The sequence below is a fragment of the Mus caroli genome, unplaced genomic scaffold (genome assembly GCF_978045245.1).
Source record: "Mus caroli unplaced genomic scaffold, Mus_caroli_1 scaffold_15, whole genome shotgun sequence".
In the NCBI taxonomy this organism is placed as follows: Eukaryota; Metazoa; Chordata; class Mammalia; order Rodentia; family Muridae; genus Mus; species Mus caroli.
Genome location: NW_028227270.1, coordinates 99,469,600 through 99,541,688, shown reverse-complemented (window position 1 = coordinate 99,541,688; position 72,089 = coordinate 99,469,600). Strand labels below are relative to the sequence as shown.

Below are 72,089 nucleotides of genomic sequence, written 5' to 3'. Positions count from 1 at the left end.
AGAAAGCAACACTCCTCTATGGGCTTCTGCATCAGCTCCTGCCTTCAGGTTCCTGCCCTGACTTTCCTAGGTGATGAAATACAGTTGTAAGATTAAGTTAATGCTTTCTTCCCCAAGTTACTTTTGGTCTTGGTGTTTCATCACAGCAATCAAATCAAAACTCCTAAGGAGACATTGTGAAAATATTTTATAAAGAAATGACCAAAGAGGTAATACATACCCTTGTAGATATATACATACAACATGGTATATCCAAAAATATAGGTAGAAATAATAAAATAAAAATGTGAGGAAACATGTTATTTGTTAGGTATTTTCTTCATTTACATTTCCAATGCTATCCCAAAAGTCTCCTATACCCCCCCCACCACCACCACCACCACTCCCTTACCCACCCACTCCCACTTCTTGGCCCTGGCATTCCCCTGTACTGAGGCATATAAAGTTTGCAAGACCAATGGGCCTCTCTTTCCAATGATGGCCGACTAGGCTATCATTTGATACATATGCAGCTAGAAACACGAGCTCTGGAGGGGTACTGTAAGTTCATATTGTTGTTCCACCTATAGGGTTGCAGACCCCTTTAGCTCCTTGGGTACTTTCTCTAGCTCCTCCATTGGGGGCTCTGTGGTCCATCCAATAGCTGACTGAGTATCCACTTCTGTGTTTGCTAGGCCCTGGCATAGTCTCACAAGAGACAGCTATATCAGGGTCCTTTCAGCAAAATCTTGCTAGTGTATGCAATGGTGTCAGCGTTTGGAGGCTGTTTATGGGATGGATCTCTGGATATGGCAGGCTCTAGATGGTCCATTATCCCGAGCTTTTGTCCCCACCGGCAAGAACACACTCAGGACAGCCGGAATCTTCTGCGGCAAAGCTTTATTGCTTACTTCTCAGGAAGAGCCCGACCCCAGAAAATGGAGTCGCTTATATAGCCCTCAGCCATGACGTTTCAGCACCTGATGTGGCGTGACAGCTCCTGATTCATTGCTCGCCCATCACCCCACTATTACACCCCGAGAATGGGCAGTGACTAGGAGTGAGTTCACTCTCGCACTTGCGCACAAGGCTTGTTTACTAGTTAGGCACAGCGGAGGCCAGCGCCATCTTATAATGGCGATTGCTCGCGGCACCCATGGCTCTCCACAGTGATTGCTCGCACCACGGCTCTCCACAGTCCATCCTTTTGTCTCAGCTCCAAACATTGTCTCTGTAACTCCTTCCATTGGTGTTTTGTTCCCAATTCTAAGAAGGGGCAAAGTGTCCACACTTTGGTCTTCGTTCTTCTTGAGTTTCATGTGTTTTGCAGATTGTATCTTGTATCTTCGGTATTCTAAGTTTCTGGACTAATATCCACTTATCAGTGAGTACATATCATGTGAGTTCTTTTGTGATTGGGTTACCTCACTCAGGATGATGCCCTTCAGGTCCATCCATTTGCCTAGGAATTTCATAAATTCAATCTTTTAAATAGCTGAGTAGTACTTCATTGTGTAAATGTACCACATTTTCTGTATCCATTCCTATGTTGAGGGACATCTGGGTTCTTTCCAGCTTCTGGCTATTATAAATAAGGCTGCTATGAACATAGTGGAGCATGTGTCCTTATTAACAGTTGGAACATTTTCTGGATATATGCCCAGGAGAGGTATTATGGGGTCCTCCAGTAGTACTATGCCCAATTTTCTGAGGAACCGCAACACTGATTTCCAGAGATGTTGTAGAAGCTTGCAATCCCACAAAAAACGGAGGAGTGTTCCTCTTTCTCCACATCCTCGACAGCATTTTCTGTCACCTGAGTTTTTGATGTTAGCCATTCTGACTGGTGTGAGGTGGAATCTCAGGGTTGCTTTGATTTGCATTTCCCTGATCATTAAGGATGCTGAACATTTTTTCAGGTGCTTCTCAGCCATTTGGTATTCCTCAGGTGAGAATTCTTTGTTTAGCTCTGAGCCCCATTTTTTAATGGGGTTATTTGATTTTCTGAAGTCCACCTTCTTGAGTTCTTTATGTATATTGGATATTAGTCCCCTATCTGATTTAGAATAGGTAAAGATCCTTTCCCAGTCTGTTGGTGGCCTTTTGTCTTATTGACAGTGTCTTTTGCCTTACAGAAGTTTTGCAATTTTATTAGGTCCCATTTATCGTTTCTTGATCTTACAGCACAAGCCATTGCTGTTCTATTCAGGAATTTTCCCCCTGTGCCCATATCTTCGAGGCTTTTCCCCACTTTCTCCTCTATAAGTTTTACTGTCTCTGGTTTTATGTGGAGTTCCTTGATCCACTTAGATTAGACCTTAATACAAGGATATAGGAATGGATCAATTTGCATTCTTCTACAAGATAACTGCCAGTTGTGCCAGCACCATTTGTTGAAAATGCTGTCTTTTTTCCACTGGATGGTTTTTGCTCCCTTGTCAAAGATCAAGTGACCATAGGTGTGTGGGTTCATTTCTGGGTCTTCAATTATATTCCATTGGTCTACTTCTCTGTTGCTATACCAGTACCATGCAGTTTTTATCACAATTGCTCTGTAGTACAGCTTTAGGTCGGGCATGGTGATTCCACCAGAGGTTCATTTATCATTGAGAAGAGTTTTTGGTATCCTAGGTTTTTTGTTATTCCAGATTTATTTGTAGATTGCCCTTTCTAATTCGTTGAAGAATTGAGTTGGAATTTTGATGTGGATTGCATTGAATCTGTAGATTGCTTTTGGCAAGATAGCCATTTTTACTATATTGATCCTGCCAATCCATGAGCATGGGAGATCTTTCCATATTCTGAGATTTTTTAAAATTTCTTTCTTCAGAGACTTGAAGTTCTTATCATACAGATCTTTCACTTCTTTAGTTAGAGTCACGCCAAGGTATTTTATATTATTTGTGACTATTGAGAAGGGTGTTGTTTCCCTAATTTCTTTCTCAGCCTGTTTATTCTTTGTGTAGAGAAAGGCCATTGATTTGTTTGAGTTAATTTTATATCCAGCTACTTCACCGAAGCTGTTTATCAGGCTTAGGAGTTCTCTGGTGGAATTTTTAGGGTCACTTATATATACTATCATATCATCTGCAAAAAGTGATATTTTGACTTCATCTTTTCCAATTTGTATCCCTTTGATCTCCTTTTGTTGTCGAATTGCTCTGGCTAGGACTTCAAGTACAATGTTGAATAGGTATGGAGAAAGTGGACAGCCTTGTCTAGTCCCTGATTTTAGAGGGATTGCTTCAAGCTTCTCACCATTTACTTTGATGTTGGCTACTGGTTTGCTGTAGATTGCTTTTATCATGTTTAGGTATGGGCCTTGAATTCCTGATCTTTCCAAGACTTTTATCATGAATGGGTGTTGGATCTTGTCAAATGCTTTTTCCGCATCTAAGGAGATGACCACGTGGTTTTTGTCTTTGAGTTTGTTTATATACTGGATTACGTTGATGGATTTCCGTATATTGAACCATCCCTGCATCCCTGGGATGAAACCTACTTGGTCAGGATGGATGATTGTTTTGATGTGTTCTTGGATTCGGTTAGCAAGAATTTTATTGAGGATTTTTGCACCGATATTCATAAGGGAAATTGGTCTGAAGTTCTCTATCTTTGTTGGGTCTTTCTGTGGTTTAGGTATCAGAGTAATTGTGACTTCAGAAAATGAATTGGGTAGAGTACCTTCTGCTATTTTGTGGAATAGTTTGTGAAGAACTGGAATTAGATCTTCTTGGAAGGTCTGATAGAACTCTGCACTAAATCCATCTGGTCCTGGGCTTTTTTTTTTGGTTGGGAGACTATTAATGACTGCTTCTATTTCTTTAGGGGATATAGGACTGTTTAGATCATTAACCTGATCCTGATTTAACTTTAGTACCTGGTATCTGTCTAGAAATTTGTCCATTTCATCCAGGTTCTCCAGCTTTGTTGAGTATAGCCTTTTGTAGAAGGATCTGATGGTGTTTTGGATTTCTTCAGTATCTGTTGTTATGTCTCCCTTTTCATTTCTGATTTTGTTAATTAGGATGCTGTCCTTGTGCCCTCTAGTGAGTCTGGCTAAGGGGTTATCTAACTTGTTGATTTTCTCAAAGAACCAGCTCCAGATTTGGTTGATTCTTTGAATATTCTTCTTGTTTTCACTTGGTTGATTTCGCCCCTGAGTTTGATTATTTCCTGCCTTCTACTCCTCTTGGGTGAATTTGCTTCCTTTTATTCTAGAGCTTTTAGGTGTGTTGTCAAGCTGCTAGTGTGTGCTCTCTCTAGTTTCTTCTTGGAGGCACTCAGAGCTATGAGTTTTCCTCTTAGAAATGCTTTCATTGTGTCCCATAAGTTTGGGTATGTTGTGGCTTCATTTTCATTAAACTCTAAAAAGTCTTTAATTTCTTTATTTATTCCTTCCTTGACCAAGGTATCATTGAGAAGAGTGTTGTTCAGTTTCCACATGAATGTTGGCTTTCTATTATTTATTTTGTTGTTGAAGATCAGCCTTAGTCCATGGTGATCTGATAGGATGCATGGGACAATTTCAATATTTTTGTATATGTTGAGGCTTGTTTTGTGACCAATTATGTCGTCAATTTTGGAGAAGGTACCATGAGGTGCTGAGAAGAAGGTATATCCTTTTGTTTTAGGATAAAACGTTCTGTAGATATCTGTTAAATTCATTTGTTTCATAACTTCTGTTAGTTTCACTACGTCCCTGTTTAGTTTCTGTTTCCATGATCTGTCCAGTGATGAAAGTGGTGTGTTGAAGTCTCCCACTATTATTGTGTGAGCTGCAATGTGTTCTTTGAACTTTACTAAAGTTTCTTTAATGAATGTGGCTGACCTTGCATTTGGAGCATTGATATTCAGAATTGAGAGTTCCTCTTGGAAGATTTTACCTTTCATGAGTATGAAGTGTCCCTACTTGTCTTTTTTGATAACTTTGGGTTGGAAGTCGATTTTATTCAAAATTAGAATGGCTACTCCAGCTTGTTTCTTCAGACCATTTGCTTGGAAAATTGTTTTCCAGCCTTTCATTCTGAGGTAGTGTCTGTCTTTTTCCCTGAGATGGGTTTCTTGTAAGCAGTAGAATGTTGGGTCCTATTTGTGTAGCCAGTCTGTTAGTCTATGTCTTTTTATTGGGGAATTGAGTCCATTGATATTAAGAGATATTAAGGAAAAATAATTGTTTCCTTTTATTTTTTTGTTGTTAGAGTTGGCATTCTGTTCTTGTGGCTGTCTTCTTTAAGGTTTGTTGAAGGATTACTTTCTTGCTTTTTCTAGGGCTTGGTTTCCGTCCTTCTATTGGTTTTTATCTGTTATTATCCTTTAAAGGGCTGGATTCATGGAAAGATAATGTGTGAATTTGGTTTTGTCATGAAATACTTTGGTTTCTCCATCTATGGTAATTGAAAGTTTGGCTGTGTATAGTAGCCTGGGCTGGCATTTGTGTTCTCTTAGTGTCTGTATAACATTTGTTCAGGATCTTCTGGCTTTCACAGTCTCTGGTGGACAGTCTGGTGTAATTCTGATAGGCTTGTCTCTATGTGTTACTTGACCCTTTTCCCTTACTGCTTTTAATATTCTATCTTTATTTAGTGCATTTATTGTTCTGATTATTATGTGTCAGGAGGAATTTCTTTTCTGGTCCAGTCTATTTGGAGTTCTGTAGGCTTCTTGTATATTCCTGGGCATCTTTCTTTAGGTTTGGGAAGGTTTTTTTTTTTTTTTTCTATAATATTGTTGAAGATATTTGCTGGCTCTCTAAGTTGAAAATCTTCATTCTCATCTACTCCTATTATCTGTAGGTTTGGTCTTCTCATTGTGTCCTGGATTTCCTGGATGTTTTGAGTTAGGATCTTTTTGCATTTTGCATTTTCTTTGATTGTTGGGCCCATGTTCTCTATGGAATCTTCTGCACCTGAAATTCTCTCTTCCATCTCTTGTATTTTGTTGCTGATGCTCGCGTCTATGGTTCCAGATTTCTTTCCTAGTGTTTTTATCTCCAGCGTTGCCTCACTTTGTGTTTTCTTTATTGTGTCTACTTCCATTTTTAGGTCTAGTATGGTTTTGTTAATTTTCATCACCTGTTTGGATGTGTTTTCCTGTTTTTTCTTTAGGGACTTGTAACTCTTTAGCTGTGTTCACCTGTATTTCTTTAATTGAGTTATTAACGTCCTTCTTGATGTCCTCTACCATCATCATGAGATATGTTTTTAAATCCGGGTCTAGCTTTTCGGGTGTGTTGGGGTGCCCAGGACTGGGCAAGGTGGGAGTGCTGCGTTCTGATGATGGTGAGTGGTCTTGGTTTCTGTTAGTAAGATTCTTATGTTTTCCTTTTGCCATCTGGTAATCTCTGGAGTTAGTTGTTATAGTTGTCTCTGGTTCGAGATTGTTCCTCTCATGATTCTGTTAGCCTCTATCAGCAGACCTGGGATACTAGCTCTCTCCTCTTAGTTTCACTGGTCAGAGCACTCTCTGCAGGCAAGCTCTCCTCTTACAGGGAAGGTGCACATATATCTGGAGTTTGGACCTGCCTCCTGGCAGAAGATGAAGGCCGAAAACAGGGCCTGTCCCAGAATCTGTGTCGCTTTGGCCTGTCGCAGAAGCTGTTAGCTTCTGTAGTCCACACTCTCACCTGTGCAGACTAGTCTTGGAGGGATCTGGGAACCAAGATGGCTCCCCCAGGTGTTCTGGCAAAGCCCTCCTAGGCAGGGCGGACACCTCTCCTCTTGCAGGGAAGGTGCCCGGATGTCTGGAGCCTGAAATGGGGTCTTTCTTAGAAGCTGTCCTCTAGGGACCTTGGGGGTGTCCGCTGACTCTGCGCCCAGGTGACCTGGTGCTGGCACCGACCTGAAGGGTGTTGTGACCCTGGTCAGGCCGGTTTTCCTGCTTCCCTAATGCTGTCTCAGGTCCCGCCCCATTGGATTAGAACAGAAGTTGTGTTTCACTCACAGGTGGTCCTAAGGTCTTGTGGAGAGTCCTCTAGGGGACTTTGGGGGTGTCCACTGACTTCATGCCCAAGGTGACCTGGTCAAGGAAACATATTATTAATTGTCTCTTTTCAAGATCAGCCAAGAATAACTCACAAGTAGAACCTGTGAAATGCTACTGTTTGATTTTTTTTTTCAGGAAGAAATCTTCTGTACCAGCAAGAACAGTTATATAGAATGAGCTTTTCTGTTTTTGATATTTCTAAGAGAAGCACACCTGCTCTTGTCAAAGACAAGGTTGTGTATGATGGTAGCTTTTCAAAATTAGCAAAGATCCAGGTATGATGACTTGTGTTTCTTCCTAGATACCCAGGGTTAAGGAAGATCCTGTAAGCCAGGAGTTCAAAGCTAGCCTGTAAAACATTGTGAAACCCTATGCAAAAATATAACAGAGCACAAAATCATTATAAAATGTAACTATCAAAAACTGTAGCAAAAATAAGATGAATCTGGTTTTTGTATACATGCACACACAGTTTTTGTTCTTGTTTGTGTTTGAAACTGAGTCTCCTTATGTTTCTTAGGCAGACCTGGAAGTCACTATGTAGCCCCAGACTGGCCTTGAGCTTGTGACTACCTTTTTGGTCCTGGCTTCTTTGCATTAAAGATTTTTTTTGTCATCATACACATCTGTATAACTCCTCAGATAATTCCTCCAGCTCCCTTATGTTGTTATGCAATACTTTTCTATGATCTTCAATTCATTTGAGTATTTTCTTCATGGGAAATGAAAATTTGGTGGAGCAGTCAGGCACAAATTTTAAGTAAGTCACCTGACAGAAATGAGTTCACGGTGGAGATAAAGAGCAAGTATGGAAACTGAGAATGGAAAGATTGGAGGGAATTACTCAATTGGGTGATGAAAAAAGAATTGATTGAAAGAGAATACCCATTGTCTAAGATTCCCTGTACAATTGCCCCCAAATAAAAACAAAACCCTCAAATACTTGACAGAATTGGTTAAAGAAAACATGTTAGTCAGTCGATGAGGATGGGATTCGAACCCATGCGTGCAGAGCACAATGGATTAGCAGTCCATCGCCTTAACCACTCGGCCACCTCATCCTGTGAAGAAATTGTTCTTTGTAATTTCTCCTCCTATGAAGGATTCCCAGAGACCTTTAGCATTAATATTTTAATAGCCTCCCTCTAGCTGAATCTCCAAAACTGTCTGAGTCAGATATCATAAAAGATTTCACAACCATAACAAAAAGAGAAGTGAGTTTGCTTGGCACATATTTGATGGGATGAACCGGTGCTTGGCACACAGGACCGGGCAGGCAAGGCAGCCTTGCCAACTTGGCTTGACTCAGTCCTGAATATGTCTTAGGACCAGGGACAACAAAGAACCTTCATGGACCTGTTCCTCTACAGCTGCAGTTTGCATTAAGGGAAGCACTGTCTCTGTTTTTCATAAGAACATCTTCTAATTGCTGCTTTCTGGGTTTCCATCAACTTGGCTCTTTGATTCCTTTGCTTTTATGTCTCTTCTACCCTTAATATCTGCATCCCTTATATTCTCTATTTAGCATTGATCTATGGTGGATCAGTGTGCAGTTGATATGAAAAGACGTGGTGAACTACCAAGCTGGCTTGGCTTTGGTGAAGGTAGAGAAAGATGATGTTGCATATGACGTAAGGCTTGTCTGACTGGGAACTTCTGCTGTTAACTAAAGAATCCCACATAAATTTGACAGAGACCATTCTCTTGTCAGCTGCAGGGTAGAGAATATATTTGTCTTCATCATCTTGGTCATCAGGTACTTCAACATCCAACTAAGCAAGAACATAAAACAAGGCATTAAAGAAAACAAAAAGGAAGCCCCTCCAAATTGTTGAATTACTTAAGCAATCTAAAGTTTATCCAAAATCTAAGCATGAGAGTTAAAGTGAAAATATATTTTCAATTAGTTAAGCCTTCTCAGTTAATAAGGAAAGCTTTCTAAAGTTTAAAAATATTCAAGCTGGGTGTGCTGGCTCATACTATAATCCCAATACATGGATAGCTGATGCAGGAGGATTGCCATGAGTGTGAGGCCAACCTGAACTATGTGTGAAATCTTGTCTAAAAAAAAGGCATAATCATGATAAATATTAAATGTGTTAATATCAGCAAAAGTGCTTAGAAAAATTATATAACACATAGTTAGCATTGTGTGGGTCATTTGGTATTAGAGCTGTTACTTTTATCATCTAAACAAACAGAACAAATATAGAATACTTATCAATTGCAGTTACATCCACTAAGAAAAGAAAACCTAGTAGAGCATACCTCTGCAAACACTCCACATTTATTCATGAGAAGAACAAGTGGTGAGTTAAAGCATTTGAAGCTACTTGCTTAATTTACATGAAAGGCTATTTAAAAAGTTACTATGTCTTCTCTGGGTGGTGGGAGGAAGCTTTGGGCATGTTGGGCCAGAGCTTTTCCACTTCACTGTATCCCCAGACCTAAAAAGGCAACTGTATCACCTGCCTTTCTCTAATCTCACTTTAGATTTCTGAACCACTGCCCATGAGAACTTAGATAGACCTTACAAGGTTAATAGAGAATTGCACAGCATGTATTAAAATTAAAAGCTTTAGGAACCAAGGATGTGGCTTAGTGGCAGAATACTTGTCTCACATGAATGAGGGTCTGGATTCAAATCCCATTACTGAAAAAAGAAAAGTACTAAATTTGTGTCTTTCTTTAATTTAAGACCATCCCTGGGTCCAGAGTTATGACTTTTAAAGACTGGTCATTTGAAAACTATCCCAGTAGCCGGGCGTGGTGGCGCACGCCTTTAATCCCAGCACTCGGGAGGCAGAGGCAGGTGGATTTCTGAGTTCGAGGCCAGCCTGGTCTACAGAGTGAGTTCCAGGACAGCCAGGGCTATACAGAGAAACCCTGTCTCGAAAAACCAAAAAAAAAAAAAAAACAAAAAAAAACAAAAAAAAAAAAAAACCCCAAAAAAGAAAACTATCCCAGAGCAGGATGTGGTCATATCAGTCCTCTCATCCTTCTGGAGGCAGAGGTAGGATCTGGATCACACTAGGCCAGCCTAGCCAGGGGTACATAGTGAGACTCTTTCTCAAAAACAACAGCAAACAAACAAACAAAATTTCCTGCATAAATATGTCAGGTTTTGTGGTCTGACCAGGGAAAAATAAATAATAAAGAAGACAAGCAGATGAACAGATACATACACATATACTTCCTGAAAGTGGAATTTGAAGTAGATCATTATCATTACATTATATAATTTTCCAGAAGGAACTACAGAACTGAAATCAGACTCATGTGGTGGTAGAAACAGGGGACACTCTCATAAGCCAAGCCCAGCTCTACTAGGAGAGCAGGGGCAGAAGCCACCCTGTGTTTGGCTAAACCTAGAGTGTAAATCTCTCTAACCCTAGAGATACCAGTCTTGGTGATACCAAGGTGGGTGCAGGAGCAGGGTCCTTCCATCAGGCTCTCATAATTCCGCATCTGAAGCTTAAGGCCTGAGGAATAACACCTTCTAGCTTGGACGGTGCTGAGTTCCCTTCTACCCCACTGCACCCTTTTCAATTCACGGAATTCCAGAGCCACAACTCTGAGATGAAGGGTGTTTTTGTTTTTGTTATGTCTTGTTTTCTACTTGCCCAAGGTCACAGGAACTGGAGTTTTGGTTTGTTTGTTTTTTAACAAGCTCCGTCTTTGGCTGCTCAGTCATCATTCTTACTGAATCCCGAGTATCTGGTGAACACTGAAATATCAGGTATTAGAATTTGAAACATACCCTCTGCTTTCAAGGGGGACATAATCAAGTTAGAATGGTTTAAGGTTTGTTGAAATACTTAAGGGTCCGTGAAATCCCTTGAAATAGCTCATGCCTTTTCCCTAGCGCTAGAAAGGTAGAGGCAGAAAGACAAATTGGAATAGAACCTTCGGGACCCTAGTGCTGGATGGGGTGGTTTTCTCAGGGTGTCGCCTGGGGCTTGAATTCTCAGACAGCAGGAAGTGTGTGGAAGCTGTCCCCATGTGTGTCCCCTGGTCTCATTCAGGTTCATGCCCCTACAAGTCAGTTACCAGAGGCAGTCTTTCCAACATGAATGTTTCAAGCATGGAGGTAGATATACATCTGGTCTAATCTCATCAGGAAGCAAATGAACTACAGGGAATCTAGGCATGGGTGGCTGTGTGGTGCCATTCCCGGCTTCTCTAATGCATGCTACATCCAGGCTTTTCTCCAGTTACTAGCTTATTTGAGATCCCAGATAATCTTGGATTCTTCTCCAAGGTGAGGCCACAGAAGTTCATGTTAAATTGTTCTTGTCTGTTTTCCATAACTGGATTGAGATAAGTTGATGCAGATCCTATCTATATTCTCTCATCCAGAAATGTAAATTGGCTGGATACAGAACGAATCTACCAGGATCCTGGTTGTGCTTGATGGCTTCCTTGGAGCTGGTCAGCCTGGCCATTAGGCCTTCATGGTTGCCAAACTTTGTGCTCCAAGTGGAAGGAATTGCTTTTCTAGATTAATGAACCAACACTCATTTTATTTTGGCTATGTTTATTTTTAATCTGCAGCTCACTTATTCTGTACACAAAATTATGAACATTTTAAAGTCTCCTTTAACATCACTATTGGTAGAATAAAAACCCACTCATATTCCCAAAGAAAAGGGATACTTTCCAGATTTGTTCATTTATCCTTGTTGAGAATCCATAGTATCAACTATGAGATTTTACTGTTTATAGGGCAGGCTGTTGTCCACCCTCCCCTTCCCTTTCTCACTACTGTAGTCCTAAATGATGTATCCCAGGCTGGTCTAAAATTTGTGTTCCTCCTGCCTCCAGCCTATGGGGTACTCACCCCTAAATATGTATTGAGGTCGTTGTTGGCATTGGGTTACAATGCTACTTTCAAAAGTAAAGTATGTGTTAACATAAAATCAATTTTAAATTTGATTAAACTATCAATGGAAAGATATAAACTGCCCAAGAATGAATCCAACAGCAATTGAAGACTATGCTGGATAGTTTTATGCCAATTTGACACAACTATAGTTATTTAAGAGAAGGTGTATTGGCTGGTTTGTGTGTGTTAGGTTGATGCAAGTTAGAGTCATCAGAGGGAAAGGAGCCTCAGTTGAGAAGAGGCCTCCATGAGATCCAGATGAAAGGATCTATCTATCTATCTATCTATCTATCTATCTATCTATCCACACTCACACACATATATGTATATATATAATTAGTATGTATATATAATGTATATATAGTATATGTATATAGTATATATATTAGTGTATATGTATATATACATATATATACATGTGATAGTGTATATATGTATAGATACATATGTATACTATATATGCATACTAATTACATATATACATATACACTAATTGAAAAATATACATATATTATGTATATACATATACACTGAGAAAATATATACTCTACATGTATATGTAGACATTATATATGTGAATGTAAAAGAATAATATTGGTGTGCTAGGGTAAATTAAAATTAAGAATTATTTATCAAAAGGCATGGTTTAAAGAACAGAGGAATAATAGATTTGGAAATGTTACTTGAATTCCCATTTTGAAGGGTTCATAGCCAGAATATGTAAATAATTCATATATCAAGAATACAATTTTTTCAAAAGAGTGCCAAGTGTACAATATATAAGAACTAGCTTATTCTTTGTCCACTAGATGTTATCTCATCTTGTGAAGTTACCAGCTACATGTCCATTGGTAGGAAGTAGCCTGACTAAGGATTGTCCTGCCTTTAGAAAGGTGTAGACCTTAGCAAGACACATAGGAAGGCAAGTGTTCTAAGATGGACTGATTTTCCCACTAGTGGTACATTGAGGTACAATATAAAATGAATTCCTTCTTCTTTTAAAATTTGTATATGTTTGTTTGTCTATGTGTCTCTGTGTGCATGTGAGTGCAGGTGTTGTGGTGGCTAGAAGACGCTGAGTTCACCAGAGCTGGAGTAACAGGTAGTTATGATCATCTGATGTGGGTGTCAGGAACCAAACTCAGATCCTGTAAAGAGCAGTAGGCACTCTTAGCCAGCAAGCCACCTTTCTAATTCATATAAAATGCATTTCTTATTGCACACAGTTGAAAAGACAAACACTGACCTAGAGAACCTGTTAGTTAGCATTGCACAAGGAGATGTCTCATGATCTGGCATAGTTAGATTACTTCTTTCTATGCAGTCATTGAAAACCTCCTCTCCTCAGGAGGCCCCATGCTTTTCCATATGCTGTTGTTATTATAACTTCCTTCTATTTCTCTATGTCATGTGGCTTAAGAGCTGATTTTCCCTAGCACTGATCCTTTTCTTAAATCTCTCCAACTGTCTAAGGAGAGTTCTGGATTACAGCATGGTAGATATATGTGCAGGAAAATACCCATAACTTTTTAATTGAGCATGGTGGCATATACCTTTAATCCCAGCCCATGGGAGGCAGAGGCAAGCATATCTCTGTGAGTTCAGGAACAACCTTCTCTACGCAGTGAGTTTCAGGCCAGACGGTCCTACATAGTGAGACCCTGTCTTAACAACAAAATTACTCTGCAAAACTACTGCTTTTCTACTTCTGTTTTTTTTTTTTTTTTTAACCTGTGTTACCTTACAGGTAACACAGTATTCTATTTTTTTTTTTTTTTTTTTTTTTTGGTTTTTCGAGACAGGGTTTCTCTGTGTAGCCTTAGCTGTCCTGGAACTCAGAAATCCGCCTGCCTCTGCCTCCCGAGTGCTGGGATTAAAGGCGTGCGCCACCACGCCCGGCTCTACTTCTGTTTTTAAATGCTGCTTTTCCTGTTTCCAGATCGATTGTAAGCTCCTGAAAGCAGGAGTCTTCTTCCCAACTTGTTTTTATATCCCTAATATCTGACACAAGGCCCAGTGCACTCAAATTATTACTCATATCTTTGAGCTTACCATCTATACTCTGAACTAAATATTTCAGTAACAGAAATTTCTCTTTCTAGAATCTGTTCCTTCTAAGACTTCAGGACGCTCACCACCCAGTGCTTAGATTTTACAGTTAAGCTGGTTTGGATATGGTGTAATGTCACTTCACTGTTGACACCAGAGGGTAGTCTGTGCCCAAATGATTATCTGAAAACTCCTTTCTAAGAACATAACAAGTTAGCAAGGTCAAAAAAGGACAAATGACAATAAATGATAATAATACCATAGATAACAGGGTGCTGACCCATCTGGGAAAATTCATTCTTTTTCAGTGTCAAAGGCAGGAAGATGAAATAATTTATACTTTCGAACTTGCACAGATATATTTCTGGTGAGGAAAGATACAGCTGGTGCTTTGCTGAGGCTGTTCACTTCTCTCTCTAAGTATACACTTTATTTTCTGACATTTCCTCATGATGTGAGGTTCTCCTTTAAACTTCAGCTCCAGCTGGGTTTGTAGTGGTAAAACATTTGCCTAGCATACCTGAGACTAGATCCCTAGCCGAACAAAGAAAACCAAACCAAACCAAACCAAACCAAACCAAACCGTTCACCTCCACCACCAAAACTTGAGCTTCAGAGCCGTGGCCTCCTTGCCTCCAACTCCCTCATTTAAAGTTACTTGGGGAGTGGCAAGTGCTCTCCTGCAACAACAGCTTTACGATATGCTTTCTTACCACCTGGCTCAGGACTCCAGAGTCCAGCATGACTTCCTAAAGTGCTAACAGAATTCGGGTAAGCTGTGCACACTTTTCTACATAGAGTCCTCTTCTGAAAATGAACATTATTTTACTATGTCAAAGTAATCCTTCCCTTACCTGTTCAGAACGTGGACCAAAGAAACCTGCCATTACAAACAATTACTTTTTTTTCCCTTTTTTATTGGGTATTTATTTCATTTACATTTCCAATGCTAGCCGGGCGTGGTGGCGCACGCCTTTAATCCCAGCACTCGGGAGGCAGAGGCAGGCGGATTTCTGAGTTCGAGGCCAGCCTGGTTTACAAAGTGAGTGCCAGGACAGCCAGGGCTATACAGAGAAACCCTGTCTCGAAAAACCTAAAAAAAAACAAACAAACAAACAAAAAAAAACATTTCCAATGCTATCCCAAAAGTCCCCGACATGCTCTCCCACCCACTCCCCCACCCACCCACTCCCACTTCTTGGCCCTGGCATTCCCCTATTACTGAGGCATATAAAGTTTGCACGACCAATGGGCCTCTTTGGTAGTTATTGTGTATGTACCCAATGTAAGTTAAATGCCTGTGGAGACCAGAAAAGTGTCTGATCCCTTGAGTTATAGGCAGTTTTGAGATGCCTAATGTGGTAGCTGAGAACCAAACTTGGATCTTCTGCAACAGCAGTATATGATCTTAATTACCAAGCTGTCTCTTCAATCTACAATCCACAATTTATAGTAATTGGAATTTATTTTCAATCTTTTTTTTTTTTTCTCTAACATACCTTTACACCGGGGAAATGCCAGTTCAAAACATACCTTCTTTTTTTTTTTTTTTTTAATTAGGTATTTTCCTCATTTACATTTCCAATGCTATCCAAAAAGTCCCCAATACACTCCTCCCCCCAACTCCTCTACCCACCCACTCCCACTTTTTGGCCCTGGCATTTCCCTGTACTGGGACATATAAAGTTTGCAAGTACAGTGGGCCTCTCTTTCCAGTGAAGGCCGACTAGGCCATCTTTTGATACATATGCAGCTAGAGTCAAGAGCTCTGGGGTACTGGTTAGTTCATAATGTTGTTCCACCTATAGGGTTGCAGATCCCTTTAGCTCCTTGGGTACTTTCTTTAGCTCCTCCATTTGGGGGCCCTGTGATCCATCCAATAGCTGACTATGAGCATCCACTTATGTCTTTGCTAGGCCCCGGCATAGTCTCACAAGAGACAGCTATATTTGGGTCCTTTCAGCAAAATCTTGCTAGTGTATGCAATGGTGTCAGTGTTTGGAAGCTGATTATGGGATGGATCCCTGGATATGGCAGTCTCTAGATGGTCCATCCTTTTGTCTCAGCTCCAAACTTTGTCTCTGTAACTCCTTCCATGGGTGTTTTGTTCCCAATTCTAAGAAGGGGCACAGTGTCCACACTTTGGTCTTCGTTCTTCTTGAGTTTCATGTGTTTAACAAGTTGCATCTTATATCTTGGGTATCCTAAGTTTTTGGGCTAATATCCACTTATCAGTGAGTACATATTGTGTTATTTTCAATCTTATACATATTATTTCAGGGGTGAGAAGAATTTCATTCTTGTTAAGCAGGCATGAAAAGTTAAGTACAAAACTAAACAAAATAATTTTAAGGTGCAGACTCATGTACACAAATAGGGTTTACAGATTAAGGTGAGTAAACTCGGATAGGGCCTGATAGACAGAGCTCTACTGGGACTCCTATGCATAATAAATATTCTCCACATTTGGCTCATTAACTTCCACCTTTCAAATCTGACCTCCCATAGTTGATGCTGGGTATAGCATAACTGTTGTTTAAATAAATTTGTGAAAGTTATCCTAAAACCTATGCTAATTCTAAACTAGCAAGCATTTCCCAAGTCTGATCCACTCTGCATATACCTCAAGAAACACGAATTGCAAGAATCAGAAGGCAGAAGCTCTAAGAAACTGTTTAGGACATGGTTTTCATTTTGTTTTGGCTCAGGAATCTCAGGCAAGTTAGGAGTTTATTTGGGAAGCCACAAGGAAGTACAGCTAATTATTCTGGAAAACACAGTGGTCATCAAAAGAAACATAGAATTAACAGATAGGACTTCTTAGGTTTAGTAGGGATAATCTTTCTTGAATCAACCATATTACAACTCAAACTTTAATCTTTGTCAGTAAGCATGGTAACAGCAAAACAAGAAGCTTGCACATAGTAACATTTACACTATTTTTATTTTGTATATGAATGTGCACATGCGCTATTGTGTGCATGAAGGTCAAGACAACTTGCAGGAGCCAGTTCTCTCCTTGTACCACGTGGGCTCCAGAATGAGATTCAGGTCATCAGGTTTGGTAGCAAGCTCCTTTACTTGCTACCTATCTCCCTAGCCCAAAGTAATGCTTAACCTGTTTCCTCTTAGTAAACTGACAGTTGTGGAATATGACTTGTGAGTATGATGTATGAGTGTGTGCATGGTAAGCCAGTGTGCATGTGGATGTCTGATGATAACTTTTGGGAGGTGGCTCTTGTCTTCCACCTTGTTTGAGGAGGGGTTTCTTCTTTCTGCAGCTGTGCTCATACTATAGGTGCTGGACCAGAAGCTTCTGAATGGAGCATTTTTCCTGCCTTTGCCTCAATTTTCAGGAAAAGTGATTGTAGATGACTGCTACATTGGACATCTGGGTTTCTTGTGTGAGCTTTGAAAGAGCTGAGTTATTTCCCTGGCCTCTGGAAAATGATTTATATTAAGAAAAACAAAAACAAACCATCTTGAGTTATAAAGCTGAATTCTAAAGAGAGAGGACAGGTGACTTCAGAAGATCATGTGCAATGATGAAGCTGTTTCCAGAAACTTTTCTTCAGTATTTCAAGAGAGGGGATGTGGATTTTTTTTTTTTTTTTTTTTTTTTTGTCTTATTCTTTTGAGGCAACCAAAGGCATCTGGAATACCGTTCCCAGGTACATCACTGCTGCTGACATTTCCTTTTGTCGTGTCCTTTCTGGTGTTTTGTAAGGTTAGAGCATCTTTGGAAAGCTGCCCCACACTCATCACTCTCGTAGCATTTCTCTCCAGTATGGATTCTCTGGTGATCACTCGGTTTGACTCTGACTGAATGCTTTTCTACATTCACCACACTCACATGGCTTTTCTCCAGAGTGAACCCTCCGGTGATTAATAAGCACTGAGTTCACATAGAAGGCTTTGCCATATTTCTTCCACTTATATGGCTTTTCTCCAATATGGATTCTCTGATGTTTGATGAGTGCTGAGCTCACACTGAAGGCTTCCCCATACTTATCACATGCATATGGCTTTTCACCTGTATGTATGCTCGGATATTTGATGAGGGCTGAGCTCACACAGAAAGCTTTCCTACATTCACTGCAGTCATTTGGCTCCTCTCCATTTTGGACTCTTTGGTATACAATCAGGTGTCTTTCATACTAAAGGCTTTCTTATACTTGTTAAAGATATTGGATTTCTCCCCAGTGTGGACTCTTTCGTGCACAGTGAGGGTTGAACGCTAATAGAAGGCTTTTCCACAGTGATAACACTCATAGGGTTTTTCTCCAGTGTGAATTCTCTGATGTTGAATGAGGCCTGAGTTCTGGGTAAACATTTTCCAACATTCATTGCATTTATACCGCTTGCCCTGGTTGGGCCTGCCTTTATTATAGTCTTCTAACTTGTCCTCACACTGAGAGACTTTTTCTTTCTCAGGAATTGGTAAAGATCCTTAGTATGTACAATAGAGACTTTTTGGTCTGGGTCCATTCTTATAAAATCTTTTAAAGTTAATGTTTTGCTCACCACTCTGGCCTTGACTCCTGTAATGACATATATATATTTTTTGCAAATATACTTTATGGACTGTAAGTATGGCAATAATACATGATCCAGACTTAACTAGAACTCTCAAGCATTTGTTCCACAATATGAGGGCACCAACCAAACAGGAGCCAAATCACAGATCAAATGTTTTAATTCACCCGCATCAAGAGAGTAACATCACAGAGCTACCAGAATGAACATCTGACACACATAGCTATTTATGTCTGTCTTTCTTAAAGGGAAAGAAAACAGTGAGTACACACAAATATAAAACTAAGGAGTATGGGCTGGGGGCACAGGCCATCGGTATAGCACTTGCTTGGTGTGTACAAGACCTTGGGTTTGAACCTTGGCATTAGAAAAGAATAAAGTATAGTCTGTACTTTACAAAACACTTAAGAATAACATTAAAATAAACTTAAAACAAAATAAGTGTTGAAGAGATTAGCAAATAGTGTAGATGAAGAATTTTATGAGTAAAGAGAAGAAAGCTAATTTAAGTTTGGAAAAAGAAATAACATCACTGACAGAAATGGTTACCACCTAAAAGTCCAATCATTTTAACTGTAAGGGGGTTGAGGGGACGCACAGTTCATTCTAACAAGGTGGTCCATTGTAACGTGCTCTTGTAGTGGCTGCTGCTATGAAAACAGTATCTTAGCAAAAGCGTTGTCTTGTCCCCCGTGAAAACTGTGACAGAGAAAATGCTTTATCAGTTCACTATTCTAGATTTACAATTCATACCATGCGGAGAACCTAGAGTGCTACCAGTTGCATCCCTGGAAAGCAAAGCTAATTTGGCCTCCAAATTCTTGTTATAATAATTGCCTTCCTGTCTTTTTCCAGTTACAGTCTCTACAGTGACAATGTGCATCCCTCCCAGTATGCACCCCCAATAAGCTACCGTGAAAAGGGCAGATCAGTAAAACAGTAACAGTAAATTCCCTTTGAGTAACATTTTCAAAGATGAACACAAACCTAAGGGAGGAGCCCAGAGCAGAGACAATTAGGACCTACCCCTGCGGAAATTCAGTATTCACCCGAATTAACCAGTCGCTCCACAGACTGCAGTTCTGAGGAACCGCCCGGGCCCCGCCCCGGTCCTGCCCAGGTAGGGAGCCGGCTCTGTAGAGGAGAGGGTGAGGGGTGGAGAGAATGCGACCCATGCGGAAAAAAATGAAGGCTGGAAGTGCAAGGCAAGAACAGGCTTGCCCTCCGCAAAACCCTGGTGCTAACTAGGGGCTAACGAACTCACCCAGAAACTGACTGACTGAGAGGGCCAACTGCCAGGCTAGAGGAGCTCAGCTCGCCCTCTGGCACGCGGACGCTTGGTGCTCTCTAGGATGCCGGAGGTTTTCATCTCTGTGGTTAGTGAGCTTGGGCCAGCTGGTAGTGAAGAAAGGAGGCTATGATTACTCAGAACGTCTTCAATAACATTTTTATTTCCTTAACCACTCAGAGAAGACAATAAAACACTCTTCTAAAGTATAAGAAAACTAAGTTTCTGAGGTCAGTCATATTTTGAACCCGAGTTTTTCTTCCCAGGTGGATCACCTCCTAGGCTTTTAGCTCTCAGTGATCAATCTCAGAAGTAATTTGCAGTGGCTGAGAATGTAAACCAGTCATTTTTGCCTAGCAAATCAAGGCCTTGGATTTCATCCTTAGCATAAAACAACAATAATTTGTAAATTTAAAAAGTATTCCCCTAAAACTACCAACTCTTCAGAAGTAGATTTTCACATTCACATATAAAATAAAACTAGGAAAATAAAACAAAAAAAGAAGGACCTGCCTTAAGGGCTATAAAGCATATTATAAAGCCATTGAAGAAGTATAGCAAAGTAAAAACAGAATTCGAGGCTTTTAGGCCCAGGCTTGGGAGTGTGGTCTTTGTGGCTTAGTGCTCCGAGGTGTGCTGGTCATAAAACCGATAGTGACATTCCTTCCTCCACCCACCCACTTCCTGGGTTCAAAGAGTGTTCATTCAAAGAAAGTCACCCTGACCCACCCTGACCATTACGAGAACCTGCAATGCAAATGTGCTATCGTTAGGGGCTCTTAGAAACTGTCTTGAGAAATAACCCTCACAATTACCAGGTATTCTTTGTGACATTTGTGACTTTACACTTCCTTGTGACTCTTAACTGGTATTTTTGGTATTTTCCAACAACGCCCTCCCCACCTCCGTGAGTTGTGGTTTCTTCCTTTAAATACCCCCTTACTCAGCTATTCGGGGTGCCACGATCCTCTACCCCTGCGTGGTGTATGACCATGGGCCTGAGAGCGCTCTTGAATAAAAATCCTCTTGCAGTTGCAGCAAGACTGTTTCTTGTGTGATTTGGGGTGTCGCCTCTCCTGAGTCAGAACGTGGGGGAGTCCTCACGTTGTGGGTCTTTCACCATGACACATTAATAATGCAATACAGGGCACAGAAAACAAATGGTACAGCTGTCCAGAGATGGGTGTGATGAAAACAGTAAGAAAAAGAACCATCTTCAATAAATGTATAAGAATAAATGGATAATCTTTTGGAAGGACATCAAACCAGATCTCTACTCTATGTATCAGGAAGCAGTTCCAGTAAATCAAGGCCATAAATGCTAAACATAGAACCATAAGATTGTCAGGGTAATGGGAGAGGCATCTTTTATAATGTTAGAGTAGAAAGGCTACTGTACATTGTGAACACAATCCAGAGGTCCTAGGTGAACAGAAGGAAAGGATGAAGTTCCCGAACAACCAAGGTTATGAATGTGTCACAACCAGGTTGGATTGCTTTCCGTTCCAGCTTCACTCTGAGCAGACTCTACTAAGCCGTCAGGACGTATGTTCTCACCAGAGGAAGTGATTGGCATTGGTTTTTTTTTTTTTTTTTTTAAGTCTCAGACTGGGGATGTCATTTAGTTTCACAGTAATTGCTAGAGTTTAAGGGCTTAATCCTCAGCATGGAGAGAACATCTTCAAAATCATAACTTCTCTGAAAATTATTCCAGGACTTCCAGAAGACCACAGATTGTTAAAGACTAGCACTACAACTCCCATGTTGTAAGTGTTGTAACTCACATTTCAGGATTATATTACTCAAATGAACTGGAAAGATAGTGGATTTGTATCTTTTCATTGCTGTAATAAAACACCATGGCCAAGAGTCCTGGTTGGTGAAATTCTGTTGTTGTTGTTTTTTTATTTTTCAACTTAGCACAAGCTAGGGTTGAGAAGGAACCACAACTAAGACTATGCCTCCATAAGATTGGCATGTAGGCAAGCCTGTGGGGGCATTTTCTTAATTAGTGATAGATGAGGGAGGGCCTCTGGGTGGTGCCCCTGGGGAAGTGGTCTTGGGTTATATAAGCAAGCAGGCTGAGCAAGCAATGGGAGAAAGGCAGTAAACAGCACTGCTTTGCAGTTTCTGCATCAGCTCCTGACTCCAAGTTCCTGTCTTGAGCTCCTGCCATGCCTTCCTTCAGTGATGGAGTATGTCTTAGACTTGTAAGCTCAAGCAAACCCTTTCATCCCCAGGTTGCTTTTGGTTATAGTGTTTTACTGCAGCAAAATAAATTTAACAGACCAAGGCAACTTAAAAGGGATTATTTGGGTTTCAGTCCCTGAGGGATAAGCGTCTATCATGGCAGGGATGCACGGTAGCAGGCCGAAGCAGATCTATTATCTTGACCCACAAGCAGCAAACAGGGCAACTAGCAATCGTTTAGTCTTTACACTCTTAAAGTTTGCTTCTAGCAGTGTACTTCAGTAAGGCCACACCCCTTACACTGACCTAAACGGTGCTACCAATTATTTAAATGACCAAGACTATGGGTAATATCTCACTCAAATACCACAGATAGTTATTCTCTCTCAGCTTCAAGAGCTGACATTTCTTGCCAGGTTATCTTCTAAGAGTGTGCAGGAAAAAGTAAGCATGGTTCATGAAGGGATACCTGTAGAAACAAATCAGGAAGCAGAACAGGGCATTCCAGTTAGTGAGGAGAGCAAGAAACAACCACAAGGAATGGTCAGATATACTTGTAAATCAAGTCTGTTCACATAATCCTCGGAAAGTCCTGGGAAGGTGCTTTATCACCTTCATTTACAGTTGAGGCAATAGAGGCACAGAGAGATTAACTGACTTAGTCAAAATTAGGGTGTGTGTGATGAGAGGTGTGTGTGTGTGTATGTGGGGGGAGTGAGTAGGGTTTGAAAAAATTCCTCTGACACCATTACTTGCTTCATTTTGCTTTTAAATAGTGTCTCACTATGTAGCTCTGGCTGGAACTCACAGACGTCTTCCTGTCTCTCCCTACACAGTGCTGGTATTAACACATGTGCACCACAATGCCCAGCAGTGTCACAAGTTTAAGCAGTGTTACAGTGTTCCTTCCTATCTACTGTCTGGGCTCATTCAACTCCTCAAAGTTCATCCAGTTAACCACTTCCCCAAAGGTGACCAGGCAGCACCCGGAATCCCACCCCAGCAGTTCTGTTTCCTTTTCTGTCATTGGTACTCTTCAGGCTGTTGAAGCTAGCTTGGAGTGTTGGCCTCAAGTTATCTTATTAATAGAATCACTGGGACCATTGAAACCAGTTTTTCTGTAAATGTACTATTGTCAAGACTTCTGGAAAAAAAGCATTATTTTAAACTAAATTATTTTAATAAACGGCACAATGTCAAATACAGGGAAAATTTGTCAAGGGCTATTAGTAACATTCTGGGGGAGCAGGTGGGAACTGGTACTTCCCCACCATGGCTTTGCCTCCAATGCTGCTACAGACGATGGAGAAACACTAAGAGATGTTCATCAGTTGCTGGAAAGTGGATTCAGAGTGTATGGAGGTAACTGCTACAGTAAATGGTGACCTATTACTGGCAAGCCAAAATAAACGAGTCTATTCTGCACTCACAAGGAAATAGCATGGGCACCATAAGTATAGGTAGAAGACGAAGGGAGCATCTTCTGAATTTAGAGCACCTGATATTATTTTCCAGTTATTTGCACTCCTCTCACCTGTGCATGTATGCTTGGAAAAACAAACTGATAACTGATACCAGCTGTGGCAGGACCAGACGTGCAGTTAAGACCCACTAATGATGGCAAGAAAAATTAGGATGGTGGTCCCAAGAGGGAAGCAACACCAACCCAAAGAAGCACTGAATATTGAGAAAGTCCTTTTCTTAGGTTGAAGCATCTGGGTGCAGCTTGGGGATCCTGCTTGCAACCTATTCCTCTGAGGTGGCATATAGGGAACTTCTCCCAATTTGCAGAGAAGCATCTGACAGCTCCTAGGTCTTCTGGAGAGGCCGAAATTCCTCAATTCCTACCTGTAGTGGCCAGGTGCCTCAAAAGCCCTAGGCAAGACTTGACTTTGCTTTGGATTAGCTCAGACTGTGGGGTCCCCCCACCCCTTTGCTCTGTAGTTGTCATCTAAATTTGGTTTTGCTACAGAACCTTTTTGCTTCTGGCCACCAAGACCTGTTTTACCTTCCAAGAAAGTGGACTTTGCTTCCTTTTACCAAGATAGGAAAACCATCTAATCTTGGGATTTAAAAGTCATTTACAGCTGTGAAACCTCTCTAATGGGACTTCATTATGGCCACAGGAACTCTGGTCTTAGTGCTATTTTAAAGACTAGAGACCAGACACAAAGCGATTTCAAAACAGCGTGGCTTACTGCAAAATTTCTTAGGCCACTTATTTAAGAAACTAGCTTAAGACATGATAGCCATTATGCTGGCTTGGATATGCAAGCTGGTAAAAAGAATAATTCTTTTTTTTTTTAACAAAAAGGACTTAATTATTTTGAATTTTATATAGTAAGTGAATCAGTCACCACCTTTTGATAACAAAAATAAGGAAAGAGAGATCTATAAAAATTAAAATTTGAAAGCATAAAGTATGTTGCATTAGAAATTTTTGGAAGATAGAAGCATGTTAAGAGAATGCTAGCTATAAGTGATGTGCATTGCATACTTCATTTTAGAAGCACACTTGGCTTTCTCTGGTTATTTTGAATCAGAAGCTCTGATCAAACGACAAGAAAGCTAACAACTGTTAACCAAGTCTTGCCTCTTGAATCCTTATGGAAACAAGTGTAGTTTTACTTCCTGGGCTACTTGATGTCAATCTTCTACAAGATTCTCTGTGTTCCACCTAGTGATTTGCTGTGGTTTTCTGCATCTCTTTGCATCAGCCACCAGGTGAATCCTCTCAGAGGACTGTTATGCTAGGTTCCTGTTGGCAAATATAAGAGAATATCATTAAAAATATCATGGGTGGGCTCCCTCTTGTATCATGTGTCTCACATTGGGCCTGTCACTGTTGGGCCATTCCATAAGTCTCTGTTCCATCCTTATCCCTGCTCATCTTGTAGGCACCACAAATTGTGGTTCAAATATTTTGTGCATTGGTTGTTTTCTCCATCCCTCCATTGTTTATATAACCTAGGGCAACCCATCCAGGGGTGGAACCACTCACAGAAGCCGAGGCTTCCAAAATCAATTGTGAAAGAAGAAAACACAACCACAGACTTGTCTACAGGATAGCTTTATGGAAACTTTTCTCAGTTAAGATTCTCTCGTCTCGATATGTCTAGGTTGGGTCAAACCAGCTAGCCAACTAGCAGAATGATCTTCTCAAGGAAGTGGAAGATAAGTAGAAAAACAGAATTTAACAATATTTTATTTAAAAAAAATATTGCTTTCTCTTATTTCAGTAAGAATAAGAACACTCTCACAGACCTTATAAAACTGCATTATTTTAAAGCCAGAGATTCTGATGTAGTATATCCACAGTGAGGCCTGAGAGTTTGCCTTGCTAATAGTTCTCCAGGTGCTCTTGATGCTGTTTGCTTGGGACCACACTTTGAGAAGTGATTGTTCAATAAACCTGGGTATCAAATCTCCTCCTCTTGACTAAAGACTGAAGACCTGCTCTTCCATATACACATTCATAAAATATCTCTTCTTTTAAGCATGGTTGGGTGACTCACTACTGTAATCCCAGCATTTGAGAAGTAAACATAAGAGGGTTTCCTCAAATTTGAGGCTAGCATGGAATACATACATACATACATACATAATCTATGAGTTCTAGAAGGTGTTGCATTACACAGCAAGGGCTTGTGTAAAACCTAACAAGTAAACCACCACAAACATTCAAAATGCAAAGGCCGAATTTCATCCCAGGAATGTTTCCCTTGGTTGTTGCTGCTTTCTTTTCTTTTCTTTTTTTAAATTGGGTATTTACTTCATTTACATTTCCAATGCTATCCCAAAAGTCCCCCCCACGCTCCCCCCCCACCCACTCCCACTTCTTGGCCCTGGTGTTCCCCTGTACTGAGGCATATAAAGTTTGCATGACCAATGGGCCTCTCTTTCCACTGATGGCCGACTAGGTCAAAAAAGAATAATTCTTAAAATGATATACGTAGTTTGAGTCATAAGTCCATCCTGTGGCAGAGTATGGATTGAAACACACAGTGTACTTACTGGGTGATCCAGTGTAAGTCACTTAGCTTCCCCGGCTGTTCAATGTCAGAATGGGTTGACAAGCTAAACAATACAGCACTCATTCTTTAGACTTTGATTACTTTAACACATCAGAGAAATAAATGTCTTTGGTGAGTTACCCATCAGCTGAATTGCTAACTCTCGAGTTGATTCTTTCTAAGCTTTTTGGATGATCTACTACTGAACTGCAAATGGAGACTATAGTGCTTTCAAATGTTGGTTTAGTGACTGAATTTAGGAAATCACATTTCTTAGAGTCCTGTGTCTTCTAAGTAGAACTAGAAAAATACATAAAACTTTAGGACTGAATCCTGCTTGCCAACAGAACTTTCTAATTTATGGTTTTCTTGGACAGATAGTAGTTAACTTTGTCTAGTGGCCACCAAAGAGTGTGCTCATTGCCATGTTGTTTTCAAAGCTAAATGTTTGATTGGACTGCAGTCTTCTTTCCTTTGCTTAAGAGCGATTCCCAGTATTTTATCTTTGGTGGTATGTATGGTAATGAATCAACATGTGAAAGCCAGACTTGCTTGTATTATTACCCTGCCACTCAGCAGAGGATGGTGGCAGATCTGACGTTGAAAACAACTGTAAAACATCACAACAGACACAGTGCCTTTATATAGGCTATTTTTTGAAGTACTGGCCACCAAATGTACAGGAGGATAACTATAGTCAACAAAAATCCACTCCATGGTTAAAAATAGTGAGACTAAAATGTCCTAAACATACACACAAGTGTGATGACAGAAATGCCAATCACCCTAATTTGATCATTAAGCAGTGTACATATTCAAATGCCATTACCCCATGAGTTGCTATGTGCCAATTAAAGAGAAAGCACTAACAAAAACTTTAACATTGTTACTATGAATCTCAAATATTAAGGTTTTTTAAAATCACACCACAGAATACATACAGACACCTATGATTCCATTAAAGCAGTGTTTCTCAATTCTTCCTAATGTGGCGACCATTCAACACAATTCCTCATGTTGTGATCCCCAACCATATTTTGTTGAACTATAATTATGTTATGATTATGAATCATAATGTAAATATATGATATACAACCCCTGTGAAAGGGTTTTGACTGACTCACAGGTTTAGAATCAGTGTGTTAAAGCTTGGCCTTGTGAAAGATACCCTCAAGGATCCTTAGTAGCGTCCTTAAACTCTATCCACTAGATGCTAGAAGCATCCCAGCTCTTCACCAATGGTATAATCTCAAATGTCTCTAGACATAACTAAACTTCTAAACTACTAAGCAAACATCAGATGCAAAACCCATTCCATTTCCAGCTCATTTTACAGTTGTACTTTTGTCAGAATAGGCATTTGTGTGTATTTCCAATTTTCTTTTCTCTCTAGTTTTGGAAACAAGGTCTCAAAAGTCCAGGTTGATGCGGAAACTCATTCTGTGTGGGACAGTGGATTGTGCCAGGAAACTTGGTAAGGATGAGCTGGTTCAGAGCCCTTGCCTGAACTACCGTCTCAGGTGGCTCTACCAGATTCTTGGCCTGGAACCTGTGCCACACCTCCCACATAGAAAATGTAACCTGTGGTAATGTTGTTGTAGCCCACAACAGAGTTTTCCATGCTAATGAGGTATCTAGAGGCCCTGAGGGTTTGTTTAGCCAATAAGCTTCCCTTCTTGGACACTCCTTTCTGCAAAAGGTATTTAATTTCTGGCCCACCCTGAGGAGTTGGTATGCATCCATTTTCCATGATGAACAGTCAATCAACAGTTTGGAACCAAGGACTGTATCTTTCATCAATAACAGCCATGGGTAACATGGAGAAGGCTTTCACCTATATAGCCCTGCTGCCTAAACCTCCCGCAGAAGGCAGCCCCAGGCCCCACCTCCTAGAGAACCGGCCACTAAGCTAGGTAAGGACTTTCAGCAATGAACTAAGCCAGAGCACCCCTCTGCAACCACCCTCCCCCTCCCGCCGAAAGACTGCCATTCGTGGCTCTTCCAGCAGTGTCTAGATGTCTAGGAGTCTGAGAACCCGTTGCTTGTGGGACTCTGTTCCCAACTCCCTGTGACCCAGTGCCTTCGGGATGTCCAGGTGTTTGGGAGCCCCTGACCCTTCGTTCCCAACTCCATATGGTTTCCAGTGGCGACTAGACACCCAGGAGTTTAGGAACCGCAGCTTTGGCCTCTCACATCCTAGACTGCATTTTCCCATTCCCTGAGCAGTGTATTATCAGCTCTTCGCTGGAGCCCACCACCGGTGGCACAGGGTAAATGCAGTCTAGTCCTCCGATTCATCTGCCTAGAACCCCAGTGGTGGGGTGGTACGAAGACCTACACAACTCTCCATCTTCCTACCCTCACATCCCAAGTGGGATTCTAGTCTCGTGGCACTACACATGGCTCATTTCCTGTTTCACTCTTTTTAACTCATCAATAAGTTTGGCCAGGGAAATAGTTTATAAAACTTAAAAATTTTATATAGAGTGTCCTAGATTTTTTTTTTTTTTTTTTTTTGGCTTTACTCCTTGATACAGGCAAGTCTTGGTGTACTATAGTATTTTATAGAGACAGTTATGTAGTTTTTGCGTGCACTAAATAGGTCACATTACTGAAAGCCCTTAAAAATCTCAACATTACAAAAAATCCACACAATAATTTAACAAGCATTTATTAAACACCTACTGTGTGCTCAGCACTGTACTAGGCACTAAAGAGAGTGCAGTGATACAAATGTTACAGTTATAATCCCTGCCCTCAAGGAGCTTACAGTTTAAACTTGGAAATAATACAGATGTGAAACTACTATACAGATGGCTAGAAAATAATTGCAGAGCAAGGTATTAATGAGTGCATGGATCATAGTACAAACTTGAAAGTTATGTGCTCAGGCAGAACAGAATAAGGGAAGATGCTGGTGTGAGGCAAACTCAATCAGAAGATGATGTCTCAAAAGACATGAAAGAAGCAAATTTGAACAGAAGGTACAGTCAAAGAGTAATCTAAGCAAAAAAGCATGAGAGAAAGGCACAGAGGCAAAGTCTTGTAAGATAACAGATAACACTAGGAAGCTGTAGGAGGTTTGAATGTGATATACCAAGGTAAATATGCCAGAGAGTAATGAAAGCTGAGGCTTGAATGGAGAACAAGGATATGGAACACTGGTGAGAATTATCTGCTGGGGGCTGAGTAAAAATGAGATTCCATGAAAATGGAGATTGAAGATCATTTTTGAAGTGTTATATAAGTTGGATATTCTGGAAGGAAACTGAAGGGAATCATAGTAACCTGAGCTTACATGATGCAGATCTATGTGGAAGGCTATAAGGGTATTGTAGAAATATAAAACAAAGACTATGCAACAACAAAAACAAACCTCAAGAAGAATATGAGCATGATCAATAAGGTTCTAGACCAGGAAAGTGGAAGGCAGAAAAGGATGACATGGTAACTTCAAGGTTGGGATGAGAAACACAAAAAGCAATGATTCTATTTTAGGGTACAGCAATTAGGCAATGATGTTTATTTCAAAAGAAAATACAAATTGAGGCAGAACAGTGAGTTTTGGTTTCAAATATCAGGGGGTGTAGGTACCCGAGGAAAATTCCCCAAGCAGTGGATGACATACAAAGTGGAAAATACAAAGTTACTCAAATACATGAAGTAACAAAATAGATAAATAGGAACACAAAAGTAAAAACAGGGTACAGAAATTATTTTTAGTATAGAAGACAAAAAAGACTAATAAACAAGAGCCAGATATAGAAGAGAAATGACCTAAAAAATACCATAAGACAAAGAAAGGAGAATTCTAAATGATGCATTAGTTAAGGTTCTTTAGAGAACAGACCTCATAGAAAGAATCTACACATATGTAGAAAAAGGGGATTAGAGTAGCGTCCAGGCAGTGGTCCAGAGAGAACAATGCCTGTCTACTAATGGAAAACCCTAGAATGAGACAGTTGTTTTATGCTATCGGGATGGAAGTCTCAGCTGCTCTTCATAACATCCCAGAATCCTGAAGTTGGCTCTAATCCTATTGAAGTCATGGACTTACTAGCAGGAGCAAGGAAACAACAGCAAAAGCTTTCTTCTTCCACAGCCTTATATTTGAATGCCATCAGAAGGTGTAGCCCTGACTAAAGGTGGATCTTCTTACCTCAAAAGATTCAGATTAAAAGAAAATAGTTTTTACACTTGAAATGATTTACTTAAGGAAAAAAAAAATCCTCACAGGTATACCCAGCAGTTTGGCTTGAGTTAATTCCAAATGTAGTCAGGCTGACAACCAAGAAGAGCTATCTGAATTCACCCCTTGTCACCTTGACGCACAATCATATCTTCTTATGCCGTGCTTAATTTCCAAATGAAAATAATAACCAGGTCATAATTACACCTAAAATGATATAACTAGCTCATGTACAACTGCAAATGCATTATATATTTAATCAAATTATAATTATACCTAACATGATAAAACTATATTTTGTATTATACCTCAAATGCATGATTAATTTTAGAATAAATGGCAATGTCCCTTGAGGGACATTCTTTTGGTATCTCAAATCTTAAATATGGTAACTACAGATATTCTCTTAATTGATGTTACATTACATGATAAGAAATTGAGGAAAGAAAACACAAATATCTGAACACATTCTTAACAAAATCTGGAAGAAATAGTAATCCTCATTTCTGCACCTGATCACATGGCCATAGTTGGTATTTGCAACTACCTTCCTTAAATACCCACTTTGTATTTCCTCAAGGCAAAAACAAACAATCAAACAAACAAACCAAGGCAATATTTGAGGGGTAGAGTACATTTTCTGCTGAGGGTAGAGAGGCTATTCCCTCAGGTGAAGTAAACCCAGGAGAATCTGAGGGCTCAAAGTTCTGAACCTCAACAGAGTCCTACCACACATCTCCCTCCACATCAAGGTACAGAGCACGCTGCTTACCAACTAATGTTCTCTTACTTTAACCACTGACACTCTCTGAGGATGCGACTTCAATTTTCTTTGAAATTTGGCCAAACGTAAATGAGGGCTTTGGTTTGATTGTCCACAATTTGAGCTGTGATTGCTGGAGAGAAGATTTTCTTGCACTGTACACTTAGAAACCTTTAGACTATTTATGCATATCTGGAGATGGCTAACTTTATCACTGAGTACACTGCTGCTTTTCACTGTACTTTGAGATGCTAGAAGTTAGTTAATTTTATCAAGCAGCAAATTCTTTCCCTTTGTCATTTGTTCAGAGATGCTAGCAGGAACCAACCAGCATCATCATTTTCCTTATTTTTTCTACAAATTTTCAAGTTTTATATACAGAGTCAACAAATTTCTTGCCTCTTACAACTGGTCAATCAGTATAATCAAATGCATTTATCTCTGTAAGTTTGTAAAACAGTTCACAGCATGGGTTTTCAATATTCCCTGAGTTTCTGAGAGACTTCAGTAACTGTAGGTGTCTGCAAACCTATCCCAAATATTTAAAAAAAAAATTCACCTTAATACTTCTATTGCTCTAGAACCACCTCTGATATGAAAATCTGTATTACTTGGGATTCTCTAGAAGAACAGAACTTATAGAATGAAAAAATACATATAAAGGGGATGTATTAGAATGGCTTACAAATTGTGGTCCAGGTAGTTCAATAATGGCTGTCTACCAATAGGCCTAATCACCTAGTAGTATTCAAGATGACAACCAAGAATAGTCATCACATGTTGGGAAACTCAACATGATGAAGTATAATGAGATTAAGAAGGACAACAACAATAAAAAGTCTTAATTTATACACTGGCAATTCCACGTACATTTTAGTGGAATGCTGACTATGAAAAACCAGGAAGAGCTAAAGCGGAAATGAGTTAAAAATGAATACCACACTTGAAAAAAATCAAGAAAAACAGAAGACACACAGAATGGTGAGTGGAAACGGGCAAGAAGCCTACATGGGTCTTCACTGTAGGCTTTGGATAAGCTTACTATTGCCACCTGTCCATCTGCCCAACCTAGCTCTACTCACATCTTTCCTTAAGGCAGTCTACAGAGAGATTATTTGTATCACTAAGCTGTAACTGCTTTACCCTCCTAGTTACTCCTTTAAGCATGTTTTATTGACAAAATAACCTTTTTGAACTAAGAATCAAGAACATCCAAGTCTAAAGATGTTCTCACTGCAAATAGTATTTTAAACCAATTTTCCAGTAATTGCAATGGATCCACACTATACTACTGCATATTATTTTACCTAGGATCTCTTATGCCAAGGGTACGTGGTTTCATTTGGCTGGCTGGAGTTTAGTCAGTTGATAGCAAAGCACAGTGGTTATCACAAGCTCTAGCATCAGGCTGTATAGGTTAGAATTTTGCCTTTTGCTGGATATGTTATGTTAGTTAGTTCCCTAAACTTCTGTTATATCTTCCATAATGGGGCATGTAGTGGTGAGATTAGCTCTTATGTAGGATACATATTTAACTTAGGGTTTGGCTCATGGCAACTGCTGAAAAACAAAACAAAAATGTCAGCTATCATTTTGGAGGTGTAGAAACAAGAGTGAAGCTATACTGGTCCATGCATTCTTGAATACTTATCTGGCTTCATGGAGAAATTCTTTGATACCTCAGAGGTTTTTTCCAGTGGTATGTTGATAGCAAGTAAGTTAGGGAAAAACCACTTTACTCTGCCACATCTTAAAATGAACAGCTTAGGATGGAGAAGATAGTACTGGTGAACAACTCATTTCAGAAGGAGAGAAAAACTGGACACTATAGGATAAAGGCTTAATGAATGCCACTGAACTGAATTAAATATAGATTGATTAATGCTTGCTGAATTCAAGACTAACAATGACTTCTATGTATTTCTACACTTGGCCTGTTCTATACATGTGCTAAATCGCCTTTGAGAACTCATTTAAATTTTTTATTATTGGTAATTATGTTTATGTGTATACATTTATGTGTATCTGTGTGCAGGCCAGAGATATTGGATGTCCAAGGAGCTGGAGTTACAGGAAATTTCGAGCTACCCAAAAAGGGTGTTGGGAACTAAATTCAATGGTCCTATGCAAGAGCAGCCCACACTCTTAACCTCTAAGCCATTTCTCCAACCTCACTTACCTTTTATTTTTTTTCTTTTGCGACTGGACTCACTATATTCAAGGCTGGCTTGCTATGCAGTCTATGGTGGCTCACCTGCCCCCGCTTCCTGAGTGCTATGATTAAAGGTGTACCTCACCATAATGGCTCTAATAACTGGTTTTTAAATGACCACCCTTTTTCACATTCACCCCAGTGTAACATTTATTTTTCCAATTATACTTCCTTTTCTCTGGACTTCTGCCATATTCTTAGTAATTGTGAGACTGAAGTATCTGGCACATATTATTCTGGGTACAAATGCAAAGCGGGCAATTTTATTAGAACTCAAGGCAGGTGCTTCACAAAAGTATATGAAAGGAGTGGGCGTGCACACATGCACACATGCAGACACCCAGCTGCTCTGAAAATGCACTCATCCTATGTAACTGCCACACCACACAGAGCCGACCTATGCGGAAGCTCTGTCTTATAGCAGGTAAGGCACAACTCAGGCAGGAGGCAAGGGTCTGGACATAGGCACATTTACCTGCTTCTGGTTTCTTAAACATTTGCAACCCTGTCTTAAAAAATAAAGTTATTAGGGCTGGAGAGATGGCTCAGTGGTGAGGAGTGCTAGAGAGGAGTTAGGAATGGTAATCTGTATTAAACAGGAATGAAGCAGACAGAATGGAGGATAAGAAAATAATGAATAATGGAGAGGTCTGTTCTGAGAAAGTTAACCAAAGAAACTAAAATGATCCTTTTAGGGCAGTCATGGTGTGAAATTATTATTTTTTTTTTCAAAGATTTCATCAGAACCTCCTTATTTGTCTTCTGAGTAAGATTAATGGAATAATTTTAAGTGTGAGGATTAATGTTGCAAAGCAAAAGCTATTCAACTCCAAGCCTGCTGGCTAGTCAAATGGTCAAACATGAAATATAATTAATAGCAACACATAGTTTTCTTGCTTCTCATTACATGAGAATTCTAAGATTGTCCCTAACACTTGGAGGACTGGTAGCATTCCTAAAATCATAGTACTTTAGAATATGCATTTTAACAAGAATTTATTAAGTAGTAAGTATAATTACTCAATCGAAAAGACTCTACATTTTAGACGCACAAGATCTGATGTGTTGCTTTAAAAGCAGTCTCATTCCTTTACCCACACAGTATTCTGTTATGATAGAAGCCTCAGAGGTGAAATACAGTGCCTGGTGACAATGAGTGAATAATGTATCTTTGTTGTTAGATGACTGATGGAGTGTACCAGAATGCAGAAGAATAAAGAGTCAGACGGAGGTATTTGGATACTGGAGATATGCAAATGGAAGGAAACAGATGGAAGATAATGTTGGATCTGCTGCGGCCATCTGAGAAGGCCGGTCCAGGCTGACCATGTGGTCAGTGAGTTTTTGATAGGAACCTGAAAGCAATACTGTAATGGGCCAAGAGGGATGATGTACATTCTTTGTAAGGATTTTTAATGTCTTTTTCAAGCACCTCTGTCTTTTATGTGGTGCCAAAGCTTTGATAGTGCAAATATTTTTCAAACCACAGTGTATAGTGGGGAGGCAGAAGGAGAGTCAGAAGACACCTTGAGAAACAACTGTCCATGCTCAAGAATAGCCAGGCTGAGTCTCCACTCACCTCTTTCTTTCCATCACGCCCACCATCATCACTAATGCGTCCACTTCCTTTGTTGGCACAGGATTGAGACTGGGGGTAGTGAAGGCTATGTACAGATGCTCAGGGACTCAATGGAGTCAGTAAAGGTTCTAAACGAAGAAAAATGCTATAGTGCTGTTAAAAAGATAGCATTGACTTTGTGGAGAAATATGGGTATCTATCATCTAAGAGTATTAGAGTAATAATTTAAATGTCCTACAACTTCTCTAACTAGGATATTAAAAAGCCAACACAAGTCTTAGTCTCATTGAGGGTTGCCTTGGACTCAAGCAGTGTCTTAGATTAGGATTTCAAGGGTACCTTCAGAGGGATGACAAAAAAAAGGACCACAGGAAATGGGAAGAAACAGAGAAGCTTGGAGGAGTGGTCTCTCTCAAACTTAGAGCTACTCACAGGAAAGACAAAATATAGTGTTTCAAGTTACAATAAGCAATTTACTGTTATTCTGAAGAATCTACTGAGCTGCTAAGGTTCTGTTTCATCAGATGCCCCCAAAGACAGTCAAACAAATCAACTCAGACCAGGGATTGGGCCCAACCAATCAAGTGCTATTCTTAGCTTTGTTACAGCTACAGATTCTGCCTTTTTCACTAGACTTTTCCACTATTACATGGTTTCTCTAATGCCAAATAATGCTCACACTACAACCAAAGCTTCTCCTAAACTCCTGTGGTTTCAGGCTTTTCTGCACTGTGGATTCTCTGATGTCGAATGAGACTCGATCTCTGAATAAAGGCTTTCCCACACTCATTGCACTGATAGGGCTTCTCCCCAGTATGTATTCTCAGATGCTGAATGAGACCAGTATTCCCATTGAAAGCTTTCCCACATTCTTTACACTTATAGGGTCTTTCTCCAGTATGGATTCTCTGATGTTCAATAAGGCCCGACTTCTGACTAAAGGCCCTCCCACACTCATTGCATTTGTAGGGTTTCTCCCCAGTGTGGCTTCTTTGATGGCCAATAAGATGTGAGCTCCGTCTGAAGGTTTTCCCACACTCATCACACTCATAGGGTTTCTCCCCAGTGTGAATTCTCTGATGTCCAATGAGGTGTGAACTATGACTGAAAGCTTTTCCACATTCATTACATTCATATGGTCTCTCCCCACTGTGGATTCTCTGGTGCAAAATAAGGCCTGCACTCTGACTAAAGGCCTTCCCACACTGATTACATTGATAGGGCTTCTCCCCAGTGTGGATTCTCTGGTGTAGGATCAAGCCTGTGTTCTGACTGAAGGCCTTACCACATTCCTTGCAGTGATAGCGCTTCACTTTGTTGTGGATATCCTGATGGGAAAGAAGGGCCGACCTGTAACTGAAGGCTTTACTGCACACAGTACACTGATAGGGTTTCTCTCCGGTGTGTATTCTCCAGTGGCGAACAAGGCCTGAGTTCTGAGCAAAGCTTTTCCCACATTCATCACATTTATGTCGTCTCTCTTGTGTGGGATTTCCCTGGTGCCTCTCTAGTTTGCCCAGAAGGTCTTGGGTTTCTCCATGCGCAAGACCCACAATAACATCTCCGTTGCACTTGGCAGTTGCCTCTCCATGTGGCTGGATTCCGGGAGATATTACCTGTTTTGGAAATAATTCCTTGTTCTCACTCCTGGTCTCACCGTCTGAAATAAACATGTAGCAGACAATCATTCTCAAAGTCACTTTCTATTTTCATATTAGAAGAAAGGGGGAAGTGACGTTCTCATTGAAGCTACAGGAAATAGTTTTCTCTATCTAAAATAGGAGAGATATATGTGGGTTGACCAAACAGAAGTATGAAACAAATGCCAACTAGGAAAGGGGTGACAGGAAAAGGGGGTTCCCTGATAGGTGAGTAAAGCTGGAAAGGGATCAACTGAGAAGTGTAAGGTGGGGAGTAGAAAAAGATAAAGAACTCCTACAAGATCTACTGAGTCGGTGAGAATGTACCAAACAGTCCTGAAAGGGTTGGAAGTACTACTGGCTCATGACAGAAACATTCCAATATGATGGTCCAATGGGAACTGGAAGAAAGGTGGGAACTCAGGGAGTACTACAGAGGCGTCATTTTCTTAACTGGCAAAATGAACAATACTTACTATTCAGGTACAAACTGTAAAGAACTCTGGGTTGGAAACAAAATGTTTCATTTTAGACCCCAAGAAGTCTCAATCTAATATCCATCTCTTGAATTCTGAGTTTCTTTTAAGATTAGATAAATTTTAAAGCAAATTTATGACTATGTGTGCCACATGTGTTGGGTGTCTGCAGAGGCCAGAAGGCACTGTATCCCTAGAGTTGGAGTTACTGGTGGTTATGAGGTACTTGATGTGGATGCTGGGAACAGAACTCCAGTCCTCCGGAAGAGTAGAAAGCACTCTTAACCACTGAGCCATCTCTACATACCCAAATCCTGAGTTTAAGTTCCACTAAGTCCTCCTAAATTTTATAAAGCTACTAGAAACACAACAAGCAAAGAGAGAATCCTTAAATTATAATAACGACAGCTCTCCTTACCCAGGGAGAACATGTGCCTGTATTTCTCGGGCCTGTTATCTCTATTCAGATCCTTCTGTGATGGAGCAAGAAGCCACTCCTCTCGAATAAGAGACACAGCCATGTCTTCAATCCTTTCCAAAGTCTGAAACAAAACAAGACCCTCATTTGGGGCCACAGCTCAAAACCAGTGTTGGAGGTAACTACAATTTTAGGAGAGGTGAAGAAGCAGGAGTGTGCTATGAAAAGGGTGTGAATAGCTGGGAGGAAAAGGAAAGTGCACTAGATTTATTGGGGGTGTGGGGAGATCAAAGACTGGTTTAGTACTAAGCAAAAAAGGATTCAGGGAAAGTTCTTAAACAGGTACCACTACAGACAGAGATGGGCATTTGCCACGATATTGTCAAATAGAGATACAGGCTTTTAGTGAGAAGGAGGACAACTCACCTGGAACCCTGCAGTGAGAAGTCTAGCTGTCACCTCCTGATCTCCAGAACTTCCTTTCTGGGAAGGAGTAGGTTTCTGAGAAGAAGACATGGCTGGGAGGAGAAAGGAGCTATGAATTGACTAGTTTTACTGCATGGTTGTGGGAGCCGGCATTCACTTATCCAAAATTATTTTTATTTCAGCATATATATGCCAAGGATTCTGCACATAAAGTGCTGACATTTTGGATTCTGGCCCATATCCATGAATGCTCATAGCACATCTGTACTTTAATGTACCTGAACTTATACAGTCAAATAAATGAAGTATCCTGATTTCCTAATGGGAATGGATTTCTATTTTCTTCTCTACTAAAAGTACTGTCTTTGTGTTTATGTGTGATGCTCCTTTACACTCCAGTGTCCTGGAAACTGAACATGAGGACTAACAAACTCTAGTAAGCAAGATAACAATCTCGCTGATGATCTCTGCCATGATTGCCCATGTCTGCTTCTCACAGATACTGAGCATTTAATTAGGAAAATCAGCCTTATAGTTAAGCAACATATGTCTTGGGCAACAAGATTTATGACTTCAGACAAGAATTATATAATTAACTAAAGTGTTTTTATGCTTGGTCCTTAGAAATATTAAAAGGTCTTAGCCTTTTGACTAAGATCCAGTATAGGAATATCACAAGTTCACTTATATGCTGGTGGGGTGGCAAATGCCTATAGCTCTAGCCCTTATGGTATAGGCAGGAGGACCACCACAAATTTGAGGCCAGGCTGATCTACAAAGTAAGTTCTAAGCCAAAGAAGACTACACATAGACCTGTTTCAAAATACAAAAAACAAATTCACTTAAAGAAAATAAAGTATTATAAATCCCATAAATGGAAAAACCAAACCAAACCAAACAAAGACAAATAGCCTAGAATATGCTATTCTGCCAAAAATAGTTATTTCTAAAAAAATCACAATGCCAAAAAAGACACAGACTTAAGGCTTCATCTGGCCAAGTATGAAGTAAGCACAGTGAACCCAATGTTTCTGAAACAAAGAATTTATATGCCCATAAGTAAACAGCAGCAATAAGATGGAAGGGTAGAAGACATAGCCCCATTAGAAGAGTGCTGGCCTTGGGTGAGTAACACCCTGAATTAAGATACCTGGCACTGCCCAAAACAACCCAGACACACCTACCCCTCCTCTACACACACTTAGGGCTGGCATGATGGCTCCGCGGTAAAGTGCTTGCTGTGTGTATGAGGATGTAAGTTCAAAGTCCCATCACCCACATAAAAGCCTTATGTTTGAAGCCTCAATATTGGGAGTTGAAAGAGAACAGAAACAGGCAGATCCTGGTGGTCTGGAGGTCAGAGAATCTAGCAGAAATGGACATACATATTCAGGGAAAGACCCCATCTCAAAAAATAAGGTAGAGGAGCCAGAGAGAGCATCTGGGCAAAGGTGCTTTTCATATAAGTCCAGCAGCTCAAGTTCAATTTCTAGAACCCATGGTGGATGGAAAGACCTGACTCGTGAAGAAAGTTGTTCTCTGCCCTCCTGGCAGATGTATGTCTGTGTCCACACACTACTAATAAAAGTAAGGTGAGGGAAACAGAATGTACACAACATGACTTCTAGTCGCCTCATATGTATCCATGGGTAAACTAGAAGGGAAAGAAGTAAATGTTTTCTCTTAAGATGAACAATGCAACAACATAGAAGGAACGACTGAGAAAGAACCACTTGTAACTGGTTTAGTAATATTCCCTGACTCAGTTGAGAAACTTTAATAAAATAAAATAAAAATGAAACCAATAAATATTAAAATTACTGTATTAGCAACAAGTTTGGTTAAGATATTTCCAAAGCTTCATGAGAACTTCCTCCTAAATTACTTAGTTATAAAGGGGAAAACAATAAATTTATAGTGATTAAACTAGCAAGATTAATCTTAAGTCATCAAAAATAACATTACAATAGGCCAATTTTCTGTAGTGTTCTTGCTAAATATATTAAACTTGAACCTAAATATGAGAAAAGTTCAAGTAGACCCAATTTGTAGCCATTCTACTAATTTTGATCTATGTTCTTTAAAACTGTTAAGGTCATAAAAAGAAATAATGCAAAAAATGACAAATTTAAGGATACTGAAGAATTTATGACTAGCTGTACTACGGTCATAGGGTGGGCTCTGAACCAGAAAAAACACTGGGACAACTGGCAAAAGATGACCATTTCTAACTATCTTCTTATCGTGGTTATCAAAATGCTCTTGTTGTAAAGTACTGAAGTTTTTGTAATTATAATGTTATGATACTAGCAAAATCTAGAAAAAAGATCTGCTATAAATGGGGTTAACAAATGTGTGAATTCATAAAACAAAACAAAACAAAACACACTCAAATTCTTTGTTCATAAGTTTACACCTAGAACTGATGGTCTACTGTTGTCCTCTGTGCACGATATGGCCATTGCCCTTCTGACCTCTTAGCCTCTGTGGCTTTATACAGAAGACCTGCTACAGAGTGGGAAAGGATCACAAGCCCCCTTCCCCATTCCCATGTAGGCACTTAACTGGTGCTAAGACATTTCTTTAGTGGTACAGCTGATGCTAAGCTACCCATGTTTCTATAAAAAAGAAAAAAAAATCCTTCACCCTACCTCTAATTAAACTCATTGGTTCATAAGTTAGTTTTCAATAGATTGTTTCTTTGGTGTGTCCTTTGTGCCCCAGTAGGGGGTCAACAGCTATTTATCTGCATAGGAAAAGTTCATGTACTACTTCTATAAACATTCAAACCCAGAACACTGAGACTACTCAAACACTGATGCTAGTTCCTGAACGAGACAGATACCCCAAATACAAGTCTCTTTCCTCACCATTGTAAGTGAAATCTGGCCTCTTTCCCCTGTCCTGTGGTTTCTGGGGCACTGCAGATTTGGGCATGGTGGCCAAGGATTGTACGTGAATACTTGGAGGTTCTGATGCAGATTTTGAAGGTATGACTTCATCCCAGAGTACTCTGTGCCCATGTGTATGAGTTGAGACCTAGAAACAATGGGACAGCAGAGTTACACAGAGTTCCTTTGAGAAATGAAGTGAGGGTGGTAGTGGAGTCAATGCCTTTCATGGGTGTTCATATTTGGGAAAGCAAGCAATATAATGTCATTTACTTCATTTGCAGCAAGAAATTAGCACAGAAAGAAGGTATTTGTTTCTGTTTAGTACTAAAGAAACAATTTCTGTCGATATTTCTCCACTATATCAAACACCAATATTAGGATTCAGAACTCTAACTTAGGATGAATAACCCACAAAACTAAAATAGGGTCACACAATAGCAAAATATTCTTCTGAAAAGAAACTAGGAAGCAAAAACAAAAACAAAAACAAAACAACCCTAGGAAGCTTATATTCTAGGAAGTAGTCATCTTTAATTAGCCAGGCAAGGGAAGCAAACATACGAAATAGTTTAGCAAGCTGGGCTTTACATTACTTGTTTTGTATTAAGACCTGCCCCCCATTCCTTCCTTGCTCTCTGAACAATGTACCTGTTAGTGATATAGGACCTCACCTGCTTTGAGCTGTACCTACACCCTACTCTGAACAAATAAATTTCTCCTCCCTCTAACAACCATGACACTTAGACAGCTTGTACTCAATCATATTCCAGTTACTTCTGGGTAAGGAAGGTAGGGGTCAAGCAGGCCTAGACTGGTTTTGGGTGCATAAGCCAATAAGGCAAATTGTATCCTCCAAGAAAACAAAGAATCATCTTCATCATGCCTATTGGCAAACAAATTCCCTTTTCTCTTGAACCCCAGAAGAAGCCCCAAATAATTGAGGCCCTTGAGTACTTAAGGAGTTTCACTTGAGTGGCCTAAGACTCTTGACTGTATTTCTTACTTTGTACCATTGTTCTGCCATTGAATAACATTTCCTTGCTATCTGTACAATTTGTGTGGGTCTTTGTTACAATTCCTTAAGAGGCCAAAGATGTAGAAATATCTGGCCCAAACCCTGACCGTTGGTATTACAGGTACCCCAGAAAAAAAAGTAATATAAGCTCCTTGTGTATTATGGTCCCATATAGTAAGCAAGGACAATAATACAAGTGTGGAGGGGATCTTAGGAGGATGAAAATGGATTCTACCTTTTACAAAATTAAAATTTTCATCTGTATTTACAAGAAACCAGTGAATAGAATTTATTCCTCAAAGTGAAGCCAATGACTTTCTACAAAGCTTTCAGGAATTCAGTCACAGCATGCGCAGCTACTTACTGGTCGCCCTAGGACATTAATTTGCCTTTCCAGGTCCTCCAATAGGGTTACCACCTCCTCTCCATTCTGTAACTGGTGCTCCTTAACCAGAGCCTGCAGCTCCTCAGGCAGGATGGTCAGGAACTGCTCCAGCACCAGCAGCTCCAGGATCTGCTCCTTGCTGTTCAAGTCTGGCCGCAGCCACTGATGGCAAAGTGCACGGAGCTGGATCAGAGCTTCCCGAGGTCCTAATGTCTCCTGGTAGCAGAGCTGTCTGAAGCGTAGACGAAACTGTTCTTGGCCAGGTGTGTTGTTCTCATGCACACTGGATTCCTCATCCCAACCATGATCCTCCTCTATCTTGACAATGACAAGATCCTCTTCAGGAGCCTGGTCTGGTGGAGATGGGGCTGAAGAAGGCTTTCTTGATTCTGTAGCCATTTAGGGCCAGTAAAGCTCAGAAGATCTCTTTCCTCTACCTTCTGTATCTTCTTAAAAGTCTTCCAAGAACCTCCAGGGCACTTCTCCCAAAACAGAAAATGATAACTATGTTTAAGGTAAGGCAAAAATCATAGTAACTTACCAAGATATATTAATGAGTGCCCTAAATAATCTGGCAGCCCAAACCCACCCATGGTACAAACCCTTCCTTTTGCTTTCTGTTTAGGGTTGTGGAGGACAGAGACCATGGAGAGTCAGCCTAAACAGCAGACACTGAATTCCTCACGGTACCTGTACATCTGCCGTTCTCAACTGTCTTGTGTACTTTAGCTCTCTCTTAACCTTGTTCTAGTTTATGAACACTTTAACCCTTTCCTCTTCATTACTTAAGATTCACAACCCTATTTAGGCTTCCTATTTTCCCTCTTGTCTCAGGGTTATCTCTTAGACTTCATCTCTTACTCCTAAAAATCTATTTGGAGCAGTGGATCTGCAAAGAAAAGAACATCTTATCAACGTCTACAAATCTAAACCCACACACCAATGACCTTCCAGAATGTTACAGAAATAAAATTCAGAAGTGTTTGAGTTTGACAACTTTCACTTAGCAGAAGACACCTGACATCAATATGTATGCTTATTCTCATACAGATGATTATTCATCTACACTTCCACCAAATGAGTTTTTTCCTGTTGTAATTATGAATAAAACCACCATGTACACGCATGATCTTGTGTGAGTTTTTAATTCAATGAGGTAAAACATGGAAGTAAGAAGTAAACTGCTGAGTTTTAAGTGTAGTATCTAAAAAACTGCTGAATTGTTTCCAAGGTGGCTATATTTTGCATTCCATTAGCACTTGGCATTGTATTAAAAAATAAACATTATAATAGGTTTATAGTAATGTGTTATGAATTTGAATTGTTTCTTTACTAACAATATTGAACATATATTGGTGAAGTATCTATTTAAAGATTTTGATCCACTTTGCATTTGTTTTTTGGCACAGTCTTATTCTATAACCAAAGACAGTGCCAAACTTGTGATTCTCACACCTCAGCTTCTTAAATACTGGGCCTACAGGCATGTACCAGGTTTACTTACATACTTATTTAACTTGTTTAGGCTGCTGAGATAGGGTCTTATCAGATAAAAGATCTGATACAGATAGCCAGGCTGATCTTTAACTGGTGATCCTATTGCCTCTGTCTCTCATATATTAGAACTACATGCAATTCCATGCTTTGCCCAGGATTGTTTTGTAATTGAGGTTTATATTGTTTGTATGTTTAAGACTTGAGAACTCTTTATATATTCTGGATACAGGTCCTTCATGAGATGCATTATTTATAAATATTGACTCTCTTCTATTCTTTTAACAGAAAGCTTTGAAGATGATATTTGAAATTTTTTGAAGTATAATTTATCAAAATTTTTAAAGATTGTACTTTTGATATCAAATCTAAGAAATGTCTGCTTAACTCCAAATTACAAAGGTTTTCTAAAAGTTTGTAGTTTCAGGTTTTAAGTCTATGCTCTATTTTTAATTAACCTTTGCAGAAGTGAAGGTGTGGTTGGAGGTCCCCCTCCTTACATACACATGAAAATCTTTTCTAGTTCCATTCACAGAAAGGATTATATACTGGATCACTTGCCTTTTCATCAGAGAGGAGTCTGACTGGCCACAAACACTATTTCTGGAGTCTTTATTCTGTTACTGTGACCTATATATCTACCTTCTCTCGAATTTTCAAAGTAGTTCCAATCCTGCAACTTTTCTCTTTTTGAAGCTGTTTTGGCTTTGCTGGTTGTTGCTTTTGATCCATATATTAGAATAAGCTTATTGATTCCCAATAATGCTAGAATTGAACTTGTGTTGAATCTATATCTCAGTTTAGAAATACTATCTTAACAGTATTGATATCACATTAGGAATGACACCTTAACAAGGGTTCTCCAGTCCATAAATGTTATCTTTTCATTTAAGTCTTTTTGGACTACTTTCATTGTTGCCCAAATTATTTATTTTCCTTATTCTCTATATCTACACACACTACTTTTCTCACAACAGTATATTATTGGTTGCCAAAACGTTTTGCTCTCTTAATTTCATACTCATCAAAATTTTATCTTCATAGAATTAAAGAACATTAGAGGGCTATATTTACAACACAACATAGAATGTGTCTAGATTTGTTTTAAGAGTAGAGGCTCCAGGTCCAAAGAGCTCACTTTGATGGCCCTGTTTCTTTGTGGGGAATATGTACTCTAATGGTTTCTGTTCTTGTGTATATATATATATATATATATATATATATATATATATATATATATATATATCCCTTGCTAAGGCTGCAGTGGTGACTTCTCCTTGACTTTGGTTAAGCTTCTCTTCATTCATGTTACTAACTGTCTTCAAAAAAGATGCCCGGCTTTAGGTAGTGCCTATAAATGTACCCTATTTGCAGACAGTAGATAGATATAATCAAATTAACATGAAGTTATAACTGGAATAAGATAGGTCCTCAATCCAATATGACTGGTGTACTGTTAAAAAGACACGGGACTCTGAGCGCTGTCAGGAGGTAAAGGTGCCTGCTGCTGAGCCTGACAGCCCGAGTTTACTTTCCCAGGACCCACAAGGTGGAAGAAGACAGACTCCTGCAATTGTCCTCTGACCTCCACTACGGTACTGTGGCATGAGTGGACCTTACCCATCCTCCCCAAACAAAACAAAATTTTCTAAGGTTGTTTTCAAACTGGTGATTTCCCAACCCTATGCAAATTAATTACGGGCATGCACCAACATACATGGCCATTTCATTCTCCTTTCTAATAATTTTGTGCATACACACTGCAGTGTTGGAAAGTACCTACAGAGAAACACTGATCCTTACACCCCATCCTTGAAGACCAGCTGGTCAGGATGACTGCCTTATGAATGGAAAGGCAGCAATCTTAGGCTTCTTCGGGATCGGAAATGTTAAAGGCTTGAAAACTAAGGAAGGCACAACTCAAATACTGGCTTTTCAAGAGATACAGGAGATGTACTTTCCTTTCTAATTAATTAAACTTGAGAAATGTCTGAGAACCGAATACAAACCAGGAATGATAATCTCCAGGTTTTAGAGATTAAGAAGAAGTAGACGAAACAAACATGCTTTGTAGTTTTCTGAAATGGCATTCATTCATTTTGTTTGTTTTGGAGATTTTAAAAGTTATTTTAATAAGGCTTGAGCATGAGGATTAGGAGAAAGGCACTCAGGAGAGGGCCAGACACACAAGCGTGGCTATGGGCTTCTCAAGGAAGTTGCTTTGATGAATGTTTTTAAGACTTACATTTTTATATTTAACCACAAGGAACTCAAAACCTGCACATTTACTAAAATGATGATTGCTGCATAGCAATACTTAAGTGAATCGGACAAATAGAAGTATGTGGTCAACGTCTTAGAAATCTAACAGAGATTACTCATGAATGACCCGAGTTTTGGGAATGGGAACCTACCGAATTTTCAAGATTCTATTTCAGTTAGCTTTAATAAACTAGGTAAGCAAAGTATTCTGAATAAGGTTTAATTTTGTTACCCCGGAATTACTTAAAGTATTTCTTTTGCACACAACTGTTCAGTCATTACATGAACTATTTTCATAATATACTTCTTTTATGGGTAGAAAAAAAAAAGAGTAAAAAAAAAAAAAAATCAAAGATTTCCACGTGGGGTAGAGGCTTCAAAAGAAAAAAATTATTATCTTTAAAAATGAATTTTGAGACCGATAGGCAAAACTGCTGAGTAAAAACAGTTGGTACACGGGCCGGCTTTACAAGTAAGAGCGAGTGCAAAATTAATACATGATGACTGGCGATGAGGAGAGCCATCCCGTGGGAAGTTGGGGCCGGGTGTCGGCCTGCTCAGCGGCCGCAGGCCCTGGGCCGACCCGCTCCCCGCTCTCGGGCCTCCGCTGCCCGAGCGCCCCTGCTCGGCCCAGCGCACTCACCGAGAGCTCCCCACGCTGCCCGAGGGCGGGAGGCGGCACAGCGCGGACCGGGAAGCGCGCGAGGAGACGCGACGGACACCGAAACCGAGCGGGACCCCTGCAGCCGCTAAGTTCCAAACCCTCGGAGCCGCAGAGCCGGCCAGCACGCATCTTGCCCCACAGCCACTTCCGGAAGCTCTCTAGGAAGCTCGGAGGTCTGACAGCTCTATGGTAGGCCGGCAAAAGGACCGAGCGCCCTCAGCTACACCAGGTGGAGGGCGGCTAAGCCGGACATCCTGAGCAGTGACATAGCTTTAAGTCACCTAAGCTTTTGCCTGGCCAGCCTCAGGCTTCAGGTGACAAGTTTGAGAGTTGGGTGGCTGATCACAGACCCAGAGGCCTGCGCTGGATTTCTCTTTATTCTTCTTAGTTACTTTGTGCTTTCCCATTAATGCTCCACGATTACTCCAAATTCCCAACTTTCACTGCGTATTGAAGAATTTAAACCTTTGTAGTTCCTAGGGACAGTATTATATTTATAAAGTTCCTACTGACCACTGCTTTCTCTTTGACTGTGAGGTGTTCTCATCCTCCAGATACTTATGGTTGGAAACAACAAAACTTCTACAAAATAACCAGACCCCTAACTTAAAATTTAAATAGAATAATGGTGGAAAACAATGAACATTGGTTTACTTTTTAATGTCAAAGACAACTTTTTATCTGTTTCAACTTGTTGAGACAGAGTTGGTGAATCTCATTCTCATCTCGAGGAAATGAGGCAGAGGACATGTGAATGTCTTACCTAGTGTCATATAAACGAATGGACAAGCAAAGAACTAGAACAGAAGGGAGAAGTCATATTCAACCAGGAATTGCCAAGCTTGGGTCACAAGTGAACAATAGACAGGGTTACATTTTTGTTGTTTTGCTAGTTTAGATCAAGTCTCTCTGCGCCCTAGCTGGCGTCAGAGCAAACCCCCTGCCTCTCCTTCCCAAGTGTTGGGATTATAAACATAAATCAAGTGATTATAAATTTGGTATTATAAAATTGGTATTATAAATGTAAGTCAATACAAATAGGTTAAAGCCTTCTGAAGTTGATTCTTCCTTCAAAACAACTAAATTAGAAATAAAAGAATATTTGACTCATACTCTTTGATTTGAGTTTTTAAATGATGATTGAAGTTTTGCCCACATTAAGAGCACTCGTGGTCTCTAAGATAGATTCTGTCTATAAATCCTGAGCACTAAGGAATTTTTGGCACTGTTCTCCTTTTAGTAGAACTAATTTACTCTATAAATTCTCTGATACCTAGAGAATTAGTATAGTACCTATCTATAGTATAGTACCTATCTATACTTACCTGTATAAGTTACAGCCTAACTTATACAGACTTCCACACTCAATGTACCTATAGGGTTTTACCTTATATGGATTCTCTAATGTTGAATAACACCTCTGTGCCCACGGAGATCTTTCCCATACTCTCTATATTTATAGGACTTCAGTGTGTGTTCTATAATTTCCAACAAGATGTGCTTGTTGGATGAAGGTTTTTCCACATTTATTACATCTACTGGCTGGTTCTGTGTGTCAACTTGATATAAATTAGAGTCATCAGAGGAAGGAGCCTCAGTTGAGAAGATGCCTCCATGAGATCCAGCTGTATGGCATTTTCTCAATTAGTGATCAATGGAGGAGGGCTCAGCCCATTCTGGATGATGCCATCCATGGATGGTAGTCCTGGTTCTATAAGAGCGAAGGCTGGACAAAGCAGGGGAAGCAAGAGAGTAAAAAGCCTTCTCCATAGCCTCTGCATCCGCTCCTGCTTCCAGATCTGCTTGAGTCCCTGTCCTGACTTCCTCCAATGATGGACTATGATCTAGAAGTGTAAGCCAAATAAAACCCTTTCCTCTCCAATTTGCTTTTTGGTCATGGTGTTTTATCATAGCAATACAACCCTAAGACAAATTGGTACTGGGTATGGGGTATTGCTGTGACAGACCTGATTATGTTTGGGGGGAGAAATGTGGAAGGACTGGAAATTTGGGCTAGAAGGATCATTGAGTGTTGAAACCTCAGTGTTCTGTAGGAGTTTGGAAGATAAGAATGTTGGAAGCAGTGCTGAAGACAGAGGCTTGGAATTTCCCTCTGAAATTTCAGAGGGAAGATTAAAGATTCTATCAGGGCCAGTTGCTATTTCAATGTAAGATCATGTGGTTCTAGTTAGACCAATATTTTGATTTTATAATTGACAATACTAGGAATTCCACTTTGTAAAAGCATGTAGTACAAAGTAGCACCAGTATGGTTGTGGTCATTTCAGATACTGCTGGGAATTCTGTCTTAATCACAAACCAAAATTAATTTGATGATTTAGTTTTTTTTTTCTTGACAAGGTTTCATAAAGTCCAAGTTGCCTTCAACCTATGTTTCTGAGGATGACCTTGAACTCTTCAGATACTTCTACCTTGACCTCCCAAGTGTTGGGTTTATAGGTGCGACTCACAGTTTCTAGTCAACTTAACAATTTCTTAAAAAATTGAAACTCAGGTCAGCAACTCAAGCAGAAATTAAAAATATCAAACATTCTAACATGATACAATCAGAGAGAGATATGCCAGTATCTGTGATTTGATACATGCTGAAAACAATGATAGGAACATCTAAAAATATTTTGTTTTCCATAATTAAATTGACTTTGTATAAAAGCAGAGATGATTGTACAGCAGAAACTCTGAGATCCATAATATTCGATAGTCTTATTTTGGAACTGAGTTATTTTTTAAAATTAGGTATTTATTTCATTTACATTTCCAATGCTATTCCCAAAGTTCCACCCACTCCCCCCACCTATCCACTCCTACTTCTTGGCCCTGGCGGTCCCCTGTACTGAGGCATATAAAGTTTGCACGACCAATGGGCCTCTCTTTCCACTGATGGCCGACTAGGCTATCTTCTGATACATATGCAGCTAGAGACACAAGCTCCAGTGGGGGGGGGGAGGGGATAATGGTTAGTTCATATTGTTGTTCCACCTATAGGGTTGCAGATCCTCCCAGCTCCTTGGGTACTTTCTCTAGCTCCTCCATTGGGGGCCCTGTGATCCATCCAATAGCTGACTATGAGCATCCACTTCTGTGTTTGCTAGGCCCCGGCATAGTCTCACAAGAGAAAGCTATATCAGGGTCCTTTCAGCAAAATCTTGCTAGTGTATGCAATGGTGTCAGCGTTTGGAGGCTGATTATGGGGTGGAACCCCAGGTATGGCAGTCTCTAGATGGTCCATCATTTGTCTCAGCTCCAAACTTTGTCTCTGTAACTCCTTCCATGGGGGTTTTGTTCCCAATTCTAAGAAGGGCAAAGTATCCACACTTTGGTCTTCATTCTTCTTCAGTTTCATGTGTTTCGTAATTGTATCTTATATCTTGGGTATTCCAAGTTTCTGGTCTAATATCCACTTATCAGTAAGTACATATCATGTGAGTTCTTTTGAGATTGGGTTACATCACTCAGGATGGCCCATCCATTTGCCTAGGAATTTCATAAATTCATTCCTTTTAATAGCTGAGTAGTACTCTATTGTGTAAATGTACCACATTTTCTGTATCCATTCCTCTGTTGAGGGGCATCTGGGTTCTTTTCAGCTTCTGGCTATTATAAATAAGGCTGCTATGAACATAGTGGAGCATGTGTCCTTCTTACCGGTTAGTACATCTTCTGGATATATGCCCAGGAGAGGTATTGCGGGATCCTCCGGTAGTACTATGTCCAATTTTTTGAGGAACCGCCAGAATTATTTCCAGAGTGGTTGTACAAGCTTGCAATCCCACAAACAATGGAGGAGTGTTCCTCTTTCTCCACATCCTTGCCAGCATCTGCTGTCATCTGAGATTTTGATCTTAGCCATTCTGACTGGTGTGAAGTGGAATCTCAGGGTTGCTTTGATTTGCATTTCCCTGATGATTAAGGATGCTGAACATTTTTTCAGGTGATTCTCAGCCATTCGGTATTCCACAGGTGAGAATTCTTTGTTTAGCTTTGAGCTTCATTTTTTAATGGGGTTATTTGATTTTCTTGAGTCCACCTTCTTGAGTTCCTTATATATATTGGATATTAATCCCCTATCTGATTTAGGATAGGTAAAGATCATTTCCCAATCTGTTGGTGGCCTTTTTGTCTTATTGACAGTGTCTTTTGCCTTACAGAAGCTTTGCAGTTTCATGAGGTCCCATTTGTCAATTCTCGATCTCACAGCACAAGCCATTGCTGTTCTATTCAGGAATTTTCCCCCTGTGCCCATATTTTCCAGGCTTTTCCCCACTTTCTCCTCTATAAGTTTCACTATCTCTGGCTTTATGTGGAATTCCTTAATCCACTTAGATTTGACCTTAGTACAAGGAGATAGGAATGGATCAATTCGCATTCTTCTACATGATAACTGCCAGTTGTGCCAGCACCATTTGTTGAAAATGCTGTCTTTATTCCAATGGATGGTTTTACCTCCCTTGTCAAAGATCAAGTGATCATAGGTGTGTGGGTTCATCTCTGGGTCTTCAATTCTGTTCCATTGGTCTACTTGTCTGTCACTATACCAGTACCATGCAGGTTTTTTTTTTTTTTTTTTTTTTTTTATCACAATTGCTCTGTAGTAAAGCTTTAGGTCAGGCTTGATGATTCCACCTGAGGTTCTTTTATCCTTGAGAAGAGTTTTTGCTATCCTAGATTTTTTGTTATTCCAGATGAATCTGATGATTGCCCTTTCTAATTCATTGAAGAATTGAGTTGGAATTTTGATGGGGATTGCATTGAATCTGTAGATTGCTTTTGGCAAGATAGCCATTTTTACTATATTGATCCTGCCAATCCATGAGCATGGGAGATCTTTCCATCTTCTGAGATCTTCTTCAATTTCTTTCTACAGAGACTTGAAGTTCTTATCATACAGATCTTTCACTTCCTTAGAGTCACGCCAAGGTATTTTAAACTATTTGTGACTACTGAGAAGGGTGTTGTTTCCCTAATTTCTTTCTCAGCCTGTTATCCTTTGTGTCTTTAAAGGCCATTGAATTGTTTGAGTTGATTTTATATTGAGCTACTTCATTGAACCTGTTTATCAGGTTTAGGAGTTCTCTGGTGGAATTTTTACAGTCACTTATATATACTCATAGACTCATATCATCTGCAAAAAGTGATATTTTGACATCTTCTTTTCCGATTTGTATCCCCTTGATCTCCTTTTGTTGTCAAATTGTTCTGGCTAGGACTTCAAGTACAATGTTGAATAGGTAGGGAGAAAGTGGGCAGCCTTGTCTAGTCACTGATTTTAGTGGGATTGCTTCCAGCTTCTCACCATTTACTTTGATGTTGGCTATTCGTTTGCTGTAGATTGCTTTTATCATGTTTAGGTATGGGCCTTGAATTCCTGATCTTTCCAAGACTTTTATCATGAATGGGTGTTGGATTTTGTCAAATGCTTTCTCTGAATCTAAGGAAATGATCATGTGGTTTTTGTCTTTGAGTTTGTTTATATAGTGGATTACGTTGATGGATTTCCGTATATTAAACCATCCCTGCATTCCTGGAATAAAACCTACTTGGTCAGGATGGATGATTGTTTTGATGTGTTCTTAGATTTGGTTAGTGAGAAATTTATTGAGTATTTTCGCATTGATATTCATAAGGGAAATTGGTCTGAAGTTCTCTATCTTTTTTTTGGTTGGGAGACTATTAATGACTGCTTCTATTTCTTTGGGGGGATATAGGACTGTTTAGATAATTAACGTGATCCTGATTTAACTTTGGTACCTGGTATCTGTCTAGAAATTTGTCCATTTCATCCAGGTTCTCCAGTTTTGTTGAGTATAGCCTTTTGTAGAAGGATCTGGTGGTGTTTTGGATTTCTTCAGGATCTTTTGTTATGTCTCCCTTTTCATTTCTGATATTGTTAATTAGGATGCTTTCCCTGTGCCCTCTAGTGAGTCTGGCTAAGGGTTTATCTATGTTGTTGATTTTCTCATAGAACCAGCTCCAGGTTTGGTTGATTCTTTGAATAGTTCTTCTTATTTCCACTTGGTTGATTTCGCCCCAAGTTTGATTACTTCCTGCCGTCTACTCCTCTTGCGTGAATTTGCTTTCTTTTGTTCTAGAGCTTTTAGGTGTGTTGTCAAGCTGCTAGTGTGTGTTCTCTCTATTTTCTTTTTGGAGTCACTCAGAGCTATGAGTTTTCCTCTTAGAAATGCTTTCATTGTATCCCATAAGTTTGGGTATGTTGTGGCTTCATTTTCATTAAACTCTAAAAAGTCTTTAATTTCTTTCTTTATTCTTTCCTTGACCAAGGTATCATTGAGAAGAGTGTTGTTCAGTTTCCACGTGAATGTTGGCTTTCTATTATTTATGTTGTTATTGAAGATCAGCTTTAGTCCATGGTGATCGGATAAGATGCATGGGACAATTTCAATATTTTTGTATCTTTTGAGGCCTGTTTTGTGACCAATTATATGGTCAATTTTGAAGAAGGTACCATGAGGTGCTGAGAAGAAGGTATATCCTTTTGTTTTAGGATAAAATATTCTGTAGATATCTGTTAAATTCATTTGTTTCATAACTTCTGTTAGTTTCACTGTGTCCCTGTTTAGTTTCTGTTTCCATGATCTGTCCATTGATGAAAGTGGTGTGTTGAAGTCTCCCACTATTATTGTGTGAGCTGTTGCTTTGAGCTTTACTAAAGTTTCTTTAATGAATGTGGCTGCCCTTGTATTTGGAGCATAGATATTCAGAATTGAGAGTTCCTCTTGGAAGATTTTACCTTTCATGAGTATGAAGTGCCCCTCCTTGTCTTTTTTGATGACTTTGGGTTGGAAGTCAATTTTATTCGATAGTAGATGGGCTACTCCAACTTGTTTCTTCAGACTATTTGCTTGGAAAATTGTTTTCCAGCCTTTCATTCTGAGGTAGTGTCTGTCTTTTTCCCTGAGATGGGTTTCCTGTAAGCAGCAGAATGTTGGGTCCTGTTTGTGTAGCCAGTCTGTTAGTCTATGTCTTTTTATTGGGGAGTTAAGTCCATTGATATTAAGAGATATTAATGAAAAGTAATTGTTGCTTCCTATTATTTTTGTTGTTAAAGTTGGCGTTCTGTTCTTTTGGCTGTTTCTTTTAGGTTTGTTGAAGGATTACTTTCTTGCTTTTTCTAGGGCTGGTTTCCGTCCTTATATTGGTTTTTTTTTTTGTTATTATCCTTTGAAGGGCTGAATTTGTCAAAAGATAATGTGTGAATTTGGTTTTGTCATGGAATACTTTGGTTTCTCCATCTACAGTAATTGAACATTTGGCTGTGTATAGTAGCCTGGGCTGGCATTTGTGTTCTCTTAGTGTTTGTATAACATCTGTCAAGGATCTTCTGGCTTTCATAGTCTCTGGTGAAAAATCTGGTGTAATTCTGATAGACCTGTCTTTATATGTTACTTGACCTTTTTCTTAATGCTTTTAATATTCTATCTTTATTTAGTGCATTTGTTGTTCTGATTATTATGTGTCGGGAGGAATTTCTTTTCTGGTCCAGTCTATTTGGAGTTCTGTAGGCTTCTTGTATGTTCATGGGCATTTCTTTCTTTAGGTTTGGGAAGTTTCTTCTATAATTTTGTTGAAGATATTTCCTGGCTTTTAAGTTGAAAATCTTCATTCTCATCTACTCCTATTATCTGTTGGTTTGGTCTTCTCATTGTGTCCTGGATTTTGTGGATGTTTTGAGTTAGGATCTTTTTGCATTTTGCATTTTCCTTGATTGTTGTGCCGATGTTCTCTATGGAATCTTCTTCAACTGAGATTCTCTCTTCCATGTTTTGTATTCTGTTGCTGATGCTCGCATCTATGGTTCCAGATTTCTTTCCTAGGGTTTCTATCTTCAGTGTTGCCTCAATTTGGGTTTTCTTTATTGTGCCTACTTCCCTTTTTAGGTCTAGTATGATTTTGTTCATTACCATCACCTGTTTGGATGTGTTTTCCTGTTTTAGTTTAAGGACTTGTAACTCTTTAGCAGTGTTCTCCTGTATTTCTTTAAGTGAGTTATTAAAGTCCTTCTTGATGTCCTCTACCATCATCATGAGATATGCCTTTAAATCCGGGTGTAGCTTTTCGGGTGTGTTTGGGTGCCCAGGACTGGCTGAGGTGGGAGTGCTGGGTTCTGATGATGGTGAGTGGTCTTGGTTTCTGTTATTAAGATTCTTACGTCTGCCTTTTACCATCTGGTAATCTCTGGAGTCCGTTGTTATTGTTGTCTCTGGTTAGAGATTGTTCCTCTCATGATTCTGTTAGCCTTTACCAGCAGACCTGGGAGACTAGCTCTCTCCTGAGTTTCAGTGGTTTTCAAGAGCTCTTCTCTTGCAGAGAAGGTGCACAGATATCTGGCTTTAGGACTTGCCTCCTGGCAGAAGATGAAGGCCGGAAACAGGGCCTGTCCCAGAAGCTGTTAGCTTCTGTAGTCCATACTCTCACCTGTGCAGACTAGTTTTGGCGGGATCAGGGAACCAAGATATCTCCCACAGATGCTCCACCAACGCCCTCCCGGGCCGGGTGGACACCTCTCCTCTGTCAGGGAAGGTGCCCAGATTGGAACTGAGTTATTTTAGGTGGCGTTTGTTGTTATTACTTGGCTTAATGCCACATACAACATGAAGTGCTCATGTTATGTGTTGAGAAGCACATCTATATTGAAGTCACATGTTACAACACAGTCATTGCTGCCAGAAATGTCTGGGATTCATTAGATATTAGGTCTAGAAGTTTCACTTGTTACATGTCCAGAAGTCTTTTGGGCTGTAATATTGGATCTATTTGAATACAGACTTTTGTACTTTTGTGGGGGAGGGGTCTTGCTTTTTGAGACAGTGTCATACTCTGTGTTTCCCACACTGGCACACAACTCATGATCTCCTTGCTTTGTCTTCTGACATGCTACAATTGCTGGTCTGGTTCACCATGCTTATCCGCTTGTACTTTTACTAGTGTCTAGTCACTAATCATGAAATCCACTGGCAACCTTCTTTTTTTTTTTTTTTTTTTTGGTTTTTCGAGACAGGGTTTCTCTGTGTAGCCCTGGCTGTCCTGGAACTCACTTTGTAGACCAGGCTGGCCTCGAACTCAGAAATCCGCCTGCCTCTGCCTCCCGAGTGCTGGGATTAAAGGCGTGCGCCACCACGCCCGGCTCACTGGCAACCTTCTTGCTTGCCTGTATCTGTCAGCTCAATGATATTATATTTTTTTCCTTTAACAATCCAATAGTGGGAAAAAAAACCTGTCCTGACTTTGTCTTCCCCTTTCCAGTTTTTGCTACAAATATTATTTAATGCCTTCTATGCCCAACACTATTCTGAAAAGTAGAGCTAGTTTTGAGTAGAGCAATATCTGCTTATTTTCATGGAATTTATAATTGTGTGTGTGTGTGCTGAATTTTATTTATTACTTTGCTCCTTCCATAAGGAGATATCATTGGGCCCAATCTTGTGATATTCTCAGTGTGGATAATGATAGCTTCTCTAGTTCAAGGTGACAACAGCCATAAACTTTTTGATCTGAAATGTTTTCCCCTCTTATTAATTTCATGACTAAATTTCTACTCCATTTTTAGGGTGGAGGGTACATGTTGCTTCATCTAATGGACTTCTCTGACTACCTCCTCCCGATTTTATATCTTACCAGTTATATAATGGCACAACTGTCTCCACAAAATCAAAAACCATATTTACTTTGCTCACTATTCTTAGTGCCTTACACAAAATGATATATTACTTACTGAATCATGAGTGATTTACGGTTTCCAAGAAATCCAGTGTCAATACTAACTAATGTTTTGCTGTCCCAAGAGTCAACCATAATTTGGTTCTCCCCGGGTTAAGGCTGAAGATATCTTACATGCTTAGGTAGATATAAAAACAGTGAAAACTTTGAGAACATAAACCTAGGATGAACCCAAAATATGTAGGCTCATCTGGACATTTGAAAAGCCAGTAGTGCACGTGATCTCCAGAGTGTCTATCTCAGGATGTAAAAGCGCCTGCAGAGTAAACAGGAAGATCAAAGCTTATCCACCGAGAGAAAGCTAAACTGAGAGTTCCAGTAGGCTGCTCCAACGTCCTTATACTATTTCTGCCTCATGGAAGTTGTTTGTAAGCTCTTGATTTAATGATATTTCCATTGTTATGTAAAGCATGATGCTCTCATCAATTCTGCTGGATGTTGTGAACTAACTCCTGATTTGAAGATCATTTACTATTTGCTACTTGCTATTTTTTTTCTTTTGCTTGCTATATCCTCAATTAACTCATTCATTTCAAATAGAAATACTGGATATCTTAGGTCATTGCCCATACTGTACAGAGCATCTGCTTCTATGAATATTTTCCTCATGCATAAGCATTTTTCCCAAGGAGTAGAACTACTGGGTAGAGCATGTGGGAGTCAAACCTCGTCAAGTATAATCAAACCCTTACTGAATGTTTGCCCACTGCGTGATCCCATCACTGATGTTTAAACAATACTGAACAATTAAAACTCTCAATGATTGATTTGAAAGATTTATTAATTTTTCCAATTAAATAGGTATTAGATATATTTTCTAATGAAATTATATATTTAAAAGTATTTCTTGGTAGTTGGATGTGGTTGAGTGTCTTTAATACCAGCACTCAGGAGGCAGAGGTAGGCAGAACTCTGTGAACTTGAGGCCAGCATGGTCTACATAGCGAGTTCTAGGCTAGCCAGGTCTATGTAGTGAGACCCTGTCTCAAAATATTTTTTTCTTCCTATGTACTTCTCTTACTATAGTATAACTTCATATCATTTGTTCATTTTTTCTATTGAATTCTTTAACCCTTCCACAATGAGTTGTATCAATATCTACTTCACTAATTCATTTAACATAGGGTTTCATGTAGCCCTGGTAGTCCACAGATTCACTCTGTAGCCCCAGGCTACAGCCCTGATGTTCCTACTTCAGCCTCTTTGGTACTGAGATTACAGATATCACTCACCATATATGTGGATCAGGTTGGTCTTGAGCTTACAGAAATCCTTCTGCCCCTGCCTCCTGAGTGCTGGGCTACATGAGATGCTAGCCCACGCACTACATTTTACACAAGAGAATGAAACAGTTATAGAAAATATATGCAATATTATCTAAAAACAAAAACAAAAACAAAACCAAACCCTCCCTACAGCCCCCTAGTGACTATCCATCCAGTCTTTGTTTTCACCGGGTTCTTAGGTGACTTTTCACTCCATATAGGTTAATTTATTCATCGTCTTTACTTTTAAATGCCATGCTCTTCCCCACACATCTTCCCCATAGCCTTTGAATATTCTCATCATTCCTATGTAGCTTTGGCTACTGTGAGTTTACGTTATTGACACTACTTTTGTTGGTTGCAAACACTTTTTGCCAACATATACTACTTTCTTTTTGCCCTCCTGTCAAGTCATTGTGATAAGTAGAAGACTCAGATTAAGTGCTATCTGTCTCTTGCAGCTTTACATGAAGTTGCCTTACCATCTCCACCCTTCATATTGTCTTTCTAATATGAGCTTCCCACAACAGTGACTTTATCCTTTAGTTTTTTTCCATGCATGGTAATATTATTGCATACTTCTATCAATTATTAGAGGTATACAATCCTGCAGGGAATGAGGCATTCAATACTCCCTGTGGGGTATAATTTGTACTGTTAGTTTTTTGTTTGTTTGTTTGTTTGTTTTGAGACAAGATCTCATTATATAACCCTGGCTGGCTTGGAACTCTTCATAAACCAGGCTGGCTTCAAACTCTTAACAATCCTTTTACTTCTGTCTCATGCGTTCTCGGATTACAGGTATGCACCACCACATCTGGCAATTTGGGCTGTCTTAATAATACATTAAATGTTGATTTCATATTTTATTGTTGGTTTTTCATGGGTTTAAGTTCGAAATATTTGTCAACATCAATAAAATACTCTGGGGCTCAAATGAACATGATCTGTGGTTATGTCAGTTTCAGCATTTGTAGTAAATTGAAGTCGGACAAATTTCATTTACTATTTATGATAGCTTTTAAAATGACAATAAAAATAATGGCATCAGCAGGCTTTCCTGCCTGTTGCTCCTTTCAGAGAAGTGTAAATCACTTGGAACATATTTTGCTCTGACTAAAAGTCTTTTTTAAAGTCCCTTTCAGCTCATTGTTCCTTAAGCTGTAAATGAAAGGATTCAATACAGGGGCTACAACCATAAAAATTACTGATGCAGCTGAATCTTTTTCAGTGGAATGGTTGGATGAAGGGCTCATATAGATTCCTGCAATGGCTCCATAAAAAAGAATAACCAAAGCAAGGTGGGATCCACAGGTTGAGAATGCTTTGAGCTTTCCTTCCATAGAAGTAATTTTCATCACAGCAGAGACAATGCGACCATAAGAAGCTAAGATACAAACTGATGGTACCACAAATATCAGTCCCACCACAGACAGAACCATCAACTGATTGAGACTGGTATCAGAACAGGAGAGAGGGAGGAGAGAGTTGATGTCACAGAAGAAATGGTGGATAATATTTTCAGAGCAGAAATGAAGTCGGGCCATCATGAGGGTATGCAAGAGAGGATTAAAAGTGGCAATGACCCAAGAGAAAGACACCAGAGATGTGCAGAGGCATGGGGTCATAATGGTAGTGTAGTGCAAAGGATGGCAGATGGCCACAAAGCGGTCGTATGCCATCACAGTGAGAAGGAAGTTGTCCATGTTAGCAAACATCATACAGAAATACATCTGAGCCAGGCATCCAGGGTAGGAGATGGACTGAGACTTGGTTTGGATGTTCAATAGCATCTTGGGGACTGTAGCTGAAGGAAGGCAGAGGTCTACCAAGGACAAATTGGCAAGGAAGAAATACATAGGTGTGTGTAGGTGATTGTTTGAACCAATGGCTAACAAGATGAGGAGGTTTCCAAATAGTCCTGTTAAATAGAGACATAGGAAGAGTGCAAAGAGAAGCCCTTGATGCCCTGGCCAACTTGAAAAGCCCAGGAGGAGAAACTCAGAGACGCTGGTTTGGTTTTCCTTCTCCATTGGATGTACCTGTATGAAGAGCTATAGAGAGAAGTAAAGTTCCATTTGGTAAAACAACTTCCCTTGGTATTGTCTTTAAATATCTACCCAGTCTTATCCCCATTTACCAAATGGTTTTCTTTTATGGCATCCTGTCTCTTCCCTGATGCTCTGCCAAAGTTCACTTAGCCATGAGTGTTCCTCTTTGCCCCATCTGCTGTCTTTATGACTATCTTCTTTTGCTTTAGGCTCAACATCATCAGAGAGCTCATGGGATCTCCATCTCTTTCTGCTTAATAGGCAGAGGCTCTGTTACAACTCATTTTAAATTAGTGTGTATTAGTTGTACAAAGTAAGATGATTCATTATCATATTTCTATCCCTCCATAGTTTGTTCATATTCTATTACCCTATCTTCTCTTCCCCTCACCCCCTGCTCTTGTAAGTACCAACTTGTGCCCCCTTTACTTTTACAGCCATTTCTTCCTCTAGATTTATTTTATATACACATTACTGTGTGTGGCTGCCTATCTGCTGTTTTGAAGTATACCCATAGGTCTGACATAATTAAAGGCTCCTTGCCCGACACTGGGATTTGAGTGAGGTTCTCTTCCCCAGGTACTTGTCCATCACTATGAAAATCATCCTATGTGAAAACCAGCCAGGTACCTACTATTTAGGTTATGTAAGATTAGGTTTAAAGTAGCTCATCTCTTTTAGTTTCAAAAAAAAGTTAATTTCTCAACAAATGTACAAAGTTAAGCCTCCAAAGATAGTTTACTTGAACTACAAATATAAAAGAATTCAAATATGTTTAAAAGTTAAATACCACATGTGGCTATACGATGAGTATAGATAAAGCTTACTTTGTACAACTAATACACACTAATTTAAAGTGAGCTGTAACAGAGTCTCTGCCTACTAAGCAGAAAGAGATGGAGATTCCATGAGCTTAAAGCAAAAAGGTGTAAAGATTTACTTGAAATGTTTTTGTGATATTTTAACTATAACTTCAAACAAGGGCTCATGGACACCGAGTATCTGACATCACAGTATTACTTCAGTTAACTGTATTTCTAGGTGATGTAGAAAACACAGCATAGTAATACAAGTGTTCTTCACCAGAGACAATTGTATTTGAGAGGTTATTTCTCCACTGATGAAACGAGCCAATTCAAGCGAAATTAGAATATATTAAAGGCAGGTTTATTGGGAAGCTGCTCTTTGGTGAGTTCACTTGCCCCAGGAACTGTGGCTAGGGAAGTCACCATGGGGATGGGGAGAGAGAGGGGGAGAGAGGGAGGGAGAAAAATGGAGGAAATGAGAGAGAGAGAGAGAGAGAGAGAGAGAGAGAGAGAGAGAGAGAGAGAGAGAGAGAGAGAGAGAGAGAACTCATAATGTCTAGATTATACAGGGACGACCCCCCCCCCCCCGAGGTAAGGGCAGTCAAGCCCCTGCGCTGAAAAGTTCAGGGTGACCACAGGGTATGCCAAATAGGGACTGGGAGAACCCCGAAGCCATGTTTGCTTTGATATGTAAAATATGCATCACAGTCCCTGTTCCTGGGTCAGGAAACTGAACAGTATTAAGAAGACATTTGGACAGAGAGCTGAGGTATTATCACAACAGATGAATTTGCAATAGTAGGAACAGATGCTAGATAGGAGGAACATGGGTTTGTTTAGTCAGTGTTGAAACCAGACTCCATCCTGTAGGCCCTGTAACCTGTGGCATCACGTCTGGGCCACTTAGACTCACAGTTTTTCCCTGGATAGCTGTAACCAACTTCTGAGCAGCCTTCCTTCCTATAGTCTTCCCCCTTGGAGTACCACTTCTATCTCTCCTGTAGGATTATCCTTCAATATAAAACAAAGATTTGTCCTTCTTAAACTGTTCTGATTTTCCCAGTTAGCCTTTGGTTAACATGTAAGCAGTGGGTCCCACTGTGACATATCAGTCATGTATCATCATTGTACCTTGTCCTTATTCATTTCACTGCCATGCTCCTTCCCTCTCCTTCCTTTCTTGATGGCTTCCCAAATAATGTTACTTCTGCTTCCATGACATTACCTGTTCTCGTTCCCCCTCTCCCTCTCTTTAAACACCCTTCCATCCACTTATAGTCCAATTTGTACATGGGAGAAAACACACAGTATTTCTTTCTGAGTCTGGCTTATTTCGTTTAGCATGATAACCACTAACTCCATCTGTTTTCCTGTGAACATCATAATTTCAATTTTTTTTTCACTCAACAAAACTCCACTGTCTTATATAGAAACAAAACAAAGCAAAGCAAAAACAAGAACCGATGAACAGGATCACATGGAAACAAAAAACTTACGATGTTTTAAATTCAATTCAATCCAATTCCAAATTCTGTATCACAGCCCACAGTGTCTTCTGAGCTCCTCCTTACCTCTCGAGCCTTATATCTTCCTATGACCCTTTTTTTTTTTTGCTCTTAGAATTTTCTGACACACACTGAAATTGTATCTCTCTATAGCTTCTTGCATTTGAAAGTCTCTGACTATCTTATCTAAAACTTTCCTAAATTATTATGTTGTCTTCATATAACTATTATCTGGAATATTCTTTTTTCTTTGGTTCCTTTTATTTGAATCTGCTCATGTAAAATTTCAAGTTCAGATTCACAGGGAAAAAAAAACTAATAGTCTTCAGTATGTTTTTGTTGAGTAAATGAGTGAATCTAATTGAAACTCAAGAGCCATTTCTGCTGTTATTAGACAAATGTATGTTCCCTCTGTGGTGACTTTTCTCTCGGGCAATGTACTATCCAGTCACTTTGTTTTCATTATAGTGGATATTAGAAAGCAACTAGAGACACACTCTGCTTTATAAATACTTTATATTTGCTCATCAGCTCAGACTAAGTAGTTTGTTTTTTTAAATATGGAATAAACTGTATGCCAGAGAAGGTGAGATAAAGCCCATATAAAACTCCTTTGCTGGATCATGGATTGCTCTCAGTTTGCTAGCTTGTGTCTGAGGCAGAGGGCTAAAGTGTATTGGTGAAAACTAAGGAAAATGAAGTGGCTCTCCCAGATCACTTGTTATTGACTGAATCTAAGGTGGGAATCTGAATTCGAGAGAGCACTGACTGATGCTTTGGACTCCAGAGAACACGCATATCAAGTGGGAATTTCCTGGGAACTTCCAGAAATGACTAGAAACTCTTTCCATAGTCTGCAGACTTACCATAGTAGGTAAAATACCAACCCACTGCTTATATCTGCTCTCCTGCTAAAAGACAGATGTGATTTCAGGAAACACAGGTTTCATAGTATTACATCACTTGGCAGTTCTTTCCACACAGCACTTAAAATTTTAGTTGAATAGATGTTCTCTAGCATATGTCAAGAGGATAAGGGGTAGATTTTCATAAGAGACTATCAGGGGCTATGGAGGAAGGGAAAAAGCTAGCTAGGAGCTTTGCAGGAAGCAGAATTAAACCATTAATTTCTGGAACCCTTCTTCTTGTGCCTTGCTCCATTTCCACCTCACATCGTCCCAACAGAAATGGCCACTTTTACCTCTTACCATAATTTCATTTATCACTATAAAAGTTAGCTAGGAAGTTTGAATGTGAGCTTCCTCTTCTCGGTGATGGAGTCTGTACTCTTTCCTGTTTTAATCCAGGTTGCTCTTTGTTACTGTTCTGCTCTGTTGCCTGGGTGTGGGAGGCAGGGACTGGCCAGGTGAAGTGGGGTTGGTTCTTGGATGGAGGAAGTATGAATATTTAGGATTTGAGCTATGACCACTGTATGCTGTGTGGACTGTAAAAGAGAGGACATCTGCTTGCTGAGAGGGAGGAAAAATACTTTTACAGAAAAAGATAAAGTTACAGAATGTTCATTATCTACGCCTCAGGCCTTAATCTCTTTGTGTGCCTTTGACTGTCATGCCACATTGAATTAGATTCTAATTCCAGTTCTGAAGACACAGGCTCCTTCATTTTGATTATGGTTTAGGCTAAATATATACTTATTATTGTTTACTTAGAAATTTCAACCACAGGTAATCTTTTTCTAGTACTTTCTCCACTTATTTTCATTCATACCTATCATTAGAGATTATCTTAAAGCTTTTCGTATGATTCTGTTAAAGAAGGTATCTAAAATAACAAAGCAGTTGTTTATGAAGAACACATAAAGGGATTATTCTACAACAAGATCCCGCAAGATGCAAAAGTGGCTTCTCAATAATGTATGGTAGAACTCTGCTGTAGATACTTCTGCTGCAGAGTCATCTGTGTCCTCATCAAGACACACAGGATGTTACAGAGACACATGAAAGTGTCCATGAAAGGCACCACATCCTTCACTTTTCCTAAGAAAGAATATTTTTCCTACAAGAAGTCTAAAGCCATTAACAGCATGTAAAGCCAACTAAATAAATTCTACAGCAACACAAGAAACTATACATCTTTCACCAAGACGGAGAACACAGTAGCCACCATATACCTTCACTCTGTGTATCATCATATGATATTGTGTTCTTATTATGTAAGCAATGTGTTTTAGTAGAGGCAGGATCTGAAACAAGATTTTTTCCTTCCTTCCTTCCTTCCTTCCTTCCTTCCTTCCTTCCTTCCTTCCTTCCCTCCTTCCCTCCCTCCCTCCCTCCCTCCCTCCCTCCCTCCCTCCCTCCCTCCCTTTTCTCCTTTCTTTCCTTCCTTTTGTTTTCTCCCCTCTCTGACCCCCCACTTTCCCCTTCTTTTTTTGTGGTTCTGGGAACTGAACTCAGGACCTCACATATGCTAAACAAGCTCACCAACATTAAGCTACAGTTCTCAGTCTCAGACAGATTTTCTAGTCTATTTTTCATCATGTCTCTACTGAATATTTGATTCCATCTTTTCAGAAGTAGGCATGTGCTATTTGATTAATGGATTCTACAGGTGGTTATTAGGTACCGACTATAGGTTGTACAAGGCCTTACCTACAGTCTGAACTTGTCTTCCTTGTCCCGGAAGTGACATATATTCTTCCTGATTTTCCAATCTGCTCACTTCCCCTGTCCAGTTCCATGCTCACTTACCAGGCAATCATATGATTTCTTTGAGTGAATTAACTTCTAAGTTTCACGTGGAGGTAATGAAAAATGCAAAATGTGAGACTGTTTCCCTTTCCTCAGAAGGCACACAGTTGAAGGAAGGGACAGTTTGTAAGCAGGTCACAAAAGGTGCAGGGTGAATGTGAGTGACTAAAGGACTTCTCCATATTAAGGCTCACAACTCCTTTGAGCCCTGTGGGGACCCAATCTTGACAAAGTCCCTGAACTCCAGCAATCATGACTTCATCTCCTTTGTGGTTTCCAAATTGTAACTGTAGGGACAATACTATGGAAGATGATTCTCCAGGGAGACCTAGAGATAGCATCTAGAGATTGTATGCTTCCAAGAATGTTGTAGCTTGTCTCTCTTTCTGCTCAAACAACAATAATCACAACAACTTGAGGAATTTCTTCTTTAGTAGAGTTGACCAGTTCCCTAAATGTAGGTTCTATGTTTCATGATTGAATATTCCATTAGCATTATCTTCTTCCAGCTTACAAATGCCTGATATTCAAGTACCCATTTTGTGACAAAGGAGATGAGGTAATGAATATGTAGCCAGAAATCACATATCTCATCTTATTTTCTATTCCATAGTACTAGCACTAATGTAATCATGGATAAGCAAGGCCTTATAGACTCAATGCATAGGTTTTCCTGGGGCTGATACCCAAGGTTTTGGAAATGTACTATTTAACATTCTGTATATACATGGGAAAGATGAACAGTATGTGTGGTGCATTCTTTTTTGTTGTTTTTGTTTTTGTTTTTGCTTTGAGACAGGGTTTCTCTGTATAGGCCTGGCTGTCCTGGAACTCACTTTGTAGACCAGGCTGGCCTCAAACTCAGAAATCAGCCTGCCTCTGCCTCCCGAGTGCTGGGATTAAAGGCGTGTGCCACCATGCCCGGCTATGTGGTGCATTCTTGCTGGTACTATTCTTATAATGCATAGCTCTAAATGTCAAAAGGTCTATACCAGCAAGTGGTTTTCTATATAACAAATTTCTGCAAAACTAAATAGCTTAACACCAATCATTTATATTAGGTGCATCAGAAATTTGAGCTGTATGAAGTTGAGTAGTTCTGTTTTTTTTTTTTTTTTTTTTTTTTTTTTTTTTTTTTTTTTTTTTTACTTGATTCATATATTTGTCTGATTTAGGTACAGGATCAGCTTAGGATCACTGGTCTTGGATGGCTCATGTTGATAATATCCCCATCTTCTAGTAGAATAGCTTGGGTTTCTTTTTATGATGAGAGAGGAGAGAAAGAGAGAAAGAGAGAAAGAGAGATAGAGGGGGAGGGGGAGGGGGAGGGGAAGGTGGAGGCAGAGGAAGGGACAAAGAAAGGAAGAGAGCAAGAGTGAGAGAGAATGCCAATATCTTCTGCAAAAATGTCCTCTACTTAGCTAAATGTCTCCCTCTAGGCCCTACCTTTTGAAAGTTCTATGTCTCCCATTTGCATCATAGCTAATGGCTAAGCTTTTAATACACAGATCATCAGAGAATATTTACCTAAACCTTGTAAATCAGAATGTATCTTTTTGTTAAGATTTATTTTTTGTACACGAGTACATTGTCGTTCTCCTGTGATACACCAGAGGAAGGCATCGGGTCTTATTACAGATGGTTGTGAGCCATCATGTGGTTGCTGGAAATTGGACTCAGGACCTCTGGAAGAAGAGCTCTTAACCACTGAGCCATCTTTCCAGCCCAACAATGTATTTTTTAAGACAAGATTTCATGTAGCCCAGGCTATCTCTGAACACACTATGTAGCTAGAGATGATTTAAACGCTTGCTTCCACCTTCTGAGTAATGGAATTATAGTTCTGTATTCCCTCCCTAGCTTATGCAGTGCTTCATGCATTCTAGGAACATACTTCATCATCTGAGCAGCATGCACAGTGACAATGCATTATTTTATATATGTATTGCATATATGTATACATGCACATAGCAAACATATTATATATGCTGGTGTATGTGTAGAATGAATATAGAAGCAATGAAACAAGGGACAGCAAGGAGGAATTTGAAATATTTTATTATCATAAGACACTTGTTTATCTGTGAAGCATTTTTTTAAAAAAACATTTCAGTCATGTGAGTAATGCAAGCTTTAGGGAAACTGCCTAAGATTATAAAATATTTCAGTCATAAAATATATTATTGCAATCCAGGAAAAGTGTCTTGATATATAAAATGTGCAATTAAGAAATACAAGGCAAGATTGGGCCTCAGTGGGAGAAGATGCACTTAGTCCTGCTTTGACTTGATGTCCCAGTGTGCGGTAGTACCTAAGGGAGGCTTCCCCTTCTATGAGGAGAAGGTAGGGTACTGGGGGGATGGATTTGTGAGGGTAGGACTGGGAGGAGAGCAGGGAGGGGGCTTTGACTGGGATGTAAAGTGAATAAATACATTAATGAAGAAATACAAGGCAAAGTGAGAGGAGAAAACAAATAGGACCAGGAAAGTGAGGACAAAACACTAGCAAATGTGGCAAATATTTATCCAACTGTGTGGTTAATACTTTAAACCCTAATGATGTAAATATATATGCTATGAAAATACTGAGTTGCCTGGATGAATCAAAACACAAGGTGCAATTACCTATTATCTATAAATATCCCACACTGATTATGAACACAAACATAGAAACATATATTTCTAATGACTGTATTTGTTTCAGATTGAAAAGACTCCAAAGCACAAAAAGGTACAAGCGATAATGAGGAATGTGCTAAAATGATACAAGGGTTAAATACCCAAGAAGACCTAACAGTCCTTGGCAGGCACAAACCTCACAACAAAGTTATACAAGGGAAACATTGTCCAAACTGTAAGATAAAATTGGTGGATCCACTACTATAGTGAGATAATCTCACTATCTCAATATCTCTTTATCACTGATGTTTACACATCTGTATTAAGGTCCTTCAGATGAATAGAACCAAATATATATATTTGGGGTGTGTGTATTGAGAGGGGATTTATTAGAGGTTGGGAAATTCCACAATGACTACCTGAAAAGGAGGAGTGAGGACCAGTAGAGACTGAGAGGAACCCATGATGCAATCTCTTCTTGAAGAGGAAGATCTGGAAACTCCATGGAGATTTTGTTTAGAGACTGAACATGCTGGAATCAGGCATCCATGGAGCCTGTGGTAGCACTTTAAAAAAGTGTAGCATTTGAAGGGCCCAGTACGCTTGAGTGTGAGGTCTTCCCTACTGTTTCATTGACTCAGCCGGGCCCCTAGTATTGGCTAGTGCTGCCCACATCAGAGTGCATCTTTCCTGACTGATTTGTCAGTCTTCTCTGAAAGTTCCTTATTGACACACACGGAAGCTTTCTTTACCCATTTTCTAAGTGTCTCTCCATACAGTCAAGCCAACAACGAAGATTAATCACAATTCTTGATATTATGGTTAATAGCTCTAGAAGGCAGAAAATCAGTTAGGACAAAGCTGAATTCAACAGCACTGTCAATTGACTATCACACTAAGGGCTATAGACTGCTCTATCTAATAGTGTGAGACTATGCATTCTATTAAAGTTCACATGGGTCATGAATGGAGATAGTTCATACTCTCAATTATAAATGTACTTTCATAAATTAAAGAAATAGAAGTAGTACAATGTGAACTCTGAGGTCATACACAAGTGTAAACTAGAACCTCATAAGAGAAAGATAATGAAAGGGCCCTGCATGGTTCTATATTAAATTGGAGCTATAGTTACAGTTGTGAGAGCTGACTGACATCAGTGTTGAGAACCGCTGGAAGAGCAGCTAACTGCTGGGTGATCTCTCTAGCTCTAAACTATACTTCTTAATAACATCTGTGATATACAAGAAATAAAGAGAGAAAGTTGTAATATAATTGAGCTAAGTGAAGATAAAATTTATTGAAATTTCTAGGGTGCTGAGAAAGCATTTCTTACATGAAAATTATAAATCCATCACTAAATAAGAAAAAAGACCTAAAATCAATAGTGTAAGGTTTTATCTTAGGAAGCTAGAAGAAGAGCAACCAGCATCCAAAGTCAGTAAAACACACACACACACACACACACACACACACACACACACACACACACAAACAAGCAAACCAATTTAGAGCAGAATTAAATGAAATTGAAAGCAGGAAAAACATTAATAGAGACCATAACAAAACCTTTTTCAGTGCTTCTAAATGATGAAGACATTGTGAAAAAGAGAAGGAGAAGCCAAGAACAAAGCTTCCTGTTTACATTTTGAATGATGTTACCCAAAAAGATACTGTACCAATAAATGTAGTTTTATTTGGAGACTAGATCTTTGCAAATGTAATCAGTTGAGTGCACATTTAATTTAAAAGGACCCATATCCAATGTGATTGGTCCTTCAAGAGTACAGAGACACAAAACTAGATAGGAGGACAGAATGACACATGAGAAAAGAAAAACTAGACTATTCTAGTCCTAGTTTCTTGGGTTTATCGGCCAAGGAATGCCAAAACTTACGGACAACACTAGAAGCCAAAAGACAGACATGGAACAAGACAGCTGGAACATTTTTCCTTCTTTTCCCTCTGCTGCAAAGCCTTCCTTCACTTCCCTCACTATATGTTCTCCCAAGAGGCCAACAGCTAAACGTAGGGGCCATCTGAGTACCTAACTGTCCCCATAGCAGCTCATGCCTGCAATCCTAGCACCTGGAAGGTAGAAATAGAAAGATCAGTTTACAGCTTTAGTGAAGGCAGCTATAATGAAGAAAGGACCATGTAACTCAGAGCTCAACATGGTGCTTTTTTACTGGTGGCAATTAGAGTAATGAACAGATATGGAGTAGTAGGTTTCCTGGACTTTTTCCTATTCTCCCCACATCATCTCTAACATGGAGGAAGTTGGAAGGGGGAAGGAGCGGTGGCCCCTAGGAGAACTCTCAGGTTTGAAGGCTTTATTTTGTCTTACTTGCTTATAGTTGTCAGCTCATTTTTGATTGGTCCTATTTTATGCCTTCATTTGCATCTCTTATCCAATCAGAGTTTACTTGAGTCTCTGTAAGTTTAACCAGTTAGGCACTCAGATGGTTCCTAGGTCTAGCTGTTGGTCTCTTGGGAGGGCGTATCCTTGTGAGGGAAGTGAAAAAAAAAAAAAACTGTTGTGGCAGAAGGAAAAGAAGGAAGAATGTTCCAGCTTCCAAATAACTCACAGATGTTGCAAGAAGCTCTGAGATTTCAAACTTGAGAGACTGCAGCGAGATCTTTGTCTATAAGCAGGGGGACTTTCTCCAGCCTTTGAAGACTTGATACTGATGGAATGTCCACTGTTTCATCCTATATAACCCTACAAAAGTACTGTGCAGATAAGACAATTTGCTGAAACACTCTTTTAGTAATGGTCAAGATTTTTAGAAGCTTTTTGTATTAAACAAAAGTGAATTTCTAAACTTGGGAAAGGAAGAATAATGTAACTTCTAAAAACAATAAAAGGAGCCGGGCGTGGTGGCACACGCCTTTAATCCCAGCACTCGTGAGGCAGAGGCAGGCTGATTTCTGAGTTCGAGGCCAGCCTGGTCTACAAAGTGAGTTCCAGGACAGCCAGGGCTATACAGAGGAAACCTGTCTCAAAAAACAAAACAAAACAAAACAATAAAAGGACTGAAGCTCTGAGGGCCAGTAGAAAGAATGGAAATAGGCAACCTCAGGAAATAGGAGGGTGGGGGAACCCTCTAGAATGCACCAGAGACCTGGGAGGTGAGAGGCTCCCAGGACTCAAAGGGTCCTTAGATGAAATGCCCAACAGAAGGGAGAGGGAACTTATAGAGCCCACCTCCAGCAGGAAGACATGGCATCAAGTGAGGGATGGGGTTCACATCCCACAGTCACATCTCTGACCCATAATTGTTCCTGTCTGAAAGAATTACAGGGATGGAAATGAAGAGGAGCCTGAGGGAAAAGAAGGTCCAGCGACAGGCCCAAAGTGGGATCCAGCTCAAGGGTAGGTCCCAAGGCCTGACACTATTACTGAGGCTATGAAGCGCTCACAAAAAAGGACCTATCATGACCACCTTCCAAAAGACCCAAAACTCAGCTGAAAGAGTCAGATGAAGATGTTTGCACCCAACCAATGGACAGAAGAAGCTGACCCCTGTTGTTGAGTTAGGGAAGGCTAAAGACTCTGAGGAGAAGGGAGATCCTGTAGGAGGACCATTAGTCTCAATTAATCTGGACCTCCGAGATCTCTCAAACACTGGACCACCAAACAGACAGCAAACACCAGCTGATATGAGGCCCCTAACACACATACAGTAGAGGACTTCCAGGTCTGTGTTCATTCAGAGATGATTCACCTAACCCTCAAGAGACTGGAGGCCTCAGGGAGATTAGAGGGCAGGTAGGTTGAGAGTTGGGGACATTCATGTGGAAACAGGGTGGGGTGGGGAGAAGGTTTGGGATGTGGAGCAGTCGGAGGGTGGATGGGGATGGGGGGTGGGGAATGGAATATGGAGTGTAAAGATAAATTAATTTAAAAATAAACTAAAATTAAAAAAATAACAAAGCAACAACAACAACAACAACAACACCCAAAACCCCAACCCCTCAAACCAATATATTTATTAGTTCTTGGAGAATTTTGTACAATATATCTTAAACATATTCACCTCTCTCTTAACTACTCCTATAATAACCCTCTCTTCTCTCCATTTACACCCAACTTTGAGTCACCCCTTTAATGGATTCCAGTTTGTGTTTCCATCTGGTCATGGGAGTGGAGTCTTCCCTGATGTAGTCTACCTACCAGGGTTCACATCATTAAAGAAAACTGACTGTCTCATAGCAGTAGATTCTTAGCTAGTGGTGGGATCTTGTGCATGCCTTCCTCTGTTTATGGTGGAATTCTGTTTCTCTTGAGCTTGAAGAGGTCTTGTCAGAATCATTTTGCACTCATAGGTACTACTACCTTGTTTGGTCAGGAAAATACTCTTTTCACGATGTTATCTACCACTTTTGGCTATAACAATTTTTCCACCCTATTGTACTCAAAATTCCTAAGAAAAAGAGGTCTAATTTGTATGTTCTATGCAACTCTGAGAAGTCTACAGTCTCTTTTAAAAATAATTAATTTCTAAATTTTATTATTTTATGTATATAGCTGTTATATATATATAGCTGTATTCCCCATTTGTGTGGTCCATAGGGACCAGAGGAAAGCATTAGATTCTCTGGAATGGAACACAATAGAGAGTTGTGGACTGCTATGTGGGTTCTGTGAATTGCACACAGACCCTCTGTAAGAGCAGCCAGTGCTCTTAGCTATTGAGCCATCTCTGCAGCCCCACTCCATAGTTCCTTATTCTTTGCATGCTGACCAATTGCAAATCTCTGCATTAATTGCTGTCTACTGCAACAAGAAGCTTCTCTGGTGAGGATTGAGAAATGCTCTGTTCTATCGGTAAAGCAATAGGTTATTAGAAGTCATTTCCTCTGAATGGACAGGAAGTCCTCTACTGTTTGTGTGTTGGTGGCCTCATATCAGTTGCTGTATGCGGTCTGTTTGGTGGTCCAGTGTTTGAGAGATCTCGGGGGTCCAGATTAATTGAGACTGCTGGTTCTCCTACAGGATCACCCTTCTCCCCAGCTTCTTTCAGCCTTCCCTAATT

At 39.8% G+C, this 72,089-nt stretch overlaps 2 protein-coding genes and 1 non-coding gene across 4 annotated transcripts; all 3 read right to left on the bottom strand.

The window, feature by feature from the left end:
• Positions 1-7,942: 7,942 nt before the first annotated feature.
• Trnas-gcu (transfer RNA serine (anticodon GCU)) lies at positions 7,943-8,024 on the bottom strand. Its single transcript has one exon. It is a non-coding gene; the product is annotated as a tRNA-Ser (tRNA).
• A 20,554-nt stretch (positions 8,025-28,578) lies between these two features.
• Positions 28,579-46,471, bottom strand: Zkscan8 (zinc finger with KRAB and SCAN domains 8). 2 transcript variants are annotated; one of them, XM_029468176.2, is made up of 6 exons: positions 46,321-46,471; positions 41,901-42,400; positions 40,498-40,666; positions 37,628-37,719; positions 37,202-37,325; positions 28,579-36,327 (listed from the first exon to the last, which is right to left on the bottom strand). In XM_029468176.2, exons 2-6 carry the CDS (start codon positions 42,318-42,320, stop codon positions 35,366-35,368), a joined length of 1,767 nt encoding a protein of 588 aa, XP_029324036.1. In that variant the 5' UTR covers positions 42,321-42,400; positions 46,321-46,471; the 3' UTR covers positions 28,579-35,365. The 2 variants fall into 2 exon arrangements, with proteins under 2 accessions (XP_029324036.1, XP_021036711.1); XM_021181052.3 differs by lacking the exons at positions 37,202-37,325; positions 37,628-37,719.
• An 11,982-nt stretch (positions 46,472-58,453) lies between these two features.
• LOC110308647 (putative olfactory receptor 1F12P) lies at positions 58,454-59,440 on the bottom strand. The gene has a single exon (XM_021181068.2). It carries the CDS (start codon positions 59,393-59,395, stop codon positions 58,454-58,456), a length of 942 nt encoding a protein of 313 aa, XP_021036727.1. The 5' UTR covers positions 59,396-59,440.
• Positions 59,441-72,089: the final 12,649 nt, after the last annotated feature.

Coding starts and splice junctions, on each gene's coding strand:
- Zkscan8 (XM_029468176.2), bottom strand. CDS start 42,320: ATGGCTACAGAATCAAGAAAGCCTTCTTCAGCCCCATCTCCACCAGAC. Junction 40,667..41,900: donor TTAATGTCCTAGGGCGACCA/GTAAGTAGCTGC, acceptor CATTGTTTCTAG/GTCTCAACTCATACACATGG. Junction 36,328..37,201: donor CAGGCACATGTTCTCCCTGG/GTAAGGAGAGCT, acceptor TGTTTATTTCAG/ACGGTGAGACCAGGAGTGAG.
- LOC110308647 (XM_021181068.2), bottom strand. CDS start 59,395: ATGGAGAAGGAAAACCAAACCAGCGTCTCTGAGTTTCTCCTCCTGGGC.